Genomic DNA, 72089 nt, shown 5'->3' with positions numbered 1-72089 from the left:
TACTAAAGTGCTTTGCAATGCAATTACCAGCAAGGTAATTAGAGAGCTCATGACTGACTTCCAAATTTTGTGGTTCCTCCAAAGAGAAGAAAGAAGAGGAATGATTTCCCACACACTGGGCTGTTTCGGTTGTGGATCATGGAGTTACGTGTTGTTTCCCATCCCCTGCTAGCCCATAGGATATACTGATTTTATTTATTGCAGCCATAATAAGGTAGCTTGCAGATGGAACAAGGAATCCAGTCACTGGACATCCCTTCCTGGCAATGGTCAGTTCATTTCAAGCCCGCACCTATTCAGCCTTTCATACCTTCTGTTCATATAGTTTGGCTGTTTCACTCTACAGTAAAAGTGATTGATTTGCACTTAACTGACCCTTTTCCTCCTAAGAGGTGTCAGAGGGACATTATCAGTCAAACTCCTTGTCTGTTCTTTAACATAACTTGGCTTGGCTCCTGTCTGCCTTGCCACAGCTATGACAAAGGATGTCTGTCTGCAATGCACGATTGATTCCGGTCTCTTTCTTTCTGGGATAGATAGTGTAACTCCTCAGTTTTCCCACTGCCTGACTTGAGGGAATGTACTTAGAACGAGTTGGCACAACCTGTCTTAGTGGAAAAGTGAGTGCCAGCTCTTCCAAGTTTTGGAATGAACCTAATGCTCATTGCAATCTAAGAGACAACCTTAATAGTCCTCAGGGCAACCCAAGGGAAGACTCATTCCTGCAGTCTCCTCCAGCATCCTTATTATTATGGGGAGAGGGACAGCCCCATCCCACCCTCTGGGCTGATGTTACTTTGTTAAGATGTCTCCATTCCTTCCCCACAAGCCCCTTCACATCCTCAGATTTAATGCAGACTCAGTTCTACTCTCAGTACTTACATGGTCCCCGTTGCCGAGATGGGTTCATTGTTCTGAATCTGATGGAAATTTTTAGTACTCTTAGAAAACAGTGCCAGCTGGAATATTCACTCTCTGTGTGTCCAGCAAGCAGCTTTTTCTATTTCCTCAGTAAAATCCTTTTGGCTGCAGCAAGTGCTGCAGAAACCCACACACTCATGCAAATGAAGAATGACGCAGATTGGGATCTTGCAGATTGGAGTCACAGATTTGAGGACAAGGAACAAAATTGTTGGCTTCAGAAGATGAGGTTCATCTCCTCCAGGTGTCAGTCAGGTCACCATGTCTCAGCTTGGTGACGTTATACAGCAATGATATATGTGATCTGTGCAGGCAAGTTCTGCAGACAGCACGCTTCCCTTTATCGGGCAACTGCTTTTGCTGGTGCAGGCTCATGGATTTCCAATAGTATCTATGAAAACAATCTTGTTTTGAAAATAAAAAAAATTGGAGTAATAGGTTTGAGGCTTCCTGGATAAAATGCTCAGCCAATTCTCAGTTGTTGATAGAAATAACTAATTACATCTTTTGCATATATTTCTAACTCACGGCTTGTCATTTCCTGTTTCCTATTTTAGAGAATCAAAAGTCTCTGATTTAGGGCCAGATTCTGAACCCTTTTGCTACTGAAGGTACAATGATTTAAGGTAGTTAAGAAAACGGCATGCAGATTTTCTTGAGTTTGGAGGGGGTTTTATGCTTTTGGCTGCCTGGGTAAAATGCTTTTTGTCAAAGAACAACCTGGGAGTGAGATATATCCTTACCGACAGTCATACTTAGGCATAATATACACTCCAACATTCTGAGCTCTACACTCCCTGCATTCTTGCCTGGAAAATGCTCAGTATGTCAAAGTTTGGTATTCACTGGTGGAGCTGATGACCCACCTTCACAAAACTGGAGTCCAGGGCAATGATGCTAATCACCAAGCTATTTTTTCAGCATAGTCTAGTTTTGACTGAGACAGAAATTATCCAGTTCTGCAGAATAGAGGACACTCTGAAGATCTAGGTCTCAGCTTTTCCCAAGCTATGCAAGATGCTGGAGATCAGAGCCAGCTTGAGCAAGAGACTATAAATTCAGATGGATATCATGGGGCTATGACGTCTCTCAATCCGATCATCAGCTACTGCTAGAGCTTTACACTTACAGCTCTGGAGTATCCAGGAATTTTGTCTATACTTCCTTGGTGGGCCTGTGTCCTTAGTCTATCTCATCTTTCCAGATGCAAGCTCATGATATTAACATACATCTGTTGTTCAAGGATACTTTAAGGAGCTCTTCAGTGATACAGGGTAGTGTAAGATGCTTGGAAAGAAAGGTACAATGGAGCAGTGAGACTAATATCAACTTCTGCAGACCAGAAAGGCTAAGGATATCTCACAAAAAAACAGTGTGGGCAAGGAAACTCTGCTCAGATACATGCTTAGCCATGCTTGCTTCTCAGTCTGGGTAGTAGCCCCAAAAATTACACAGGGGCTATAAACTTGTACTCCAAAAACTTGAGAAAGTAACTCGATGAGAAGTCTTGTCTGCGTTAGCAGCAGTGGTTATGCTCTGAACACCAGCAAGGATGACTCTCCAGGGTCTCCAATAAAGGAGCACTTAGAATGTTACACTCTCTCGCTTCCTAACAAAAGCTTCAAAACCACATTAGAGCAAGGAGTATTTTTATAAAGGATCTGGACTTGGTTCCCACCTGGTGACAGCTGCTGTAGAGAGAACTCTGCTCAGTTTACCCTGGCAAAGACTCTGCCTCATCTGCTTCCCCCACCTCAGTCAAAATCAGCTCCAAGAACAGTTTGCAAAGGAATATGTGACAAAGATTTGGCGTTCTCGAGTGGTTTGGCTTTTTTTTGTTTAAGTATGGAATCTTAGATTCATAGAATGGTTTGGGTTGGAAGAGACATTTAAATGACATCCAGTCCAACCCTCCTGTCGTCACCAGGGACATCTTCCACTAGATGAGGTTACTCAGAGCCCCGTCCAGCCTGATCGTGAATGTTTCAGAGATGGGGCATCTACCATCTCCCTGGGCAACCCGGTCCAGAGTTTCACCACTCACATTGTAAAAAATTTCTTCCTTATATCTAGTCTAAACCTACGTCCTTTAGTTTAAAACCATCACCCCTTGTTCTATCACAACAGGCCCTGCTAAAAAGTTTGCGCCCAGCTTTCCTGTAGCCCCTTTCAGCCCTGGGAAGCTTCTTTAAGGTCTCCCCAGAGCCTTCCCTACTCCAGGCTGAACAACCCTAACTCTCTTAGCCTGTCACTCATAGGAGAGGTGTTTCATCACTCTGATAATTTTTGTGGCCTCCTCTGGACCTGCTCCAACAGGCCGCTGTCTTTTCTGTGTTGATTATGAGCATTAACATCGGTATCTAACTTCAAACTGACCCAATGCAGCCCCAGTTGCTGCAAAATTTGCCCAAAAAACAGACCTCTCCCCATGCTCTGCTTACCTGTCCAGAGCACTCCAGGGAGCCCCCGTGTATATACTGGGAGTTTTGTGGGTGAAAAGTGCTGGGGAAGCACAAAACATTATTGTACTCTGTAGATGCATTTTACCAGGCCTTGACCTTTCAGATTCCTGCTGAATTGTCTGCTCCTTGAAAGCAAGAGAAAAGAGTTAACATTTCGCTCCTGCTTTTCAACCTCAGCAGAACAATTTTTAACGGGCATGAAAAGAATAAGCCTTGTCGCTTCCTTCCTTTAACCTTTAAAGGGGTTTTGTCTTTCCATGAACTCTGCTTCTGCTTTGTAATTTGAACTTGCTATTTGGAAAGTGGCATTTTAAAACCGATTCAGGTTTCTGATCAAAGATGCTGGTGGTTGAAAGGACCTGTGTCACTAAGCCCTCTCCCTGGCTCAGCTGGTGTTATTTCCTGAGGTCTCAAGAGATTGTTCCTTCCCAGTTTTCTCATTGATCTGTCTCATTCCTTATTTCAGCACCTTTCTCAGTCAAGGTTATATATATCATCTCTCTCTTACTCCCACAGAAAAAAATCATCGGCATCCACGGGCTCTGTACTGAACTCAGACCATGATATTCTTTTATTTTCCACTCTGCATTCACAATTTTCTGTAAAGCAATAAGAATTAGAGATGATGAAAGGTTTCAGGAACATGAGAACACTGATGTTGTCCAGCTCCATGTGCTTTTGTGGCATTTAACAAATTTTTATGGCATGTGGCCATCTCCTTGAGTAGTACTGCATGATTGAAGGAGCTTGAGGACTTTTGAAAGACTTTTCTATTTGCATTTCTAGGTACCTCAGCACTTCAGAAAATCTGATCTTTGCTTACGTCACATGCTAAGATACTGTGTTTTAACTTAATTGTAGAAATTGGCAGTCCCTAATTTTTTTTTCTTTTATTTGACTCGGATCTCAAACTTATCCATTGACTACTATAGTATTCCTCCTGATTTACACTTTTGAAAGTGAAGCTTGAATTAGTTCCTAAAATGGTAGATTCTCTTTAGTACCTAGACTGAATAGTCTAAACTCTTCTCAGCTGTTTCCTTGTAAATGTGAGTTCACTCTCCAGATTCAAGTGGGATTCAGTTGGATTTAGGCTAGAGCAGTTCAGGGTCTACAGAGCTCCCCCTGGACACCTACTGATGTGATTGGTAAAATTTCCCCTGTACTTCAACAGAGTCAAGATCTCACTGCTTATAACTCAATTAAATGTTTCAGAAAACAACAAGGATCAGTTGGTGATCCTCAATGATTAGAAATTGTAGCATGTCACATATTTCAGTCCTGTTACACTTATATATACCATGCTAGATATCTGTGCTCATTAATGTCTTTAAAATAAGTTGAAGACATCATCTATTTACTTATAGTTCTCTACATCTACGTTGGTGACAGGAGGCTAACACCGACATTGCACATCGTAGTCTTTAAAGATGTTCCTTTGCTAGTTGTACCTAACCCATAAATTGGTAGGAAGGTGCTAGCAACTTACTTTTACTGCTTGTCCACTATAGACAAGGATTAAGACCACATCTCTAACTGGGAACTTCTCAGCTCCTCCTTTCCCCCAGTCATCAGCTTTCCTAGAAGTGGCAGAACACCCAGGAAGAGTAGATGGCTGTTTGAATGCTAAATGTTCCCTCCAAAGGGATAACACTTCTGCTCCTCAGCGAATCTTCTAACCAGGGGTAGAGTCAGCTCTCTTCTGGCTCCTGCTTAGACATTGTCCATGAAAGCACAGCCTGAAGCATGAACTCTCCAGTGCAAAGACCATGTCTTTGAAAGATTGAAGATTGTTAGCTCTCCTAAATGAGTGATAATATTGAATGGAAGACAGAAGAATTATGCAATTGGGAGAAAGCGGAGGTTTGGGTGATGAACAAAATATCTGGGAGAGATGCACTGAGGTGCTGAGGGAGTGAAATGTGGCAGTGGCAGAACAACCTTGGTGTGACTCTCTGAGGCAAGAAAAACATATAGTGACATAGTTCACCCGCCTGTTCTTTTGTAGAAGTTTATTGTATTGAACAGGGCCCTTTCTCAGACCAAACTGCATTGGGATTCTTGGAAATTTGACAAAAATGTCTCCTGAGAACTAGCCTGTTTCCTCTCTTTCCAAGCTGACCTTTTAATGAGGTCTCATTTTGCTTCCATAAGCTGAGAACAGAGTGTACGAGACCGGCACAAGATGTGCATTGTCTTTCTAGGATTTCTCATCTGGTTCATTCTCCTGCACATTTCTACTTTCCAGGGGCCAAATCCCAGAACAGCTGTCTTTCCCATCAGTGAGAGGTGTTGTTTGTTGAGGAACCAACAGAATGGATCTACTTACCCTTAAGACCACTGCTATTCTCAGAGGTCCTAAAATAGCCATGTATTCACTGTATCTTCTCTGATGACTTAGCACAAGTCTTTCACTTGGAATGTTTGGTTTTTATCAAAGAAATAAAGAGAATGGGAACATTGATTGTGCTCCTGAAATAAGAGTCACAAAAATCTTTTGATCTGATTCATAACAAAGTATTCTGTGGGTTTTTTTTGTAATACAAAACCTAATCCTGGTATTATTCTAAGGACACATCAGCAGATGCTTGAAGGAAAGACTAAATCAAAGGCTATTGCCCTACGGGTATTTAGGATCATACGAGGAGTGGAGAAGAGGGCCTGTGTTCAGTCTGCCACATCCCAGTTGTTATACACAAAGCAAAACACAGAGCAGCAAAATCCCTGGCCCAAAACCCTGACATCATAGATGTTGGAGATGAATGGGATGGAAAGTTAGCCAAGATCCTTGATGGAAGGATTCGGAAGTCTCTTTCCTTCTTCCAAGGACTGTTCAGTCCTGCCAGGAGACTATGAGTAAGTAGTAATGGCACAGAATAGCTTTCCTGTCCAAGGTCTGGATAGAGAAATGAAGGAAAGTCATTTTATGGTCAACCTGGTCTTCTGAGGAAGGAAGAGCAGTAAATAAATCTATGTTCACTGTCTCATCTCTATCCTGAACATGTTGTGGATACTAAAGGCATGTGCCAGAGCTAGGAGCTTGGCAGCGGAAGGAAGCTTTTATAGCCTTCGTCAAGCTCCTGAACAGAGAGAGACCATTATGTCAAGGGATTTGAAAAACTTACTCTACCTTAGTCACTTGCAAGCTGATGCAGCTACTCTTCCTTGGCACTCTGTGCACAAGGGAGATTCCTACTCGGTTATCTCTTCTTCCATCTAAATTGCTACACCAAGATCCAGTAACTGGGGTGGGGGAGAAGAAATGAGGTCACAAATTTGAATGATGGGGATAGTTAAGGCAAACAGCAGGTTCTTCCATTGCTGAATTTTTTAATTATATTATTACTTTATCCAAAATGAGACATTCTGCCTGAGCTGGAAATTGATGCAAAATTTACTGAGTGACCTGTATTAGACTGGATGGTAATGGGCTGAAAATTGATAGCATGGTCACAGGGACCTTACTGAGTAAATACAACCATGCCGGGGAGCCATGTAGCATAAATCTATGAGGGTCACAACACAGTGCTGTGCACGGCTGTGCTGGAGGTACAAATTCAGTCCTTATGCTACTGGATGTTTAGTCAAAAGCTCAGAACCAACAAGTATATATTTTATAACATCTCCTTGTGGCTTAGTTCGGAAAGACAGGAGTAGAAAATAACTGTTTGATGGGAGACAGGATTTCATGCTCCTGCTCCTCACGATAAGTCACAGAAAGTGATGTGTTCAAACTCCTGCTAATCATGATAAAGCAGAGCTGGGAGCTTGTAAGGTTTTGAAAAATAGAAGTGATAATATTTCATAGATGTGCTCATACACGTATAATCCTTGTTATAGGACCATTTCTAAAATGATGTTTCGGTCTGTAGATCTCAGCAACAACTTTAACTGAACAAAATGCATTCACCTGCAAAAGAAAATAAATAGCTTGGTACAACGGGATGATAGCCTGAGGTATTCCAGGCCGAGACAGCAGGCAACTTATGATTTCTTCCTACAACTCCTCCCAGTCTCTACTATTGAAGAAAGATGTGGATCCACCCTGACAGGTCAAAGGAGATCGGACATGCAAACAACTGCACTAGCCTGATGTGTTCCTAGGTTTGAAAGAGACATTTACTATGTAGGTGTCACATCTGTAAGAAACTCAACAATGTTTAGTGGATGTCTTCAGACAGAACCACAAGGACAGTTGGAAGTCATGAGGCAGCCACTAAGGGAAGGATTTTTAGGGCTGCTCAGGCCAGGGACTGGGCTGCCTGAGGCTTTCCATGGGCAGCTGGCACATCTCACTAGCTGGAAGACAAAACAGTCCCCAGACAAACCAACAGCTCAACTCTGGACAAATACCACTCCTGAGGAACTTCGCAAACTGGATTCTAGTGTTGTCTCACGTCAACAGCTAATTATTGCTCTGCATAAAGTCCCTGAGATGGTAAAATATGAGGGACTGAGACTATCCATCTTCTGGTTGCTCCAGATAAGGATCACAGGCTTAATAGAGTTGGTATTGAGTTACTATATTTAGAGATGTAGAAGTTTATCCACTAAAGATATTTCTTGTGCATATATTTTATTACTTTCGTTTATGCACTTAAAATAGAAAGTTTATGATCAGTGATTTTCTGTGGAAGAAGAAATTAAATTGCATTTATAATGATTTCCCTCCTTCTTCCATGAGCCTCCTACATATTATTTTCTACAGGAGCAAGGGAGACTCATTTGATTTTATAAAGTATTTTCCTATAGGCTTTAATTTTACTCTTTGATTTTCTTCCCTCTGATGAATAAACGTGGCAATTTACATATATGAAAACACCACCTCTCCAGTCTCTTCTTCCTTTCTTGGATGAAGCTCATTGATTTTCTCTAGACAGCTCTTCTGGAAGCAGCAGAGAGATCAATATTTGGAGAAAAATTGAGGTAGCTGTAACGTCACCAAGTCTGTCAAAAAGAAAAAAAAAATTCAGTGTCAACTCATACAATTTTTGCACATGGTTGACACAGCTGGACATTTTAAGAAGGTAAAGAACTATTAATATTTTCAAACATATGTTAAAAATAAGAGGTAAACACACAAAAGTGCACCACGTTAGCAAGATAAACTCCAGCCAAAAAGAATTAAAGCAGTGGCCACTGGGCCAGATCTGTAGCTGTGTAAAAGGAAAACTCGGTTAAATTCAATGCTCAAAATTTCCATTTCAATTAATTCCTTTTTAATTAAGAGCATGTCTGGGCAGGTTGCTGCTACAGCCATAGACATCAGATTGTCTTCTTTTTTGGAAAATTTGTGAGGTTATAGGGTCAATATTCTCTGGAGCTCAACTGTGAGGAAAGCAATACTGGGCTTTGATACGGAACTGGAAGAGGGGGGAGAAAAACTCTTGACACTTGGATTCCCAAATTTTCTGTGCTGCGTGAACGCAGAGGGTAACAATAGCATGAGGAGGCTCATACCGACCTGATGGCTTTTTGTGCATGGATTAACTTTAGTGAATGTAAAGAAAAAGACTGGAGAAACCAAAGAACAGATCTGAGATGTGATCCCATCCCCTGAAGATCTGTTTTCCCCTTCTTTATTAAGTTTAGAAATTGCTAATAAATATTTAGGATATGGACCAGGCACCTACAGTTTTCTATTAATTGCTGGCAGAAACAAATAGATGTACTGATTTAATCTCTGTCTCAAAGACTCTTGTGATTCCACCCATACCCCATCCTGTTTGTGAATTGTCTCACGGTTAGACCCATTGCCTAAATAGTACAAACACTTGCTGTGTGTTCATGCCCTGGTGGCTATGAGTTCATGCCCTGTTTCCATACAACCACTCTCCCACTGTGAATGTACGATTTTATTTCAAAAAGTCTATCTGCTGCGAGTCTGACATAAAAATAGCTGGCAAAAGCTGCCTGGTACACGGTGACTCAACCACAGGGAGTGGGAAAACTTAACAAGAAAGGAAACTGCTATGTTTTCCAGGTTTGACAATCAAGACGCTAGGACAAGAAATATGATTTGGCCAAGACAGGACCACAGTTTCCTCTGTCCCCCAACATTGAGCACCAGAGATAGGACACTGATTTTTAACTAGCAGCACTAAAGACGTAAGGAGAATTATTCTGTGAATGGGCAGCCAAGAAACAGGATTTCAAATAAAATAAGTCAGAGGTCTGTGGAGAAGAAGATTTCCTCCTTACTCAGTTTGGGAGGGAAAAACTCACTGTACTTTTTCTTCTTTTTTTTTTTTTTTTTTTTTTGTGACACACACAAGTATTGCTGAATGGATTGCTGCGAGTTTTTCTGATGCCTCTTCCTGCTAGGGAATGGTATCACTTCAACAAATACCCAAGTATACCCCTTTCAACTTAAATTTAGTGACCTCTAATAATAAAGACTTTCCAAAGCCAACTAGACTTATGTTTGAAGTTAAGGATTTGGCTTCTAGAATCTGATTTCTGGCACTCTTAGATTTCTACTGACATCATCCAGTCTTTCCTTCCAATCAAATATTCAATACATTGGCTTGAAATCCAATATCTTTTTAAAATATACATTTAAGCTGCTTAAACATATCTCAAACGTTATCCTACATCATTTAACGTAATTAGTGACATTTCATTCCACTATAACATTGATCCAAGATCACAAATTTACGATGGGAAGGGATGAAGAAGGTTAACTCAACAGAATGAGAAAAAACAAATTACTAAATGCAATGATACAAATTATTTTAAACAGGGAACTAAATATATAACCTGATGAAGAAAGTCTCAGTATTTTGCTCTCCAGCTAAAATTGATGTGTGCCCCAACAGAAATGCCAACTGTGGGTTTTTAATGTAAAAGGCTTTGTCAAAGGGATATTTTTTGACACTTTTCCTTTCAATGAATGGATTCCCTCTTGACATCTCTTCTTGCCTTCTGTGACACACTACTCATCATGGATTACTTGAAATGTGGAAAGGGTCTGCTGGATACTTTAGCACTATCATCACAAATTATACTCTGAAGTTTCCTTGAGTTTTCTTTCTTTTTGTCTTCCTAGTCTTGGAAAAACACTGGTATGAGTAAATCACTCTCTCCTTCTCACTAAAATTTTCCAATTTAAGGATATCTACTTCAGCATTAAGGTTCTCTTGCTGCTGTACATTAATTGATCATCTCATATTAGCATGGACAAAAATAATCCTTTGCTGTTATTAGTTTGCCCATCAGGATGGGCTCCTGTGTTCCAGTTCTTGGAAACAGTAGGAATAAGTGAGGACACTTGATAGACACAGAAAGACTCAAACTGACTTTCTGAAATGTGTAAAGCGCTGTTTAATCTGACTAAAGGTGTATCTAGACACTGCCATGATCTAACCATTACAATATCTGAGTACTTATACTCTGTGGAGAAGGACTGACTATGATACATAGCAAATAGCTAAGCTCATATACTTTCATTTATTTTTGACAAGAATTTTGTTCTACATGTTCCGAGATTAAAAGTTATTGTGGTCAATTTTGGCAAAACTAGCACATGCATGAGGCAGTGCTAAAGGGAGAGCAATTTTCATTAGCCATTTGATTGTATTTACCTACCAGAAAGAACATTAATAAAGATGTCCTATCGTGACTGATCTTTTGCCTTGAACAAGTGAGAGGGCAACTTCAGTTTTGGAAGATCAGTTTTCACTTGAAAAGATACCTTTCTCTATGGGCTTCTGCTGCAAAATACAACCAGATTATTTATTTACAGTGAGTGTCTATTGTTTTTAGTCAAGTTGAAGACAAAACATAAAAGCTTGGAGACTGAATTTACAAAGTGCCAACTTCCATTATCATTATTTAGATTTATAAGACAGCCAGTAATCTACAAATTACCAGCACTGTGAGAATCCTATTTAAATGAACTGAGAAGAAGAAAGCAGTAATTTAACATTTCCTCAATCCAGCAACTAGTAAGATACCAAGCCCTTTTCCTGACAGCTCCCACGCTTAGGGAGGCTTAGAGTATCTGCTTATTTGCATCCATGACACGCAGCAGAGTACTAAGCATGTATTGACCAGAGAATGATCAGACCAACACATCACGTGAACAAAGGTCTGCAAAAAAAGAGATGACTGCATAGAGGTAAAATGTCAACAAAATCTATTTCTCCAACTTGGGTCTTGCCATGTGGATGCTTAGGGGTAGGTGTGGCACGGATGATAGTCCATCCATAGTCTGGTGTCCTCCACGAGGAGAGAACGGACCTGCCATTGCTCAGCAATTGTTCAGGAGCATGTTTTACCTGGTCAGGACTGGCAGGGTCCATCTTAACTAATATTGACTGTGGGCAGCCAGTTCCAGCTCCTTCTGGTCAGATGGTGGCAGATGAATTGTATGGATGGCCTTTCCCAGGAGTCTGCAGCTGTTTAAATAACCACCCTGTGGGAGCCACAGCACCATAGCTATGTTTGACATTATTAAACCTCAGCAGGGACAGGGAGAGCCATGGGGACAAGGAGTCCTCCCTGCTTCCTGGCTTCCATAGATTACTTTAATTGGTAAAACTATGCTCCTGTCACTGGAGAGGACATGTCATAAAACAAAACATGAACAAAATCCTAGGCCTAAGAATTAATTTGCCCTGAGGCTCAACAAAAGCCTTCTGGAAGACCACCAGCAGTGAGAGGAATCCCTTGGAAAGGGGACAGGCTTGTCACACCTCTCAAAGGGGGACATAGTAAACAATCCCTATGGCTTCCTGCCAGCCTTTTATTTTTCCCCAGTGATCTCTGGCTTTCCCATCTGAACAAGTACATGAATCTTCAGTGAAGAGTCATTGTCTTTCTAGGGTGAGAGAAAACCAAAATTGTTTCTGTGTGTATGTGTGTGTTCACGTGCACACATGTATCTGAAAGTAAGGGACAATATTCTACTAATGTGCCTTTTTAATGCTTTCACACAGAATTCAGTTATGACAAGCCTATTATTATTATTATTAATAATAATTATTATTATGCACTATTGAAAGTGGTACTTAGCAGCTCTCACATGTTCAAACAGATCTTTCTTCCTAAATTAATTAATAGAATTTTTATAGGAACAATTAATTCTCAGTTGTGACTGAACTTTAACAGGTGTTAGTAAACAGGCTCCTTTAACCTGAATCTGTTTATGCATGCCTGTTTTATTTGTGCTAGGGATGGACATGATACACTTTACAATTTTAAGAACAGAGACATCTAGGATTTGAAGATAAACTGTGCTCTCTATATAGTAAAGTTAACAGTCCCTTAGATACTGTGCTTCATACAGCCAGTATGAATCCCGTAATAGATGTGTGATAAAAATCATCTTTAGGTGCTCAAAAGATAAAGTAATCCTAAATACAATCCTGATACTGCCTACAGTTGTTCTGGAAATACAATTTAAGCTTAATCTTCAGAATCTTTGTGCTACCTTTAGCTATGGCGTAGCTATGCTTTATAAAATCAGTAAAGAAATTTAGATCTTTTTGCCTTTAAATTTGCTACTGAATGATAACTACTGTTCTCCTGAGCCTACCTGCCTGATTCCAAACCATCTGATTTTCCTGTCTAAAGGACCTTTGGCAGACTGTGCTGAGGTCCCGTCCCCCAGACTTGCCCTCATTCCCCAGGCTCCCACACAGCCTGGGCAGGTCCTCACTCTTCAAGTATCACACTGCATAGGGTGAGAGGGTTCCTTCCACTTCAGTTTGCCTTCACAGTGCCCAGATTTTCCCCCTTCCAAACATAAAGGGAAATAATTTATTTTTCTAGTTTATCCATGTGGGTCTGAGACCATTTCCTAGCCTTTCAAACATCTCTGGACAGGACATTGCGTACCGTAGAGCTGCCCTCCACATACACAGGCTGCTGATCTTGTGTGGAAGCTTCCAAGGACCTCAGGCAAGACCCTGGAACCTGAAATCAGAAAATGTTCAATAATTAGTATGTTTTAAAGACTTGTTTTGAGTTTGCTTCTCACGGAACATGAGCAGGAAAGCACGTGTGTGAGTATGTGTGGCAAACATCTTACACTTGGGCAACTGGTCACAAATCTTTCCAGATTTTAGTTTGGTTTGGCTTCTTCCAATGAGCAGAGTCACAGGGATGAAGCGATGCTCATGATTTTTATTTAATTCCTGGGGGTTTTTAAATTTTAATTTTGTTTAAAACTTTAGATATCTTCAAGATGAGTTCACTGAAAGCAAGATTTGATCAACAGTTGCTTTGTTCAGTGTTGGTCTGGTAAACTTGGTTGATGGGTTTCTTACTTTCATTCATGCGATAAACAGAGGAGAAACAGAATGGTCTTTGATGTAAGAGGAAAATTACAACAGATCCATGTCACAAAGGCATGGGAGATGTCATCCCAACACCTCCATGTCTCCTACTCTAGAATTTTACTGTATAAGAAGTTCCCATGACTAGAAACCCAAGTTTCATTCCATAAGGGTTTACTTTGGAAAGAAACTTGTTCCTGCAGCTTGTGCTCATGTGATCTCTTCCAGCCTCTAAGCGCAACTTGGTTTTATTCCAAAAAATGTTGCTAGATTGAAAATCCAAGAGCGAGAGATTTCCTGCCCCTCTGTCACATAGTTACAGTCGTATGGAGACAGAACTGGAGTCTGATCTCCAAGCTGGCTCCAACATTTGCCTCTCCATCATGGACCAGCCAATATCTTAGCTTCAGGCTTTCCAGCCTATTTGTGGAACATAGGAAGGATACCACGTAATCATAATCACTCTTTTAAAAGCTACTAGATAAAAAGGTATAAATAGCCCTTGGAACAGGAACTGGAAACCAGCCTCCGCATTTCAGGTGACAGTCCTATTGCTATGGCTAGCAGATGGCCTTCCTGCTACCTCTCTTTGATCCAGAGGAGGTTTAATCCCAGATCTACTGCATAAAGGCTCACTTTCAGCATGATAGGCAAAGAATGCTCTCCCCCATCTCCCCAACACGTAGGCTGTCTGCTGACAAAGCCATTAGTAGAGTCTCACGGGACAGTTTGAACCTCCACAGATGATAGGGCCTGGAAGACTTTCTACTTTCTAGAGTATGCTTCAAAAGGGGGCAGCAATTATCTTCTCTTTTTGTGGCACTTGAAGAGAGCAGAAAGAGCCCGTTTCATTCTTTTAAAAGCAAAAACGTACACATTAGTGCTAGAAGAGGTGGCCCAGTTAGCAAGGGTCTCCTTTTGTGTAAAAACCACATACAAAGCCTATGGGAAGGGAAAGGTTTAAGACACACGTATCTCTTTGGATTTTACTCTGACATCTACTGCCCTCAGTCTCTCAGTTGTTGAATATCCCTTTTGGATCCATCTCTTCTTCCTGAGTGTATGAGGGCTCTGAGGCTGAAGGGACCTGCTCAGGAGTCAGGAAACTGAAAGTTAGATGTTGTGACTGTTTGGCACACATTTCACCTATTCAGCTCCTTTCACAGTATATCTAGTCAAAGTCTGTCACCTAACCCAAGGTTTGTGTAGAAAGATGCTCCTCCAGGGTACAACTGCTTGTTTCCTAAGTTAGGTGAAGTACTGCTACTTTCTAGACGTTTCCTTCTCTCTCTCCCTTCCACTCGGTCTCTCAAAGACTACATCAGACCCAGTATCACATCAACAAGTTTTAGTTAGGTGAGATAAATCCTGCTGAGAGCATCTAACTTCTGTTGGATTTAACTCTTTAACTTGAGTGAGGCTTTTATAAAATGGAAGAAATTATCGAGCTCACTCAGATTTTTGTCTGTTTTCTCTATCTAGATGGCAATTTTCCCATGATAGGTTTGCCTTTTCGTAAGCGTGCGTCTAACTTGCTGGCACAACAGTATCTGAATCTTAGAAATGTGACAGTCTGGAGGTGTGTGTTTGTCACTTATAACCTGTTTTGTTTTTTAAAAAAGACACTTTGCTTTTAGCTTTCCTATAGCCTTCAGTTTGTCTCAAAAACGATACAGCCACAGCCTTTTGCAGTAGGCACTTTAACAACGCAAATGATACGTTATCCAATGAACAATGATTATGGCTGTTCCCAAATCTCCTCCTTCTCCATTATGTGTTGCTCTGTTTTTTTTTATTAAAGTTCCTGTAACAGATGAAAAAACACAGAGTTCCTGTGGGTGAATTTAAAATTGGTGTATCAGATGGAAAATATTGATTTCCAGTCAATTTTATTTTTTTAAAAAAAACCCACAGCACATATTTTACAATGGAAAAGTTCACACAGGACACAGGAAATAGAGAAAAATATTTCCTTCCCACTTCGGCGCAGGAGCTACACAGCGTGTTCCAAGTCAGAGAACACGCAAACAATGTTCAGTCTTCAGGCAAGGTCAGCAAAGCAGATGTGACTTTAAGTTTACCGCTTGTATAGCGTGAGAACAATCCCCGGATAATGGAAAGACCTTATGGGGAAGCCTGGAGTTTGCTAAGCAACTTGGCTAAACGCACCATATGATTTACTCTGTGCCATTTCCACGTTGCTCAATGCTCTTGGGGCTGCTGGAAAAGCAATGATTAAAAAAAAAAAAAATCACTTTGAGATAAATATCTTTAAAGATTGTGGAGGGAGGCAAAAAGAAAACATCAAGACTCCAGGGCTACCCTTGTAGTCCTCCATCTCTTATTGAATGTAGAGCACTTCGATGGATGCTTTGCTCTCCATGTACTAGTTGCACTACTAAAGAGGTGTGAAGTTCATCCTAGGATAAGGTACATCCTAGTCAGCTCCTAGATTTTCATCCACTCTTAGCTATTCCATTGGCGGCTGTGATCCAAGACCTCTGATATAAAAACTAAATGTACGCATGGCCACTGTGTTTGTTTAAGTGACTTCAGGTTCAACATGCAGTTTATTGGAGTCTTGATCCTTGACAGAGATTTTGGTATTGTATTTCAAAGAGAACAAGGAGATGAAAGCATGAATTAATGTTAGAGAAAAAAAAAAAAAAAAAAAAAAGAGGGCATTTTCCTTGGAAACTACTCAGAGATATTTAAAAAAGTGAGACCTGTCCAAATAAATATGCAGTTCACTGACAGCTGAAGATTATCCATTTGTAGTTCATTAGTGTTTTATCATAACAAAAACATTAAGGAGATGGTATTCCCTTTCAAATTTTTTTGAGGGAAAGAGCAATAACGTCGTCAAGTGATGTATGTGACAGAGTAAGTTAACCTTTGTAACTTTGACCAAGGTCAGGTGACTAAAGTTGGAAAATAAATTTTAATCCCCCTCTATCATGTGGGTGCTAGGATCTGCTGGCTCTGGATCGTAGTACACAGATGTGAATCAAGCTCTAGTTTTCTGCTAATCTGCTATTCTGTAAAATTGTAATAAATTGGAAGCTGAAGCTGTCTGAAATCTAATGTAATATTATATAGTTGGTTTTATTTCTCTAAGCATACTCATTCAGTAGCGTAAACATCCACCAAATGCAGTTACATTCTCTTTCATACAGGAGTCTCTGAACAGGTAGTTTATGTTTTCCTGGGGGAAAAAAAAAAAACAAACAACAACAAAAACCAAAACCAAAAACTGAACAGCCAAAAACCCCCAAGAACATTAAACACTATTGAAGAATCACTGGCTATTGCCCCTAAATTGGAGACACATGGATTTGATGGATGGAGCACTCAGTGGTCCATTTAAGGAACTGGCTGGATGGTCGCACTCAAACAGCTGCTGTCAACGTCTCAGTGTCCCAGTGGAGAGCAGTGACGAGTGGCATCCTCAGGGGTCAGTGTTGGGGCTGGTGCTGTTTAACATCTTTGTTGGTGAAATGGACAGTGGGATCGAGGCACCCTCATCAAATTTGCCAACGACACCGAGCTGTGAGTTGCGGTCGACACGCTGGAGGGAAGGGATGGGCCATCCAGGGGGACCTGGACAGGATGGAGAGGTGGGACTGTGCAAACCTCATGGAGTTCAACAAGGGCAAGTGCAAGGTCCTGCACATGGGTCAGGGCAATCCCAAGCACAAACACAGGCTGGGCGAGGAGTGGATTGAGAGCAGCCCCAAGGAGAAGGATGTGAGGGTATCAGTGGATGGAAAACTGACTCTGAGCCAGCAATGTGCACTCTCAGCCCAGAAAGCCAACGGTGTGCTGGGCTGCATCAAAAGAAGTGTGGCCAGGAGGTCGAGAGAGTGGATTCTCCCCCTCTGCTCCACTCTCATGAGACCCCCCCTGCAGGGCTGGGTCCAGCTCTGGGGCACCAACAGCAGAAGGACACGGACCTGCTGGAGCGGGGCCAGAGGAGGCCACGGAGATGCTCGGGGGGCTGGAGCCCCCCCTGTGAGGAGGGGGGGTTCAGCTGGAGAAGAGAAGGCTCCGGGGAGACCTTAGAGCGGCCCCCCAGGGCTGAAAGGGGCTGCGGGAATGGGGGGAGGGACTCGTCATCAGGGGGAGGGATAGGACGAGGGGGAACGGGGTTAAACTGACAGAGGGGAGATTTAGATCAGATCTGAGGCAGAAATTGTTCCCTGTGAGGGGGGTGAGGCCCTGGCACAGGCTGCCCAGAGAAGCTGTGGCTGCCCCCTCCCTGGAAGGGTTCAAGGCCAGGTTGGACGGGGCTTGGGGCAACCTGGGCTGGTGGAAGGTGGCCCTGCCCGGGGCAGGGGGGTGGGACTGGATGGGCTTTAAAGTCCCAAACCAGTCTGATTCTGTTGCTTGAATTCTGTGTTTTATTAATGATCAGCCTAACTGATTTAACAGTAGTTTTATTCTGCAACTAAGTAATGGATTTAAATTAATTTACATCCCTTAGTGAAATGCATGTCTTTGCAGTGTAGTATAGACGATTAAGTAGCAATGACACTTTATGCAGGATATATGTCATACTTTGAAAATATTTTACCTTAGCCCAGGTTCTGAAACACAGACATCCACCTCATAAGAAAATAATCATGGAAAAAATTATGACAAATAACCTTGCTGATAACTCACCGCATCTTCTGCTGTGCTTATCTTCTAGACTTAGCTGATATTCCCAAAATGGGATGCTGAAGAAAGCTGGCAAGGTAAGGAGGAAATCTTGCCAGCTTGCGCATTGCAGCCAAATATTCTGTGGAAAAATAGGCAATTTAAGTCTGAAAAGCTTTCAAATAATTCTCTTTCCTTATTCACACACACTTTAACAGAGGGATTGCTGCTCAGATGCCTTGCTCCAGAACATGTTCAGCAGTGAAAATTCTCAGTGCACAGTTCCCTGGGCCCATGGTTTCAGTGGCTGAAATCCTCTTGAACATCTATAAGAGTTTTGAAGTCAGAAGTCTGATCTGTGACTAACTCATAGTCTTTCAGAAGATGTCATGAAAATAGTTTTATTATATAGTAAAAATCTTTATTTTATCTGCATTCCATGATAGAACAGAGACAAAAATCCAGGATTTTTAGCTTTTGGCATATAATTAATATCATTTTGAACACTGTTACGAGGTTGCTTTTGGATATAGCATTAAGCAGTGAGATTCACACTGACTTCAAGTGTACAAACTCGTTCAAAGTTGAACTGAAAAAATGCAGCATCATTTTCTGCATCCTCCATTCCATAGAGACTGCAGGAGTACATTTGGAAAACACACAGCACTGGAATGATCTTGACTTGGAAGCAGTCAGGTGAGTTTAGAATTATCTTTCCTCAGTGTCTGCTTGACCTAAAAAGAAATATCACAGCAGCTGTTCTTCCTCCTGCTACTCTGCTATTTTGAAGGGTATGGGGGGGTGGGGTTGGATTTTGACATTAACTAATTATTTGTATAGCGGTAATATAATTAGGTCTGATTTTAGAACTCCATTTTCACTGTGGATTGCCAGATTGCTGTTTGCTGTCAGCCCAGCCATGGCTATACACTCTCCTTAGTGGCCTCAGGTCACTTGGTGCTGAAGTTATTGATGAAAAATTACCTCTCTGCAAAGTGGATGAGACCATTGTACCAGTGGATATGGGACTGGGGAATATTTCAAACTACAGGTCTGGTGGTGGAGGATAAGGCAGGGGACATCTTGCATGTTGTTGATCTGTTGGGACCTGATAGACAAGGTTTGACTTTCTGAAGAGAGAGGGTAGGAGATCGCACCACAGTGCAAGGACTGAGAAAACAGGTTCATATTTTTTTCTCTTGAGTGTACTGATCTTGTGTATGATCACAGCAGGACTGCTGGGACTCTGCAACCTCCTATGGACTGTGTGTGTTTCATTTCAAGGGGGTTTTAATGCCCAACTTGGAGACATGATTCCTTTATGCCTGTGCTCTATGTAAAATTGCTACCAGAAGTGAAGATATAGTGACAGATCACTTTCTGAAGGTTAGGATGCTGGGGGAAAATCAGAAAAAAAACACAATTTTGAGAAAATAGTTATACTGAAAGTCATGGTCTACATTAGTTTTAATGTGTTGCAATAGCTATTCTTGTGAATTTTTCTCTGCATTTCTCTAAATTTTCGAACGTCATTCAAGTTCATGGATAGAAGAGAGTATAGATGTTCAATTTAATTTATCCAGGAGAAAGCTAGAAGCCTTCCTGATCCCATATCTTTGGCCAAGCCAAGTAAAGATTTCTGATTTGACTGCACACTTTGATTTATCAGAAAGATTCAAAACAAGATCAAATATCTGCCAGGAAAGCTGAGTAAAATCAGATGGAAGACGAAGGCTCTCATTTTTTGCATCCCAAAGTAACTAAATATTACATCAGGTTACCCCAGGACATAACAAAGTCACTTTTTCTTAAGTATTTAAATCAAGACAGGTTAGTTTTCTAAAACGTGACGCAGCTCAACCATTTAATTCTCTTAAAACTCAGTGAAATTCACCCTGCTGCCTTTATTCTGCAAGAGGTAAGTCAATCCAAGTGACTCCTGACCTTAAACATAAAAATCTCTGAATGTTAAAGAGACTGAATGCAAAAGGGTCATAAGCATGACATTTAAAGCACACACATGTATTTGTTGAAAATACATATTCAGCAGTCACCCACTTGGATAACTGCTTCTCTGCATATCATTCTGTTCCCAGATGAAGGGATCTTTCTGCCTTGTTTATAGAGAAATTTGTTGCATGCAATAATTACTTTCTTTTTAAAAATCTAGCAAGACATGATCTTTAGGCAGTAATAAAAAAACTTGTCCTTTTCTTCTGAAAGCGATGTACGGGTTTTTACAGTTCTACAGTAGCAGTGTTGCCCATCAGGATGACTTTCTCTATCAGTGTCCTCATAAAGAGCTATATTTCCACAGAAGCACCAAAAGTCTCATTTTTCAGATGATTAAGGAACACAAGAACTGAGATAAAGAGTCCGATGTCCACATTAACGCATACTTTATCCTCCATGGGCAACTCTACCAAAATGTTAACTCTTGCTCTACCTCAAAGCTGTAAAGAGACAACCATCCACACAGGAATGGAAGTGTTAGTCCTGGAGGCAACTGTCTCACCGTCAGTCTCTGTCCTTGCAGGCAGTGTGGGCACCACACAGCCAGGACACTTCATGCCCACAGGTTAAAAAAAACCTGGCAACAACTGCGGATGAACTTTCCAAGGCTACCACAGGAACAGTCCTCGCTCTGCCAAAAGAGAGTTTTCCCCATGGTTGTGGACAGGTGGTGTCTTAGATGCTTACAACATTCAAAAAAGCTCAAGAGAAGGATTTCCCATGCCAAACCTCACAGACACATTGCTGCATTCTCCATGATGGCTACGCTTTGAAGATGTAAAGAGGTTCTGGGGCGCATAGGACATGTCCTGAGTCCCATCATACAACACACGCGGGACAACCAGATGCTCAGGCCCAGTCAGTATGGGTTTATGGAAGGCAGGTCCTGCTTGACAAAGCTGATCTCCTCCTATGACAGGGCAACCTGCTCATTGATGAGGGAAAGGCTGTGGATGTTGTTTACCTTGACTTCAGCAAGGCATTTGACACCATTTCCCACAGGATTCTCCTGGTGAAACTGGCTGCTCGAGGCTTGGATGGGCACACGCTTTGCTGCGTAAAAAACTGTCTGGATGGCCGGGCCCAGAGAGTTGTGGTGAACAGAGTTAAATCCAGTTGGCGGCCGGTCACGAGTGGTGTCCCCCAGGGCTGGGTGTTGGGGCCACTCCTGTTTAACATCTTTATTGATGATCTAGACGAGGGGATCGAGTGCACCCTCAGTCAGTTTGCAGCTGACACCCAGTTGGGTGGGAGTGTTGATCTGCTCGAGGGTAGGGAGGCTCTGCAGAGAGACCTGGACAGGCTGGAGCCATGGGCTGAGGCCAGCTAGGGGAGTTTCACTGAGGGCAAATGCCGGGGGCTGCCCTTGGGCCACAACAACCCCCAGCAGGGCTACAGGCTTGGGGAGGAGTGGCTGGAGAGCTGCCAGTCAGAGAGGGACCTGGGGGGTGATTGACAGTCGGCTGAACAGGAGCCAGCAGTGTGCCCAGGGGGCCAAGAAGGCCAATGGCATCCTGGCTTGTGTCAGCACTGGCGTGGCCAGCAGGGACAGGGAAGGGATCTGAGCCCTGGGCTCGGCACTGGGGAGGCCGCCCCTCGGGGAGTGGGTTCAGTTTTGGGCCCCTCAACCCAAAAGGCCATTGAATGACTCGAGCGTGGCCAGAGAAGGGCAACGGAGCTGGGGCAGGGTCTGGAGCACAGGTCTGCTGGGGAGCGGCTGGGGGAACTGGGGGGGTTCAGTCTGGAGAAGAGGAGGCTGAGGGGACACCTCATCACCCTCTACAGCACCCAGACAGGAGGGTGCAGAGACCTGGGCTTGAGCCTCTTTAGCTTAGTAATAAGCGCCAGGCCCAGAGGTAATGGCCTCAAGTTGCACCAGGGAAGGTTTATACTAGATATTAGGAAGTATTTCTTTGCAGAAGGGGCTGTTGGGCGTTGGAATGGGCTGCCCAGGGTAGGGGGGGAGTCCCCGGGATCCCTGGAGGGGTTGAAGAGTCGGGCTGAGCCAGCGCTGAGGGATCTGGGGGAGTTGGGAACAGTCAGTGTTGGGTTGATCATTGGACTGGAGGATCTTCAAGGTCTTTTCCAAGTTAGACAATTTGTGATTCTGTGATTCTGTGCCTTTCCTGCAAGCATTCATGTCTAGGGGGTGTCTCAGAGCAGGGAGTGATGACGGTCTTTCACACTGCCCTGTCCTGCCTGCAGAGATGAGATCTGTTCCTCCCAGCTCTTACAGATACAAAAAATGGACAGAATATTATGGTAAGACAGAGGAAAGCTGGAAAGGCAGAGGGGAAAGCAAAGGAGAAAGTTCAAGAGAAGACATCCTAGTTTCTCACTGCATCTCTTCTTTCCTGAACCTTCACTTTCCTCCCACACCTTTCAGCACTTCATTAACCACATATGAACCCTGTGCTGTTATCATCCCTTGGTATCATTATCCTTGAAGAAGTGAGTAAAATTTATATCTGCAGGTCCACTGATGGCTCTTCATTTATGGTCAAAAGTGCTTCTTTACAAAGGTTTCTCTATTCGCTCATGAATAGATTTTTATGCACACCCCCTTCCTTGCTTAAATTTCTCTTTCAGTCTATAATTAGACAGTCTTTCAGACTCCTTTTCTCCTGTTGTGCTTCATAACAAACAACTTTTATTGGTTTTGTTTTAATCTTTTCTATTTCTACAGCCTATTGATGGCACATTTTTACAGTTTCGACATTTACACAGGAATAATGATGTTCTCACTCTGCACATTTCTATAGATGACGCTGGTCCTGATGATTTTGCACCACAAAGGGTTTTTCACAATTCTCTCCAGACAGTCATAGTAATCTAATGATCATCAGTGGGGATGTTGGTATACTCAGATCTACCTCTGCCTCTGCCAGGTGTAGAAAGAACTACCCAAAGCATGAAAACCACGTGCTGAAAATCATGCAACAGTCTTGGGATTACCTCCAACTAAAGCTTCCTGGGGACAAAAATGGGCTAGTCCTTAGCTGAGTTGTTTAACTCATAACTGTAACAATGGTGTGAAACTTATGAAAATTAAGAGATGATCTGTTGTTTTGGTTTTTTTTGGGTTTTCTGTGGTTTTTTTGTTTTTTTGTTTTTTTTTCTTTTATATGCTGCTTAATGCAATATGAAGCTAAGAAATAGCTGCAGCTGTATTAGGGAAAAAGTGTTTCAACTGATCCTACATGTCTCTGGAATAAATGCCTCAGAGCTGTCAAATCTTCAAGACTGGGTTAGACGCTGGAAAAAGACTTGAAAACGTCTAATGTGTGGGTGAAACTAACCCTGACATACACTCCCCCTACCCTACAACCCTTGAAACTATAAGCCAACTTCAATAAAATACTATGGACGGAGAGCAGTCTCAAATATATTAAGACTTTTTAATGCTTTATAATTATGTGACTACATAGAAGAGGGAAATTCTGCTTAATGTCCTTTCTGAAAGAAGAACCCACTAACGTGCTCACAAAAAGCCACGCATCAGCAAACCAGGCTCCACTGCTCCTTTGGTTGTGAACTGACCTCTGTATCTCACTGTAGTCTTTTCTTCGAGATACAGGTTTCCTGGCACTCAGCCACAGCTTCTGCTACAGAGAGCTATTTCCAGTCCTGGAATTGTGTTCTACTTTATGTAGAGGCTCTATTACATGTTTTAACCTTCTAAAAAGAAAATTTTCATTAGCAGGCAAGAGGGAAAAATATGAGGCAGAGCCTCTCTCAGGAATAGACTACAAGAAAGCTACAGTCAAAACCAAAACTGACAGAGGTCTGACATGATGCAGTGACGTTTTTGAATACTCATGATTTAGATGAAGCAGACTTGAAATCAGACCACAGGACTCTTAACAGTTTGTGGCAGGTGTAGTGCAAAGAGGTGCCAGGCATGTAATTTTCTCCAATTAAAGTAATTTCATGATTAGTGATCAATTACTGCACTTCTGAAAAATAGCTGGGAATCCCTCATCCATGGATATTCTGAACGACTGTTTAAGGCTTTCTGTCAAAGAGATGTGATAATCGCTGCTCTGTATGGAGTATCATACCCACAAGCTCTTTCATGCCCAGTTGTCTTTTGGCAGTTTTTTTCTAGCTGTATTAAAATGGCCTCAAAAATGTGAACAGAATTCTCTTCACTTGTTTTTCTAACTACTTTCGGAAAACTGGTAAGACCTTCAGGTTTCCAAGATGTAGGAATGGTATACTGGGGTAAATCCTTCCTTCCCTACCTGTATATGCCTTTAAATATTTGATCTGCAACGCTGAGGTTGAGCAACAAAAAGTAGCCTGAACTTTATTGTTTACTAAGCTACCAGTAAACCCACTGTATAGTTATTAAGTGGAAAACTTTTCTACTAGTCTTTTGAAAGTAAAAGAGATGAGATAAGAAGCTTCATCCCCTCAGAATGGGAGAAAAACCTCATAAGGGCTGGGAAAGCAAAAGTAGAGTGCTTCTGTCCCAAACACCATACTTACCCAAAGAAAAGCTGTCCAAATGCAAAAGCATCCTGAGATGGCATAAAACATCTTTCTGCAGAGAGACCTGGACAGGCTGGAGCGATGGGCTGAGGCCAACTGGGGGAGTTTCACTGAGGGCAAATGCCGGGGGCTGCCCTTGGGCCACAACAACCCCCAGCAGGGCTACAGGCTTGGGGAGGAGTGGCTGGAGAGCTGCCGGTCAGAGAGGGACCTGGGGGGTGATTGACAGCCGGCTGAACAGGAGCCAGCAGTGTGCCCAGGGGGCCAAGAAGGCCAATGGCATCCTGGCTTGTGTCAGCACTGGCGTGGCCAGCAGGGACAGGGAAGGGATCTGAGCCCTGGGCTCGGCACTGGGGAGGCCGCCCCTCGGGGAGTGGGTTCAGTGTTGGGCACCTCACCCCAAAAAGGCCATTGAATGACTCGAGCGTGGCCAGAGAAGGGCAACGGAGCTGGGGCAGGGTCTGGAGCACAGGTCTGCTGGGGAGCGGCTGGGGGAACTGGGGGGGTTCAGTCTGGAGAAGAGGAGGCTGAGGGGAGACCTCCTGGCCCTCTGCAACTCCCTGCCAGGAGGGGGCAGAGAGGGGGGATGAGTCTCTGGAGCCAAGGAGCCAGTGCCAGGCCCCGAGGGAATGGCCTCAAGCTGCCCAGGGCAGGGTCAGGCTGGCTCTGAGGAAGGATTTCTTTGCAGAAGGGGCTGTTGGGCATTGAAATGAGCTGCCCAGGGAGTTGGTGGTGTCCCCACCCCTGTGGGGGTTTAACTTAGCATTAGGGGATCTGGTGTAGTTGAGAACGGTCATTGTTAGGTTCATGGTTGGACTGGATGATCTTCAAGGTCCTTTCCAACCTAGACGATTCTGTGATTCTGTGAAAAACACAACCACTGTTCTTAAGTGGGAACATGAACTCCTGAGGAAACCGTAAAGCATCAAAGGGGTGGGAATTCATCAAACAATTGCCTGGACTGTACCCAAATGAGTCCACAATTCACAGTTCCCCAAAATAATATGAATGCAAAAAGTTTGTAGGGGTATAAAAATTACTCCTCCAGCAGAAGAGCCCTTCTAGACATGAGACTGTGAGAACTTCGGGAAAGGATACTGGTAGAAGAAGAAGCGACTCCCAGAGGAAGTTTATTCATCTCCAAATACCATTAAAAAATATTCACAGGCAGGGGAGGAAGGGCAATCAGATAGACACCACGATGCTGCAGAAGGAGAGGAAAGTCAGGAAAGCACTCCCACCCTGTGGAAAAAGGAAGGCACATTTAACACATCTTTATATAACATGTAAACCATTTCAGAGTGTTGCAGAAATCCTGAAAACCTTCAGGGCCTTCTGGGGGAACAAGCACGACAGGAATTCACTGCGAGGCTTCATCTTTAGGTGCAGCAAATGAACTAACATCTTGGTGCACTCCCGGTGGTGATGGACAAGTTTCAGTTGCAGCTCCTGGTGTAATTCCCTCTAAGGTACTTCAACTCACATCAAGTTCAGCAAGAACCTCAAGACAGTGCAAAGGATTGGAGAAAGCTCTGGGATTTGTGTGAAGTCTTTATTGTCCCAAGAGGAGACCAGAGTTTAGGGCCTAACCTCAGACATTAAGACTTGAATATGACATTAAGACTTGAATATGAACAAAGCATGGCTAAAAGCACTTTGAGCTCATGAGATGTGTAAGACATTGTGTAGAAGTAGCTTTAAGTATAATGTTCTGAATGGCAAGGCTGGTCCACCACTTGGAATTTGGGCCATCGATCATAGACACTCAACCTTCATGTAAAATTTAGATTTAACCGAACACAGTTTCAAGGCAATAAGAACGACTTCACAGACCAAACAAGGCCAACCTTGGGCACTCCCTGGTTTACATCAAGCTCAGAGCCTGGCCGGGGACACCTAACTGCTGTGCTTACCCCGTTTTTAGTCATGAATAGCTCACAGACGGGGAAGCTTTTTTTTTTTTTTCAATGGTTTCTGCTAGGAAGGGGATCTTAAGGGTTAAGTGTTCTATTTATTAATCCAGCCAAGATTTTGCAGAGTTTCAAATACATGGGGATATTTTTAGACAGAGAAGTCTAAAATTAACCATTCAGCCTTCCTAAAAATACCCTGTCACACTTCAATAGTTCCCATTGATGCGACTTGAATACAAAATACGTTTTCATTTCCTACAACCAAACAGAAGAAAAGGAAAATGTTTCTCCCTCTAAGTACTTTTTTGAAGTGGCAAGTCTCACATACCAACTCTTCCATCTCTTAAATGCACTGTCCTGTGAATCAGAAAGTTTTAGGGGAAGCAGAAATAACCCTGAAGACCCCTGAGCTTGAGATTTCAGGTGGAAGGCACATCTTTGTTGATTAAAAGAGCATCTCAAAATCAGATAAAAAATGGGGGATATATCCTGTTGGTTTTGTAAAGTGTTTGATACAGGTTTTTTGTGATAAAATCCATTTTTTTTTTGCCTAGAGTATCAGAGGTAAAATCTTGTCTCCATGGAATTCAGTATTTCTGAAGGATTTCTAAATCTTCAGAATTTTATCCATCATCTTGTCCTTTCTGGTTTTTTTCTTCAAACTTTAAATAAAGGGTGCTGTGTAATAACAGACAAACCCTTCGGCTCCCTCAAAATACAGGCACAAATAACAAAGGCTTTTTTTTGGATGCCTAGCAGCATTAAACCCATGTAATCCTTTCAATGTTGTAGAGCTATGATTATCCTTAAGTTGACTGAGGCTTTCAGCCTTTTTCTGATATCTTCAGAGATTGGTACTAATTGCAACTATAGTCCGAGCTCAAGCAGCGGGACTACTGTGATTGACACATGGGTTGAAAAAGACCTACGAGCTTGAGAAGACAGCTCAAATACCTCCAATTGCCATCACCTCCCCACTCCGGGGCACACCATAATTCACCACATCTGTTTGGGGAAACGGTCTTGCGGGACACCTTTAGCCAATTCTATCAAACAACTAAACTCCCTGTGTTGGTTTCAAAATCCCATATCTTTTCCTGTGTGAAATCAATTACAAAACTCTTATATGTTCCCTTGAGACAGTGCACCAGCTGATTTCTGGAAACCTAAATGATTTCACTGGTAGGCTGTCATCTTGCTGAACAGAATAATTATCACAGTTGGTTTTGTTCACATCCATTCCCATAACCAAGATTCCAGAATAATTTAAAAGGAGGCTTTATTTTTCTTGATGGAAAATATCTTATTGAATACCCAGAATCAGCTTGTCCCCCATGCTAACCACTTTCTGATCTCCTATAATGTTGACAGTCATGTATCTGCCCTTTTAAAAACTATTATTTCAGTGACCAAATGGAGCAGTGCTTACTGTTGTGGGAGATCAACCCGATCTCCTAATTACTTTACATGTTCAAAGCAATGTTGCCATCAGGATAAAAACTTTCTGATGTCATTTGTTAGCCCACTTAGATTTCTGAAGAGTTCCAACAAGAACTCTTTCTACGCTCCAGGTATAGAACTATTTTTACAATCTGGTTGAGAATACTTTAAATGGAAATAAACTGACTTTTAAATCTCCATCTCAGGGATGTCTTCTGGGACTATCACTTGTTTGTGCATGCACGATCCTACGCGCTGGCTGATGAGTCATCCTGCCTGACACCTTATCTGCACAATCCCATGCAATCTGGAAAGCGTGGTCACATCAGAAAGTGATTTTACTACTCCTGGCTGCCCAGGCTAAAAGATGAAGTAGAAAAATGAGACTTTTTATTGTTTGTGTGTTATGAAAGACCAATACACTTTTTTTTTTTTTTTTTTTAATTGCGATTTTGGTTTGCAGTTTAAAACTGCCAGGAAATAAACCTTCATTTCTCTGTAGCTCTTTGGCTCTTTCTTGTCTCAGAACTGCATCTCTAATTTATTCTGATAATCAGTGTTTCCTGCCTCCAAAAGTAAAAGTTGTCTTTACATATTTGAAAGGCAGTGCAAAGTTGGTTTCATATTCTTCTCTATGCAAGAAAAATCAAGGCCAGGTCCCACATGCACTCAGGGTTAAGCAAAAATGAGCAGAGCACTCAACATCAGACAAGATCCATGCTAACATCTTTTCTGATTCATACACAACTCACTCCTGGAGCCCTTAGTGCAATTTTTGACTTAGGCAATGCCCTCTATTTTAAAAACCTGTGTCTTTATTCAAACCAACGCTACCTGACCCACACCGGATAACATAGGCAGGTGACAAAATACCTACAGTTTCCCGTTGAGTGAATGCATGTCTTCTAGGAAAAAAACTTACCCTTATGACTTAAAGGAAGCAGCTGAAGAAGAATCACGATGTTTGTAGGGAGGTTGTTCCAGTGGTTAATATCTCTTACTATTAAAACATCTGGTTTTTATTTCTAGTCTGAATTTCTCCAGCAGTTCACTCTAGCTTGACCTCCACCTATCACAGTGTCCTTTTCTCCTAGATTAAAGAGCAGTATTCTCTCAGGAAGGGTATTTCTGTAGAGATACTTGCAGAGATGAGAGCAAACCAACTCTTAACTCTCATGGTGAAGCTGAAGAGAGAAAGCTTTCAAATCTCTTGATTAAAGCTGTAATTTAAAGGACACTTGTTGCTGCTTTTTGAAAAGCTCTTTACATTGTTTTCAGCATTCTCATTGAAATATAAATATCAGGCTTGAGTATATACATCTGTAATTGTCCAGTTAAGACTGCATTCAAGATAATACAAGCTATGGGATAATCCTTTATTAGCATGTCAAAGCATGACATTGGCCATATATGCAACAGCTTCATGCTACTCAACAGTTTCTCCACCGTGGTTCTGTTATAACCCTCCATAGATGTCACTGAGCCCTTCAGTGCTGCACTTTTAAATTCCCAGAGGGAAATGGCCCATACAACCAGGCAGACTTGGTAAAATGCTGGTGTTTATAATCCTTGTTGGTTGCAAAATACTATTTTGCACAGGGGTGGAATAAATTCACAAATGCAGAAGTATCAATTCTCCTTGGGAATGGGTGGAAGATAAACTGGAAGAAGGTGCAAGCTCGATCCTGCTGCCTCTGAACTCTTGTTATATTTAAGGCTTTTATAAGTTTAATGATGAAGTTATTGTTCTTGTCTTTCCTTGTTTGCTTACAGGAAAGTGCCTGCCTTGAAACTGGCTGGAAAGGTGATCTGGCCTGGCCACACAAAGCCTACCTTTATGGGAACTCCACATCCATCAGTCTGTTGATAGAAGTGAAGTGAACCTCTCACTTCAGCTGCCTAAAATCTGAAATGCTTCAATTTAAATCAGCAGAGATATTGCAGTGCTATTTCTTCACTGTGCTCTTGGTGACATGGTACTATACTGAGATGATGCCTGACACGGGAATTTAGGCACAGCAGCAGCCACCCAGCAGGCTGTTTCCCTTTACATTTGTTATTGTGGGCCCCGCCTTTATTTTGGGTCTAATCTCTCAAAGTGTTTTAATTCAAGGAATGGAAATCTAACAGATTAATGCATAGTAAACCATTTCCACTTTCCCTTCTTGATAGCCTAGTTCAGCCTGGAAATGCCTCTGGATCAGTATAGTAAAGTCAGGAGCCTGGTACAGTTAAAACCTTTCATCTCACTTCTCTATTACATTGTCTGTCTAGACAGGATCTATTTATACTTGGCTATAGCACCTAATTTAGACAAATAAGTTCATTTTGGTAGACGTCGAGTCATAAATGGCACAGACATTGCTTTCTCTGATCTTTAAACCTGAGGCATATTACTATGTACCTATCAAGGTTTCTGCAAATGAGGAATTTCCAGGCAAAGACAGATGATACACTAATAGGAGGGGATTTCAAGTCACACAGCAACTCCACTGCATGAAAGATCACAAAGGAAATCTGTTCTCAGTGTAATTAATCTGTAGAGGCTCTCAGAAACCCCCCTCTTTTCTCCTCTCCAGACTCTTACCACTGTTATTAGGCTTCATTCTCTATCAGTGCTATCTGCTTCAAAGGGAGATGAAAACCTGTAATGAGTCACATCTACTTGTCATGTCCTGTATCATGGGATGAATTTATTTTCACACCCATCTGATGGATTAGCAAAAGTCCGGGCTGCGTATGTTAGTAGTAAACTGCTAATATTCTTTGTTCTGATAAAAGACCAATGTTTTCTTTAAGGACAGCTGCTAAAGCTATTTCTTTTTTCTAATATCTTGCAATAGCAGCACCTCGAACCCCTTTGTGCCAGCACCTCCAAATACTAAACAGACCTAAGGGACTTGGGAAGAGCAAATGCTCAACCATTTTACTGTGGCATAGGATGCTTTTGTGATGCATCTGTGAACAGAAATTTGGGAAGGGTGTGTGCCAGGATACACCACTAGCTCTAAGATGGGCTTGCTGGTGGTGTTCACATTGATTTGGATAACCCCACCTGGGCCCGAAGGTATTTCTATTTAATTGCACAGGGTCTCCTCTCATCCTAAGCATTCTGTGATGCCATGAACCATGGCAGATGTAATCTGGATGGGGCTGGAAAAAACTTCTTCTCCATGTTGTCATAAAACCCTTCCCAGGAAATGTGGGCACGTAGAGGAGGCTCACCAGCTAAAACGGTGCTGGGCCATAGTAGAAAGCTGCCGAAAGCAAGGCTGATAACTCGCAGGCGGAAACAGTCTGAAAGGATCTCCTGCTCAGCATTTCCTATTCATAAATCCTGGATACATTAACAAGTTGTGATTTTTTAAATTTTTCTTCTCCTGGCTGTTTTTGTCCTAAAGCGTCCCTATCCCTCCATCATCACCAGAACTAGCTGTCGAGCAGGGTCTGTGACAATGTGAAGTTGTCAATGAAGTGATGGAAAAATACATTCATTTTTTATTGCTGTCTCTGTCAAAGGTTCTCAGGGCTCACTGGTAAGCCAGGAAGAGGTTTTGTTCCCGCAGCTTCTCTTTCTGTCGTCTTCAGTCTCCCGTGGCTGGTGGCCCGCTCTAATGGACAGAAAGGATCACGACGATGTTCCAGTCCATTGCTGTCCAGTGTCCAAGACACTGGTTTTGGAGATAGAGGTTAAAAGCTCAAGGTTAAGGAGAACATTCCCAGGCAGGGAAAAGCTCCAACAGCCAAACCACTGCTTACAAAAAGGCAACCAGTGTCTTTGCTCTTGGATATGGCTTGAAGGAGAATTATGGCTACTGCTCTTTGCTCCTCTTGGTGCTGTCAGTCTGTAAATATGATATGATTACACCCATGGGGCAGTCTGAGCAGAAAAGTCTACTCTGACAATCCCAGGATTATTAGGCTTGATATAGTTTTGTGGAGTTCCTTAATCACATCTCCATGTAGGCTGAGAAGCTGAATTTCAATTGTTGAAGGTTTTCTGAGGAAAAAAAAAAAATTAAAAATAAAGTACTTGTGGCTTCTTGCCTAAAAATGCAAAGACAAAATTTAGACAGGTACCTTTGGGAGCCATGGGCTTTGGCCTTATTTTCTATAGTGCTCAGTGATACCTCTGCTGCAGTTCTTGCTCTGCTCTACCTTACAGCAGAGTTGCAAGGGCAAATGATGTTTGAGTTCTGGTCATGCTCATCATTAAGAGGACCCTGTCAGTACCAAGGATGGGTGAATGTCTTCTGAAGCAAGCCCTGGGGACAGGAAAGGACAACTTGCACTGATCATGTCTTCTGTTAAGTTTCTCCTATGACAAACTTTCCATGACACCAACTGAACTTTGTGTTAAGAAAAAAACATGAAAATTATTTAACTTGAGGCATTTAAACAACCGCACTGAAAAGTGCCATTTGATAAAGACATTTCCAGCTGCCTAAGAGGACCGTTACTGCAATTGCTCTCACCTTTAAAACATTATTGCTCTTTTCTGTCTTTTTGTCTTCCTAAATATTTTACCCATTTCCTACACATAACTTGCTCTTGTTAGCTGAAAAGCATCACTCCCAGAGCTATTCAGTCATCCCACCCTGCAATCCTGGATACTGCTGGCAGGTAACCAGTGCTGCATCTGAAGCACATGGCACAAGTGCCAGGAGAAAGCTCCCCAAAACTCACCAGACCTCTTTAACATGCTATTCTGGGGTGCAAGGATGTGAATGTTGATATGTTTTGGGGTGGATGTCCTAGGGGAATTGCATTCACAAATTTGGCAAAGCATGAAAGGAGGAGGGTTGTGTTGCAGCACCTTGTCCAGCCTGGCTATGGCATTTTCTAGTCCTTGTATTCATACAGAAGTTTTCAACAGTTACCTTTTCTGCACTGGGTGGTGGTGTGGTTTGTTTAGTGCCATCACGAAGAACATGATCAATGATAACATTGTCCGTAGTCTGTTCACATGCAGTTTGTGCAGCCCCATGCAATAGTTTGGAGACCCTCCAAGAGGACTTCCTCTGGGATCCGGCTTGGCAGCCAAACAGCTTTCACTGCTATGAAACATTTCCTGATATGCTGCGTGTTTATCCCCGAGGGGTCACCCTCATCGTTTCCTTTCCTGCTGGTATCTGCCCCCTTCACATGCTTCAGATGGATCCCCAGGCACCCTCAGGCCTGGCCGTTTGGTGACATGCTTATGCCATTTACAGTTCTGGAAGGATGAGTCCCAAGTTCACATTTGGGTCATTAAACAAAAATCCTTTTACTTAGTGCTGGTGCTGTGATGAAGGTTGCTGCTGATGGATGCAATCACATGCCCTACCACCAAATTCTGCATTTCTGAGCTATGTATTTGTCTCCTCACAGAAACATCAGAGTCCTAATGCTGTAGTTTTCTTTCTGATGCAACACCATCAGAGGAAGAAAAGGGAGGCAGAGTGAGCTCAAAGGTTTTTAAAAAACATTAAGGGTCAAAATATAAACTTCCTCATATATGCCCCATAACTCCATGCAGTCTGCACTGTTGTTGAAAAGCAGGATTCGTTTTTAATAACAACTACGGGATGAAGTGTGAAAGGGTGGTATCATGGAACATCATTTGCATAGTCAGAACATGCTAAACCAGAGCAGCGATGTACCTGCCCTGACCGAGGGGCTGAAATCCAGAATCCTGGTGGTAACGAGGCATCTCCTCTGCCATCTTCCGTATCTTCCATAAGTGGGAAATGAGGGATAGCACAAGTCGCAGTCGATACCACAACACATTATATTGCCTCTGCACATGGAGTTTGGTGAGCTCTTCCCCTCCATGCACTGATTAACATGTTTTGTTTGGGTTTTGGGGTTCTTTTTTTCTAGGTTGGGGGGTATTTTTGTCTTTTTACTTTGTACTGTCAAATAAAAGCAGAAAAAACGTGGAAAATTATGGGAAAATGGGATATCATTTAGGCTAAGAAGTTTTCCCTAATTAGCTAAATTCCTTTGAAAAGATGGGGGACAGCATAATCATCGCTGAGACAATGTTAGTTCCTGAAGAAGAATAAGATATTTCAAGAAATAACCAAAGCAACACAAAAAGTGCGAGAAAGACCTGTTGCCATGGTAACAGTGTGTATCAAACTGATGTCAAACATTCTGTGAAATAATCTCACAAAGTTGTAAGATGCGATGATAAAGCAGGCTACAAAAGGATTCTGTCAGTGTTTTATTCATACTATTTTTTGTATACCTATTTGCCTGCGTGGTATGCATATATCACACCCACATCACCACCCACAGCACACAGCTGTCCCTCTGAACTGTCTTAGGTCTACTTCAGAAATTCAGGGAACAATGGGGGAGGAAGGACAAGGAGAAGAAAAGAAAAAAAGCATTCAGATTTGGAAAGAAAAAAATAACACTGCATCTTTTCAGTACCAGGTGGACGTTAGCTGAATGAGCCAGATTTGGTTCTCTCCTCAGTTATTTGTTATACAGGTTTCAGTGGTACAATTCCAGATTTGTGCCAGTGGAACTGAGATCAGAATAATCCTATTTTCTATGTTACTATTTCATTTGTGTGCTCTGCAAATGTCAACGAATGGACATCAGTCTGAAGAAACAGGGTTGGGGATGCTGTGTGAAACTAAGTCACGGAATCACAGGATGTTTGAGGTTGGAAGGCACCTCTGGAGGCCACCTTCTCCATTGCCCCTGCTCAAGCATGGCCACACACAGCTGCTTGCCCAGGACCATGTTCAGATGACTTTCAAATATCTCCAAGGAGGAAGACTTCACAACATCCCTGGGCAACATGTGCAAGTGCTCGGTCACCTTCACTGTAAAAAAGTGTTGCCTGTGTTTCAGTGTGTTCCCATTGCCTCTTCTCCTTTCACTGGGGACCACTGGAAAGAGCCTGGCTCCATCTTCTTTGCACTCTCCCTTCAGGTATTTATGTACATTGATGGGACACTCCCTGAGCCTTCTCTTCTGCTGGCTCAGCAGTCCCAGATCACTCAGCTTTTCCTCATAGGAGACATGCTTCAGCCCATTCATCAGCTTTCTGAACCTTTACTGGACTCTATCCAGTATGTCCATGTCTTTCTTGTACTGGAATTCCAGAACTGGACAAGTAATCCAGGAAGAATCACCTCCCTGGGCCCGCTGGCGAGGCTTTGTCTAAGGCAGCCCAGGGCACCACTGGCCCTCTTTGCCCCAAGGGCACGTTGGTGGCTCAGGGTCACCTCAGTGCCCACCAGGACCCCCAGGGCCTTTCCTGCCAAGCTGCTTGCCAGCTGGGTGGCCCCCAGCACATACTGGTGCCTGGGGTGCATGAGGTTGATCCTTCCCAGGTGTGAGTCTTCGGTTACATGACTGAACAACTGATTCATCTTCATCCCCTCATGTTCCAAAAGGAGAAACGAAACCTAGTGATGCACTTTCATGCTTGTAGACACAATGGGCCCAGTGCACTGCTCAGAGAACAAAGGCTTGTAATTAGTATTTGTGCAGTTGCCAGAAGAAGCATTTGGACCTCCTGATGGGATCTTGGAAAATCAAGAGATACAATGATCCACAGCAAAGCAAGTAGAAGAGTGAACATCATCATCCCTAAAGGCTGGAGTGGATTTAGAAGCAGGCAACAGCTTTATCAACCAGCAATTATTTTTCTGAACAAAATAAGAATTTTCTCCCATTTGTCCCACACTGACATCTATGTATCTTGCACTTTTTGACCTTCTGTTTCTGCCCTAACCAGGTATAGAGATGCAAGCACATACATCCATCTCTACGGAGTCTTTCTAAATCGCTTTGAAATTCCTTTTCCATTTTCCTGAGAGCACATATTGGGTTCATTAATGCAAACCCTCGACTCCAACGAGCAGTGGTGTCACTACCATAAGAGTGTTATCCTAATTCTGCCATAACCTCTTGACTCACCTTTGCTGTGCTCCCAGACATGTTCCTCCTTGTTCACACATCCCCTCCGCTGCCTTGTCCCCCTGCCATCAGATCTCATCCTGTGGAGCCTGATAATCCTAACCATCTCCCTCAAGCTCGTCGTGGTCCTTCTTGTCTCACCCACGTCCTTGTACGGACCATTCATTCCTCTTCCCCAAGCTATGCCAAACTCCATCCCCTAGATGGCTCCCTGGCTGCCAGACAATACCCCAGATCACCTCAAAACACAACCTTCAAAGAGGTCTCTGCAAAGGCCAGGCACCCAAATAACACCACAAACTGGATGGTGGCATAAATCCAAGACAATAAGGACAAATAATTACAGCTGCTGCAAATCTGAGTAGCCTCCTTACTCCAGGTGACACTTTGGGTCATTACACGTCTGCCGGGCAAGCACTGTGGTACTTCGAAGTATATGACACGTCCTTGATGACCTCAACCACCTACCAATTTCAGGGGCGTAAGAGCTGAACTAAAACATTGTAAAAAATTATTCAGATTGGTCATTTATTGCCGAAGCAGGATTTTGTTCTATACAAAATTGAATGGCTTTAAATTTTTTTTTTTTTTTTTTTTTAGATCCTTTATTCCATGTTTCATTTGATTAAACTTTGCCAAAGACAACAATCCCACTGGATAAAAGTAAGGTTATTTTGGATTTCTTTTCAGGAGTACACCAATTTTGTGCAATCAAAACTGTTTACAGGAAGTACCTGATTTCAGCAAATTGCCTGGTATTTAAACAGAAAATTTGTGAAAAACAGGAGGAAAACTGTGATATTACGTGTTCCATCTTTGACACTTCCACAAGAAAACCTGATGTTTTCTCATATGGAGTAAACTTCCATGATAAAACAGCTGCTGCTTCATACAAGTATCTACTTTTAAAGGTTGAAACAAAGATAAACAGAGCCACCTTTCCTCCTCTTTTGCAGGTGTCCTGTGATTTGCAGTCAATTTACAGCTTTGATCTATATGCAGAGTTGCACCAGTAAACCCCTAGCAGACCCATTCAACACCCACCTTTGTTAGAAACCTCACGCTGAAATGAAAATAAAACTCACTGTACTATGTAGAAATTTGTTCCTCCATTCTAGATCTTAAGATTCAACTGGACTGGTGTTTTGCTATTCTCCCCAGTGCTCTGTCACTGAACCGTGGCCCTGTCACCCCTGGCAGCTGAACTGCCCTGTACGTGGTGGGCTCGGGTGGCAGGGGCTGTATAGGCACCTGATCCCAGCTGACGGTCTGGAGGTCTGCAAGAGCCAGGGAGACGAGGATCTGAAACGCTGGGGTTTGAACCCCAAGACCTCAGTTAAGGCTGACATGTGGGTGATTCCCACAGCCCTTCCCAAAGGGGGGTGAGTTTCCCTTTAGGCTTCCCCCCAGGGTGCGGGGCCTTGCAGACAGAGCCATTGGGTAAAGGAGCCCCAGGGGTCTGCATTGAGTAACCCAAGGTCAGGTGTCCCCCTGAGGGATCAAAGCTGGGACCCCTTGCAGGGAGAGAGGAGTGTCTGTGTGTGAGGTGGGTGCCCTGTGCAGAGTTCCCTGTTGGGGAAGGACCTCCTGCCTCCCTGGGACTGGGCTCCACTCAGGTCTGGCTTTTGTAAACGTGGGCTCTGTAGGGATTCATGATGGGGCTTCCTTGGTCTGATGTGTTTGGCTGGTTGACCTGGTTGTCTCCCATCCCTTCTACGGGAGACTGTATTTTGCTGTTTGTTCTGCTCACAGTTGGTCATGTGGTGTCGTTGTTGGGATCATTGGGATTGATGTTGATTATGTACAACCTGATTGACTTGTTTGTACCCCCAGAGCTCACCCATGTCCTGATCCTGTTGTGTCAAATACAATCTGGTTATTGGTTCATCTTTATGCTGGCTGTGTCCTTTATGCTAGGCCTGATAATTGGCAAAACAAGACCTCAGGAGAGTTTTAACCTACCAATGAGGTGCTCCAATGTGTATTATGTCAAGCGGTTTTGTTCCCTTCCAGCCATCTTCTAGGAGATACCGGTTTTATGAGCTGAACATGAGCACTTCCTGGAGCTGGGCTTTATGCTGTGTTTTTATTATCCACCTACTGAACTCCACATGAGGCAAAAAGAAGACAGAACCCATTATGTTCAACATCTCCTTATGTTCAATGTGAAGTTACTGGGTAATATGGAAGAGTAATGAGTATCGGTGTCCCCTCTGTACATATCTGCTGTGTTCTAATGTCTGCTAGAAAGTCTGGAGAAGAAGACAGACCTGAATATTTCAGTGCCTGTAATTACAGAGAGGATGGGTGGAGTTTTCTTGTTTTGTTTATTTTTGGTGGTTTTTTTTTTCTCTTTGGAAACAAGCTGAAGTGATGAGCTATTATTTAGAGCTGGCCCTTTGCCAGGATGTGATTTCAGAACTCCAAACAGCCTGAAGGTTAAGCTCAGGAGAGAGTAAATCTTGTGCTTTCACTCAAACAAATGAATATGCTGTTGCCTCACTTTCTGGTTTCCAGAAAAAAATAAAGGGGGGATGTGATTTAGTCTGGATTGCTCCATGGCTGTAGTCGAGTCAGCAGCATCATGTTTAAGTGTCTCACTCCCTCCGCTGCCACAGTTTATATGGCACTGCTTCAGAAGCAGCACAATCTAAAGGAATGTGATGGGTCTTCGTGATTTCAAGCTTTAAAACTTAATTTTCAAGTGATTCCAAAAGGAAAAAAAAGAGGACTTTTAAAACTCAGACGATGTCATGGGATATTGATGGATATTAAAGTCCCAAGCCTATTTAGTGAAGAGCCTATGAATGGCAGTAAGATGGTCTAGGTGGAATGTAAACCTTTTAAACAGTAATCCTATCATTTTATCTAGTGTCACTCTCCAAGCTCAAACCTGGCAACAGCAGTGGTAGTAACATCTGGGCAACTCTACTGCCTAACAGGGGTGCTTCTTGCCCTTCATTTTGGGACTTGCTGAAGTTAGACCACAGGGGAAACTCCGTATGCATCTGATGTGTAGCACTTGCCACATCTGATCCAGTGAATTTACAAGTAAGGATATGTTAAATTAATTGTGTGAATGTGGAAACACCAGTTTGGGTTGGGGAGGGGGGGATTACAAGCTCTACTACAGACATTATCTGTGGTTGTGGTCGCATCACACAGAGTCTACCCTTCACCTCTTTATAAACATTTAGGTGTAGATTTACTGTGGAAGGTTAAGCATACTTTAGCCTGCTGGCCAGCTGCTTTTTCCAATGTTCCTCCAGATATTCCTGCTCTCTTTCTGTGCATCTCCTCTACTTCTGGCCCAGGCAGACAGTTTTTCTCCTTCTTGCTTAACTGGACACTGAGATTTGAGAAGCATTATGAAATATGATCACCTCTGTATTCTACAGATCTTCACTTCAGCAAACTTATAGGAGCCTGCAGAATAGGTGAACTGGATTTAGAGTTGAAACTGCACCAGGGAAGGTTTAGACTAGATGTCAGGAAGCATTTCTTTATGGAACAGGTTGTTGGGTGTTGGAATGGGCTGCACAGGGCAGGGGGGGAGTCCCCAACCCTGGAGGGGCTGAAGAGTTGGGTTGACCCAGCACTGAGGGATCTGGTGTAGTTGGGAACTGTCAATGTTGGGTTAATGGTTGGACTGGATGATCTTCAAGGTCCTTTCCAACCTAGCTGATTCTGTGAAACACAGTCTGGAAAGCACCAAGTGGCCTAACAAGCACCTCTTGCATCATAAATGAATCCTGAAAGTACAAGGGTTTTTATTAAGCAGATATTGTGGCTCCTCTCTATTCATCTCCTTCATGCTTCCCTGGTTATCACAGATGGGAAGAACTGTGGTGACCATGGATTGGAAGAGCTTTGGTCCCAGAATTGAGAGGGATGTGATGATTTTCTGTTAATTATTGAACTCTAACAAAATAACAAAACCATGCCTGGAATCCCAGAGTGACATGTAAAACTGACATTGAAAGGAGCTGACATGCTAGATGAAGTAATGCTAACAAAAATTTCCTTGGGGTCTTCAATTTGATGAATGCATTTAATTAAACATTATGGATACATTAAAAGATCATCAACCAGACTGCGAATACTCTGTGAATAGAGCCATAGAATATAATGGAGTTTGGTGTCTCCCTTTGTTTACTCCAGGCCAAATTGGAAATCTTCCATTTGTTTGGATTAGTTTTGGTGTCAATGAAATTATAGAACCACTAGTCTCGATTCTTCAATGGTTTCCAGCTGCTGTCCATGGACTTCTCTGGTGGGTGTGGGAAAGATCCTTACCTATTGTCAGTCAGCTGAAATTCATAACACAGATGACTCTAACTCCACTAATGTAATTTTACAGCTGTGCAAGCTGGAGGAGGTTGGAAATCACAAGGTCCAGATGCTCAGCTGGTGCAAGCTGATAGTACTCCATTTCAACGTCAGCAGACTTGGCTGTCTCTCCTTGGCTGTATCAGGAAGATCTCATCACTTGCCTTCATGTCGTTCTTTGTACTCACAGCTATTGAACATGTTTAATCAAGAAGCCACATCTGCCAGGCAGACTCTGCTGCAGAGCTACAGTGCATCTAGGGTCAATGTTACCCGAGCAATGGTAAATAAATCAGGCAGTCAAGTTGGCAGGCCTGATTCTTACAGTCTTGGTGAAGTCCGTAGTTTTGTGTACATTTCAGTGTTCATATACCCAAAGGGCTGAATACACAAAGTGTGGCACAAAGCCAAATGTTCTGCCTTTCTTTTGGACAAAAAGTGTGTGAGTGAGAGGGGGAAACTTGAGGGTATCTGAGGATTTTTTCTCCTGGGTTACCCTGCAGCACAGGTTAAACAAATGAACAACCTTGATCTGAGCCAGCCAGACTACCCTGCCTCCGAAACATTGCATCATTGCTTCTGCCTCAGGGGTTTCCACAGTGGAAAAATGTATTTTAGTGAATTAATTTTTTTGGTAGCACTTTATTTTTCCCAGTAAATTTTTTTCTGGTGAAGAAATCTCCTTCTTGGAGGTATTCTACAGAGCCCTCTGTAGGCAGTTAACAAATGCAGATAGTGGGTTCTGTGGTGTTTGTGGAAGAAAACTCTTCCTCAGAATGGGGAATTTGGAAGGATCCTAGTCTGATTCATCTGCCCTGAATCACCACCTGCAGCTCTTTAACCCCCTCTTCACTGGCCAAAGGCAGTTAGTCTCTTAACTATGAACCTAACAATGAAGTGGCCTACAGTATTGTGGTGGCACAGAACAAAAGGGGATCTCCAGCTCTGTGTGAGACTAGCTTCATCCTCTAAAATGTGAAGCAATACAAAAGAAAAATCATCAAAGCACAAGTTGCTGGGTCAGAGATGAGGTTGCATTCCAAGTGGGTTGTAAATTGGCTGAGCAACGCTTACCTTACCCACCTTACACTGGGTGAGGCCATAGCTAGTGGATCAGTTCCCACACCAACATCCATCTTAGTTCAGGATGCATCATTCCAGTACCAACTGACATTCAAATCCTCTTTCTCACACCCTTTGGGGTTTGTGGGCAGGGCCACATACCTCCAGAAAGGTCTCTTTGTACTGCAAACATACTTCAGTCTTCTTGGGCAAAAGCTTCTCTAGAATATTTGCTGCACAGAAGGCTGAGGGACAGTCATCCTGGGGAGGAAAGGGCTTGTGAAGAGCATGATATCAAATCAGACAGCATATTGGTTTGGGAAGGAGATTTTCAGTACACCCCAGACATCCAACTTGACACACCAGGGACTCTGGGACCCACCCAAACTGGCTACTGCCCCTAAAAAGATGTAGAAAAAACATAGGATAACTGGAGCTTTTGGACCTAATTGAACTGAAAGGGTTGTCAATCATTGCAACAGGGATTGAGTCACCATCCCTGGAGGTATTTAAAAAAAAAAAAATGTGACACTCAGGGACATGGTTTAGTGGTGGACATAGCACTCTTAGGTTAATGGTTGGACTCAATGATCTTAAAGGTCTTTTCTAACCTAAATGATTCTGTGATTCTACGATTCTATTAAAAGGTCTGTGAAAGCTGCCCCTCTGAGAAACCTCCCCTCCTCACCAGGCTGTGTTTGTCCCACAAAGGAAATAGGGCCCAGGCACCAAAGACTCCAGCTCACCTCTCAGCAGACCAGCTGGAGCCCAGCTTTTAGAGCAACCCTTCACCTTACCATTTGTTTGTCAGCGGGAAATGTTACTTGACGAGGATGGTGCCTCTGGCTCATCTCTGAATTTCTGCATTGCTTGTAGGTGAAGATGTTGCTCTTTTCTCACAGGTCAAACGGTGACTACTCATCAATTACACAGCTTGTCGTTTTCAGCACACCATTCATTTGTGTGTCAGAGAAAGCAACCACACCATAAAAACTGGATCCGAGACAGCACTTGGTGCTCGTTCTTCTGAAAGGGGGCTGTCACATTTGTATCCAGACAGAGCAGAAAATACCACGCTGTCAAAAAAGCAGCTCCAGATTGCAATTCCTTTTGCATACAAAGCTCTGGCATGCGCTAGACAAAAGCTATAATTTGTGAGTGGGCAAAGGTGGTTAACGCTGATTCTGATTTGGTTTGGGCTTAAAAAAGAACATAAAGCAACACAAAGCCAGAAGAGCCAGTAGAAAAAAAAGGCAGGAGAAACATCTCTGTGTCGAAGAAGGCAAAGGGCTACTGAAAGCTCTTCCTAGGAGCAGGGAAATGAAAGCTCCATGTCTCCCCCTCTCTGCCACAAAAACCCTGAGTCACCGAACCATCAGAGAACCATCAGTGTGAAGAGTTTTGCTCCGCTTTCAGGGGAAACTAGGGGAAAAGGATATAAAGGTGGGAGCGGGCAAATTTGTCATCTCGTCCCAGCTCCTCCTTCTTCCAGCTCTGAAAATGTCTTCACTATCACACACTCAGCCTCCAGCTCCTTATAGTGCTTTGGTTCTTTCCTAAAGCCATATCAATGGCATGACACTACCAGAAAATAATAAAAAAAAATCTCATTCCACTTTCCCCTAGAAAAATTTGGCAGGAAGGACCGTGCTCTAAAGACCTTGCAATCTACGTGGACAGAAGAGAGCAGCCTGGGCGTACAGCAGGTCAGCAGAACAAGCACAATGATTTCCTCCCTGATTGATTCACCATGTCCTAGGGAGCTCAATTTATAAAGCTGAGCTTCTCTTGTCATGGTGGGACAGCTCATCCCTAGCTGATGGGAGCAGTTGCACCAACTAGATACAACAGGAATAGTCTTGGTGTTTGATTTTCTTTCCAAGCTTGTGTCGGCATATTAACACTGAAATCTTCACTCAGCTTTAATTATTGCTAATCAAGTTAAACTCTGTGCACTAACTATAAGTCTACCTTGCCAGATCCTTATGTAAGAGCAGGGTCTGAACGCCCTGATGTAGGCCAAATGTTTTCTGCAGTGCATAAAAGAAAAAAAATAATAAAATGCTTCTTCATCTACTGAAAGTACATGTTTTGTCCGTATCTGTTGAAAAAATTAATGAGTCCTCTTGATCCTGATTTACTGCAACTCAGATTTGTAAATTACAAACATTCCTTTTTTCCCCAAATATGTAGCAAATTTTTAAAAATTACTCTTTGAGTTTTAGAAATAGTAAAACTAACCGGCATAAAAGAGGAAATCTCATTGAAAGTAAAATTTAACCTCAAAAAGGGAACTTCATAACAATCAAAAGTTTTATTCCAAGACTCTCCAGGTTAATTTGTATTTTGATGTTTTCAGCATTGTCATTTAAAAAATGCAAACGTAGGGCAGGGCTATAGAACACTCCTCCAAAGGGGAAGATAGTGAGAAAACTTGCATATCGGTTTGCATTTCCAGGCACACTCTCAGCCAGGGCGTCAGTCACCCGTGCTTGGATTTCAGCACTTCTTTCATTTCAACTCGCTGTCACTGAACCCTTCCCAGCAAATAAAAATAGTTCTGCTGGGCTTGCTGATGTCTCAGACCTGACCCAACCTTTAAGGGCATTGCCCTGTGCTGTTAAATTGTCCTCAAGTTCCTCCTTGCAGTAACTCCCAGTAGACTTCAGTTAGATGAAGATGGAGTGAGCGGGAATTATTGAGGAGGAGCAGATGTTATTTATTTAAATTTTCACAAGATTTGTCATCTTTGAACGATGAAACCTTTGCCCATTTAGCTGTGTGGTCACTGTGTCTTCATTCACTCTGTCTGCTCTCTTGAGCTGTTCTAACTGGAAAGAAGGTGCAAGGTGCCCATATCAAGGATTAAATTGTGGTTTTGTTTTCAAATTATTCAGGGCTAATAGCCAAAGCAGGAAGCAAGCAAACAGTATGGACAGTTCCCATCCCTTTGTACGGACACAGAGGGAGACAAAGACTTCTGGAGTGAAGTCCAAGCTAGTGGAAGAGAAGGATCTGGTGAGAATCATCAGGAACATCAAGAAGACAGACCAGAACCTGGAGGCAGGTTGGAAACGATGAGGTTATTTAGGAACTGGATGTGATTTTATGACCAAATCAGACAGAATGTGTCTCTCCTTGTTGCTACATCTGCCTGGTTGGTGTTTTTCAGAGGCTTTTTCATGCTCTTGTAAGAAGGTACCCCTGAGGTAACACGGATGATGTAGGGGCTCCTGGCACAGGTACAACCATGCCCTATGTTGGGGGGAGAGAGGAAGAGCCTCTGTGTCTGCACCCACCAGGCCAACACATCCGACCAAACAGAAGACAGAAAACATAAAAAGGGAAGCAGATTCCCCATTTCTCCTTCCACAGTGAGCAAATCCATGCTTCCCTGCAGTGAGCCAACAAAAGCTAACATTTCCTGGGTCTTGATTGAACATGAGAGGCTGTGTCAGATCTCAGAATAAAGCAGATTAACCCCAGTGTAACACCAGTAAAGAAACCAGCACCAAAGTAGAGTGTTGCACTGACAGAAAGCATAACTGCTCAGCCATGTAATAGCAGGTGTTTTCTCTTGAAATAGGTCCTGTTTGTTGCAGTTTGACATAACACTTGAGACCACAGAAATCCTTGTTCTCCATATTTCCAGTGTTGTATTCAGTTTAGTTTCTATTAACAAGATAAAAGACAGCTATTGATTTGAGTCAGCTGGGAGTAGAGCCTAAATGCCTGTCTCAAATCCTCCAGCGTGCTGCTGAGGGCTGAGATGAGGTTGAGTAGTCCTGGAAAATAAGGAGGAGGATTTGGCAGCTCTTAGGTCTGTTCCAGACTCAGCAGGTGAGTCTGGATGAGAATCATCAGTTTGCATGGTGCAAGTTACTCACCCTCAGACCTCTTTAGCATCCATGAAAAGCTATATAGACGTAGTAGAGGGTGATGCATCTCCTCCTAAACTGTGTTATCGTCAGTCTGAGGAAAGAATTTTCCCCTGGAGGCACCAGTTTCTCCTTTTTTCACTCTAATGGAAGGTCACAGTGGCTGGCTTAGAGTGAGACATCTCATTTCAGATTTGTAAGAGTTAAGGGAGATGGATACCCCCATGTAACCTCTCCTTGGTGCCATACTTGTAAAATGAGAATAATGATTCTGTGTAACTCAGGGAAGCTTCAGCAGTGTAAGGATGAAGACACTAAGAAAGCCTCATGTGAGAATGTGAAATCCTTGATAATGATGTGTGTCACCCCAGCTTTCATAAAGCCAGATAAATCTTTGCTGACAGGATTTGATTTGAGGGACAGAATCTTATTGTCAGATAAATGGTGGGAGGTGATGGGGAACTTGCAAAGCAGATCTTCTCCAGCCAGCCCTTACCTCTGATGTCACTGCTTCCTGAAGCCTGTCTTGAAAGGCATCTTCAAGTCCTCCTTTAAATATGACCTTGATTTAGGAGACCACTTATCACTCAGTTTGCCCTTGTTGTGACATCATCCCTCCAATCTTCAACTGGTGGAGGATAAGCTCCACAGCCCATTTGCCCCTTCACCAGTCTGCTCACCCACTCCCGTTGCTGCCAAGGGTTTGTGCCCCTCAGCTAGAAAGCAGTGCATTTCTTATGTTATTTGGTGTATTTTATCTGGGAAGTAGAGCAGAGAGTGTGGCTGGCAGGACCTGCTGGAGGTGAGTTGAGTTGCAGTGGGACAAGGAGGCAGCCCTGCTCTTGGCCAGACATGCCTTGTTCCAGCTGCCTTCTGCCCACAGCAACCTGCAAGGTGACTTCACTAACATATTCCCTTGGAGGATGCAGCTGCAAGTTTTCTGACGTTAGAGCCGTTGTTGTTTATGCAGTTGTCAATGCAGAGAGGCAGGGATGGTGTGGATGAAGCCCAAGGGAAACCCTCTGCTAATATCCTACCCTGAAATGACAAGAAGGTCAGAGCTAGTTTCCCTGCATCTGCCAGAGTCACCCCCCTTTCCCATCCCTCCCCCTGCTCTGGGGACGGACAAACCACCCATGCCAGAGGCAAGTTTGTCCCAGGGTTCATCAAAATGTTTCTGAAGAACAAATTTTCTGCTGCAAGAAGCCAGATTGCACAAACAGGCAGATGTCTGCAAGCAAATGTCCCAAGGAAGATTAAAATCCCAAGACACATTTTTTTCGTAGCTCACATCTCAACTGTCGTCAGGATGCTTGGATTACTCACTGGAGTCAAAATATATAGAAATGACCAGCAGAGACATGTAGAGGTGGAAATTTCCAGATGATGCCTCCTTCATGATGAGAGATGTTTATAGGGAACCTGTTAAAGGATTTCACCAGACTGTGGGTATCTCTAGGCTTGCTTTATTAACAACTCAGAGCTGGGACATCACCTCAGTGAGTGGCAACAGCTAACAAAAAGTGCCCTCTATATATATGATATAACATACAATACAAAGAGTCTTTGGTGATTTTCCAGGAACTTTCAACTCTCGATTCATCATCAATTCCAAAAGTCCATTTTATTCCACAGTTTTAGCTAGGTCTTATCATTCCGTTCTAATTCCTCTTCGGACACCACTGCTCATTGATGCAGTTTTCAGTCATCATGGTTACTTATCTTCTAAACAATCTTCATCATAATTCACTTTCAGACTTCTGAGAAAAGACTCAAAATGTTCTATTTAACGTATACTTAATCTACATCTAGCTTTTCATTGCGTAGCCTAAGTTGCTTAAACTGACAGTATTGTTCCTAGAGCACCTGTGCATACTGCATTGAACTGTCAGTACTGTTCCTAGAGCACCTATGCTCTATTAATTAAGCCTATAAAAATATCTATTTATTAATTATTCCTGCTATTAATAACATCCTAAGAGAAAAGAGTTTTCTAAAGCTTGTTCCTTTTACAGAACCATATTCATCCTTGTCCATCAAGAGTGCAGCAACACTCAGAAATCCCACCAGAGACTGGGGCCTTGATATTTATAGAAGCAATGAAATTCTGCTGCTGATCTGAGAACAGATAGGTAAAATATTGTTATCCAGAAGAGAAAACGACCTTGCTGATTAGTGTCAGACAGTGGGGACAACCCACCTCTGCTGTCCAAGATGGCTACGGGCAGTTTTTTCCCCTTTTGATAATCCTCCTTTTCTTTTGCCGTGCATCCTTGTTCAAGACAACACCCCAGTTTTTATTTGCTCAAAGGAAGTTCTAGGACACACTTCAAAGCATTAATACTGAACCATGTCTCCTACCCAAAGAATTATCTGTCAATAAATCTCTGTAACCCAGCAGGCTGAAACAGCTTTCAAGTCCCCAAGGATTACCTTCAGATTGGGCTTTGATGCATGTCCTGAAATCCAGGAAACCAAGGCTGGAATAAGTGGCTAAGAGCTTCTTCTAAAGACCTGAAAGATCCTTGTAAAGTCATAGCTCTCCTTTCCTGTCACCCACAAAAGTGGGATGGCTTATATAGAGTCTACACACAGATCAACAGGTAGGCAGATACAGATTTACCATGGTAAATATAGGCTCATCCCTCTCCTTCTCCTGGGAAATCATCCAGGTTTGTGCATACAACTAATATACAATCATCCTAACACATGCTGTAAAACTAGCTCTTTTGTTATTTGCACATACAGATTTGCAGTGCAGTTACATGACTTCCCCCAGTTCCTCAGTCCCACAAGCCAAACAGAGTTGATTTTCCCACCAGCTGCATGGGCAGTCTGTGCAGAAGCGCAGTAGTGTCATACAGATGTAGACCCGTGGACGTCTCACAACAGAGGATGTTCTTTTCCAACAGGAGCATGAAAATACAGTCCTTTCGTCGTTCATTTTCCCCAAGTGCATTTGGGACACAGGCCCTTGTTTGGGGCTGGTTTTGAGTTTTGCAGCTCCCTAGGTCTAAGTGGTGCCACCTTAGGTAGCAGTTTTCATGCTGACAGATGTGAGTATTGAGAACTCCTGAACTTGGTACCGTTGCTTTTGATTCTTCTGCTCTGACAATCTCAGTCTACACCCACAGAAAAAGGGGTACAGGTGTTAAAGCTAGAAATGATCCTCTATATCTGCAGGTGCCACAAATCTTTCTTCTGCAGAAGTTCTCCACTTCTGTCCTTTCCACAGGCTTTGGAGTTCTTCAGCTTTTGTGAATTTCCTTTTTGCACCTGACTCTCCCGTCCCTCCAGAACTACAAAGTTTTTCCCATGGCTTCAGGCAGAAGAAATTGCAAAAATATTTTACTGAGCCTCTGAGGGGACTGGCAAAAATTGCATCCAGCAAAGATGGCTTCATAAACAGGGTCAGAGAACAGTTTTACCCGATAAGCCAGCCTTGGCGTAACTCTTTATTTCAGCACATATGAGCCTGCGATTCTAGTTATGTAGTCATTACGCAAAGGACTGCATGAGACCTTGATGACTCACGCTCAGTACTTTCAATCACGCCATGAGCTAATCTCTTGATACCATTGCCTAAACAAAACTAGTTTTCATTTCACTGCATATAATGCAATTTATTAATGTCACTAGACCACATATTGGCTGAGGAAACAGCTCCCTTGGGATTTTTGGAAGGGACCCTGGACTGCAGTCCTTGGCCTGTCTGTCTACCTGTTGTCTTTCCAAACAAGCCTGGTATAGGCAACCCAGCCAAGCAATCAAGTGCCCAGTTACTGGGACGAGACTGCCTGGAGCCTTACATGAAATATGCTTGGGAGGAGTCTGAAGCTCGAAGCCAAGGCTGGTTAGGGAAAAAAAAAAAAGTCCTATTTTGGGTGTTCTTGTTGATCATTCCACTTGAAGGAATTTCCTCCTTTTAAGAAGGAATGTGAAATGGTCAGACACCATTAAACTGACAATTTTATATTTTGATTTTGTATGTGGTCTATTTATAACCATAAATCTGCATGACTGGTCAGGTGGTGAGGAACGTTCTAAGGACAATTCTTAATTGTATCATCCTTATGCATTTTCTTGCTTAAGAAAACAAGGTCTCACAACCTTGATAAGCAGGGATGAGGCTTTAAGTTCTTATTTTCTGTACCTATTATAAGAATTTCCTTAGAGGTTTTCAAATATAATCTCTAAAGTAGAAAGAAAAAAAAAGAAAGAAAACGAGGGGAATAATAAAAAAATATTTTCAAGCCTCCAGGACAATAGCAGCTCTGACTACTGCAGGTCATTATCTTCCTGGAATCATCAGTCTTTTCTGAAATGCTGAACTGTGTGTGGCTTAGATTTCACACAGCAGCTTTCAGCAGGATCACACAAGAATAGTTAAGTAACCACAAGACCCTTTCAAAGCCCTTGCTATTTCACCTTTTATAATAAATAAAATAAGGCAAGACCAGTCTGAAAACCTACTGCCCCAAAGCAGGCCAGGTTTATACTTTCCCCAGTATTATATGGAAGACTCTTAGTTGCCATAGGCTGAAGGTGTGTGGGGCAACATATTAAAAATTAAATAGTTTGGTCAATCATAGGCTGTGTCCTGGCTTCATTTAGATTATTAGTGGAGATGCAGCAATAGGATGATGTGAGAGTTTCTGATTTTCTCTGTGCATGCTAAAAAACAAGCTCCTTTTGTCACCAAACTGACTTGTGGAGGGCAGTTTCAGTGAGGGCAAGCTCAGCCATCGACTGAGGAGGGATAGATTGCTTAATCCCACGCCTTCCCAGTCCACACCAACAAAGTGAAGGCAACAATACTTACCTTTCCTTCGCCTTTGGATTTTTCAGGCTTTTAACACCTCAATGCAGCGCACATCACGTGAGGGCATCCCTCAGAGCATGGGATAATTCTCTCTGCTGATAATGGTCTTATCTTCTTTCTTGCACCCTTTTTTTGGTTGTCTGGTTCCTGGGGGTGAGGAGTGCTCGTCTTTTCCCATGCCTGTGCTGTGCTGAACACAGGAGTCCCAGCCTGACCATACGTTACTGGTACATCAGTAACATCATTGTAGTGGTGGATGCTGGGGTTTGACATTCAAATGTGTAGCTGCATGGAAGGACCTGCTGCACTGGGAGAAGAAGTCAGAAGATAATTGCAGAGCACGGCAGCGTGGCACGAGCAGCACCACAGGCAGAAGTAGCATGTCTTGCCAAGTCTGCCCTATGCTACAGAAGTCAGGCTTGGGTTTATGGTGCCTTTGCATTTGCAATGCACTGTGACAGTCCTTCCACATCTCCGGGATGATGATCTCTGGGATCATGATCATCTCTGATCATCACAGAGATCATCTCTGGAATGATCTCTTGGTGATCAGCAAAAACTCTGATCTTTGACTGTCTTTGAACTTTTTCATTCCCTTCCACCAACCTGTTTCCTCCTTGTGTTCATATTGGCCTTTGTTGAAACTTTTAGTCATATCCTTCACCAAGTGTTGTCAGCCTTTGCGAAATTACCTTTTTCGCCTCTCTTTCTTGGCTGCCCAGCTGATCCACATCCTCACTCCTTTTCACATGTAGAGCCAAAGCGGTCCTTGCTTCTTGTTCTGCATCTTCTGCAGGGTCTGATTCCCCTGACACATGGTGCTGCTCAACCTGGGACGCCATTTCATTTGCTGGGCATCCAGGTTTCTACAGAAAAGGCCCAGAAAAAAAACAGACCTTGCCTTGCATGGCCATGATGTAAAAGCAAACTAAGTGTTAACAATTTACTGCTCCATGAGGCTATGAAGAGCTAGAGTTCCCCACTTAAACAGGCAGGGAGAACTTTTCCATCTCTTTTTATAACTATCTGCTCTGCAATTCAACATCACCGCTTCATGTATTCAAAATTGCACCTTTTTCCCTTGTAGAAGAAAATGCCAAATGGTCAGATTCCATTTAGTTCCCCACTTTGCATAGTAAATTTCTCCTTAAGCAACATCCTCCAAGCAAACAGGACTGAAAATGAGATTCAAACTCCCTAAAGGACTACCCCATGTGGAGAAATAAATTGCACACCAGAATACCTGGCTCCTCCCACCAGTATTCAGGGAACAGGTTGACCTCTGTCAGCTGCACAAGGTTACCAAATGTTTGCGGAGTCAGAGAAGTGACTATACATCTTCACAGGCTGTTTTGCTCTGGGAATCCAGTGCTAATGACTCCCTGATGGAGTCAGATGGGTTGGTCATCACCCAAGCAACTTCACATCCACTGTTCTGGGCTGTGTAAAGATATTCAAGGTTTTGGCCTTATTTCCCATAGATGTTGTGGAGACCTCCTCTAAACGGCTTGACATCCTGATGAACAAGGATACTTACTCCATAAATACTCTTACAGCAGTCCATATCTGCATGCCAAAGGGTGAAGGTTCTCCATAAACATGGATGTCCTCAATGCTGGGTTGAAGAAAAAGACCATCATTTTCTCAGGGTTGTTTCAGGGATGTTCTGTGGTCCAACAAGTCCTTTTCTTTGTAACAGAACTGCTCTTATTACACCTGAAACGCACCCATTGGTGTTCAAACAGTGGCAATCCAATCCAGAACCTAGTCCGAGGCTGGGCACAGAACCAGCAGTCCTCTCCCCAGGATCTTGGGTACTTCTGAACTGAGCATATCCTCAACAGCAAGAGTTTTTCAGCACTGCCTTTCCAGGATTTTTATTTTCTTGTGAAGATCAAACACTGTGAAATTCACTGATGACCTAAAAACAAAAGAAGTAGCAAAACATCAATAAAATACCTGATCTGTAAAATGACCAAGAGAACATAACACAGACAACACAGACAAGATTCAGCATGGGTAAAACAGAAATAGGAAACCAACACAGACAAGATCCGTCTGCTTTCCCTATAGCTAATGGCTTGTATAGAGGTGAAAATTAGCACAAAATGAAGTACTGTCTGATTAAAAGTGATTCCTGGATATCTCCACATATATGCATTTTCATTCCCAAGTGACAACACCCCACTTTTCACACACAGATTTTGCAGACAAGTACTTATGTAGCCAAATACGCAATCGATCAGGGGTTCCCCCGTTGGCAGCAGTTTTAACTGCTTGACATCAGAACTCACAGAACCTTACTGACCTACCGAAACACCCAAGAAACTATCCCATGTTTTCCCATGTGAACCACCATTTCTGAATGTTTCCACACTGTTAGAACTTGTTTAGTACCGTGCTGTGCTGTCATCTTCTCAACCTACAGCTCCTGAAAAACATAGTTTACCAAAAAAAGAAAAAAAAAAAAAAAAAAAGTAAACTAGAGATAGCTCGGTATATGGCATGTGGGACTAGCAAAAGTGTGATGCTCTTTGCAGTCGCATTGACTTTGATGGTCGTATTTATGGAACCTCAGGCACTGTCTGGCAACAAGGAGAGACTAGGCTTTCACCCTAATAAGCCATTTACCTAACAACATACTTCACAATGCAAAGAATAAATAAAATAACAATGCAATAATCCTATGATAGGGCCAATACACTTTCTATGAAATGTGCCTAGGTACAAAATACACGTGAAAATAAGACAGATACTTAAAATCAAAAAGTATTTCTAAGGGTACTTGTAGGCAATTCATATATGAAGGCAGAAAATCCTGCTTTGGAGGGCTTTTTTTTGCAGCTATTTGTGTCAGAAGGAAACTATGTTGTGGTTAGTTGATAGACAAACAGGTGGAAAGTTCTGCGTGCAAGTTTCTCATCTGTCACAGGGTGTGCGCTGCTGTTGGGCACAGATGGATTGTGGCGGCTTGTATTCTCACCCACCCTCATGTCTCATATAGTTTGACCAGAGGGGATAGAGAATATTCAGGCATTAGGACGCCTCCAACAGAATTCAGATTGCCTTGCAGCATTATTGTACATCCCCGAACTCCAGAGATCTCCAAGGAAGTGCTGTCTACCCTGCACACACTCAGTTCCTCTGCCTTTGTCAGACATGCAATAATCCCCATTTCTCTCTCTGGAACCACCATAAAAGTAAAACCACAACTTTTACAGCACAGATTAAAACTTCACATTATCCCCTGAGTCTTATGTGCTCTCTCCAGGAACTGGTGACCCTCAGCACCGATAGAGGAGGCTCTGGACCCATCCCTCCAAAGCACTTGTTGGGTACCACTCTGTCCGTGCAGCTTCACCACCCTGTTCAGGAGCATCTTTGCTAAGTAGCTCCCACCCGCATGCTCCAGTTGTTGGCCAGATCATTGCTCACAGGAGCTGTACGTGCTGAGGCCAGATGGGAGAATGAGTATCGCTGGGCAGAGACTGCCTTTGTGGGAAGGCTATTCTTCATGTTCTCTCTCATTTTCAATGTCCCCATGATTTAGGGTGAGTTTTCTGACTGGTCTCGGAAGGGTGGAGGGGAAATCAGAGCTATTCCTTATCCCCATGGGACAGCCACTGAAGGTATCAAAGTTAGTCTGGACTTTGTGTTTAAATCCAGATGGCTTTAGGATTTAATTACTCTTGTCTGTGCGCTTTTTTTTTTTTTCCCCCTCTATCTGAAAACCAAATCTGCACCAATGATACAAGGAATGTATGAAACGTTTGATTTATACAGTTGTGGGATATAATCAACAGCACAAATGGAAGTGGTGACCAGGAAAACACTTCAAATGAAAAGCAAAGCGAGTGGTGATAAAGCTTTGAGTGGTAATAAAGCTTTCTTCGCACAAACGACAGCTGCCATTATCTGGATTACACTCAGACAAGACGGTTTTCATGGCAGCCCCCGTTTTAGGAAAGGATTGCAACAGGAACCTCTCTGGCTCAGGGAAAGGGAAGCAGCAAATGAAGGATAATCTTTCGGTAGACAGAAGTGACAGGTTGTTGTCAATAGATGCACTGTTACAGACATGACAGGTTTACAAACCTGATTTCAACTCTTGGTCAAACCGGCTCTTAATGATCACACAGAGGATACCCCATGTAGAAAAATCTGACAGGTTTTAGTATGAAATGACTTTTTATTTTGTTCTGGAACATTTGGCAAATTGCATTCGAACACCTCTTATGAATATTATTCTCTACAGACAAGGATCTCCAGTGGCCCTTTGCTTTCCAAAACATCCCTTTGTTTCTTTGCCTCTCCCTACCAAAAGAGAAGACTTTCTGCCCTTGAGGCTGTAGGACATCAGGGGAGATGCAGTCTGATTGTGAGGACCAGAAAACATCAAGGAACTGCAACAAGATGTATCTGAATTGCAACAAGTTCCTGGGAGGAACTGGAAAACTTTGGGTGGACACAGAAGAGTGTGGAAGCCACCAAAACTAAATTATTCATTATGATGTAAACTGAAGTGTATTGATTCAGAATAGCTCAAAGACTGTATTATCTGAGACTCAGAAAACCACAGCATGATACTCAGCTCCTCATTTCTATTTTCTGATTTTGCTTAAACAGGGAAAACACAGTGGTAGGAGAGCAAGGAAAACAGCAACAATTTTAGCCCTATACAAGCACTTCCCTTTGAAAAATAAAAGCTGCCTTGATGTTTAATGCTCAGAGTTCAAAGGGTCCAGGCCAAATTCAGATTAGTGAGGATGATTAAGGATTTCTTTAGAAATTGGGAACACTAGGCTATTAACATTCTTGAGTGTATGCAAGACTAGCAGATGCAAAGGGAGGGGGGAAAGGTGACCTCTGGTGATATTTCATCACAGGTACAGAAAAAAAATGACCTGAGACAACACAACCCTGGCCTTGTTCTGGGAATCGCTACATTTTTTCTGGAAAAATATACAAGAAATTGTGTATTTCCCCCTCAGCCTAGGGGAGGACATGGTGTGTGGACACAGCAGTTTTGAAGCTAGTTCACTACATCTGCCTGTAATTGCAGTAGGGTTTGGGGGTGTTTTCTGGTCTCTTTTTTTTTTAACCATCAGTGATGTTATTGTGTGTTTTGGGACCTGTTAACTGCAAATATATGTGGTCTTATCAATGCTCCAGCAATGCTTTCTACCATTTCAATTCCCTTGAAAATCAAGGAGATGTGCTCCTGCTTCATCCTTTTCAGTTGGAAATCAACTTTTACAAGTTGAAATCTATTCTGAGGCGACAGAGGAAGGTTTTGGGTCATAGACAGAGTCCTCAGGACCCCTGCATTATTGGAAAAACAAACTGAGATTTACTCACCCTGAATGAAACCCACATCTCCCCACAGATGTTACCCCAAACACGCATGGATGTGGTAACTATGGGAGGAAAACAAAACGGGGTGATGAAATAGAAATACTCCCACTCCAGCTGCAGGGAAGTGGCAAGACATCTCATTGAAAACCATCCCTGCACATTTTCTGGTATGCACCAAAAATTTTACCTACCTTGGCTTCCAGAAGACTCTTCAGATAGCTGTGCCTCCCATTCAGCACTAATGCTGGTTTTCAAGGGGTTGGCTTAGAAATGGGGAGACAAAGAGAAGTTTTTTCTGGAAATGTTGGAGAATGGCTTGCAGAGCAAGGCCATGGGTCTCTGCAGAAGCTGATTGCAGCCATCTGAGGTAAACAAAGGAAAAACCCAGGGTACAGTTATGCCTAACAAAGGACTGTTATGTTAACAAGGAGAGAAACTGAGGTACACAACGGCCTTGAGTATGATAGTAAACAACCTTGGGAAAGAAGGCAGGCCAGAAGAGGGAAGATGTTGTGACATACCTGAAATGCTACAAGGGGCTGGGATATTATAATGTAGCCTGTTACATGTACCCAATAGATTTGTGAGTAGTATGCATGATTATTGTAGAGTGCTTATATAAGGGGTGATTTCCTTCAATAAATTCAAAGCTTGCTCTATCATTCACATTGAATCGGCTGCTTGCTTCCTCCGTCCTCCAAATGGAAATTTGTTTCAGAGTCTAAATGGCAGATGAACCTTTTGAAAATCTTCTCTTGATGGTGGGTGACAAGCAGGTAGGCATTGGGCTGAGAACTTTAGAAAAATCAAGCCTGTGATGCTGAATAATAGAATATATAGATGGGAAAGAGCTGATCTCTTACTGATATTCCCTCCCAGCAGTGAAAAATTGCTCTCAGCAACACATTTTCCAGAATCCATTTCCATGTTAGACAAAGGCTTGTACTTTCATCTGTGCAGTGAGAGAAAGATGAGAGAAGAAGCAGCACCCTGCTTCTTGGGCAAAAGTCTTCTTCATGCGCACAGTCTGAAACACTACAAGGACAGGTACTTGTTTTCCTTCTCGCACTGGCTTGCAAAGTCCAAGCTGTGAGATTCATATTGCTAGGCACTGGTGGTCTACCACAGGAGGGTGGCAGGGGTATATTTGGCAAAGTGATGATAGAAGTGAAGGCAATGGCCAAAGGGCATGGAAAAATCAAGATTTGTAAGTATTAGCCATGGTTTTTTATTAGGTCAGCTAGTGCAGCTGAAAAAGAAAGAACAAAACAACATGCTTGTGGCCAATAGTGTATTTTCCGGGTCCTGAAAGTTTCTTTCTCATTAAACCATCCAGTAATAGCTGAGGCTGGGGAAAGATGCTATCTCTTACATGAGCCACAGCCTAAGGAAATAAGATTCTTTGTTTAGGACTTGATAATCTCACCTCCTTTCAAATACAGTCCCCTGTACCCTTCATTTATTAAATTCTGTTATGAAACTTAATTGAGGCAGAAATCCCCAAGTATATATATTGTTTTGCAATTACCGAGATTGGCTGAAGATCTTCCCAATAGAGGCACCAGTCCCTGAAATCTTAGGAGCCAGTCTCACCATGGGTGGTTCCTTAACGTACATGCTGTAGTTGTTTATGCTTGTGCCAGAAAAGCAGGGAGTGCTTCAACATCTCAAGGCGCTTGCAGGACCAGCTGCTTCTTGGAGCCTCCTTAGTAAAAGAGGCGGCGTAATATCAGCCCCACAAATGCAACTGTGCTGAAATAGTTTAAATGAGGTTTGGATCTGCTCCAGGTGCAAAGCACCGGATAATCAGACCCAGAGAGCACAGCCAGGGACATCCATCCCTTTTCTTCTTCCATGTGTGCTGCTTGTTACTTTGACCCGCTGAGGTCAGTGCTGATTTATGCCTTAAGGCACAAAAAGTGGAGGAGAAAAAGCAAACATCAGGTGCTCCTGAGAGAACAGAGTTCCCTTGCAATAGAGCAAATTATTCGCTTCATTGCAGGGTATGAGTAATTCACCCCCTGGATCTGAAAGTACTTCTTAATCTAAATGAAGATCAAAATGAGAAGTTGAATGTGTTCGTACATTAGTAGAGAGAAGGCACTGACCCTACCTTTTACCTCTCTGAAGATGCGTAATTAGGTTCTGGAGTTAAAACGAGAGCTTTTGAATGAGAACTAAGATTTGGTTTCTTTTTTATAACAGCAGGAGTTAAAGACAAGTTTTGAAGGGCTATGACAAATAGCCTCCTCGTTCCTGAAGTCTTACTATCACGCCTGAATGACGTGGCTGGAAGTACTTGCTTAAGAAAACAAAACGACTGAACTCAGTTCTAAAGTCAACAGAGGAAGTCCTTTCTCTGCTGGTTAGGGCAGACACAGTGTTGCCTCTTGTGACTGAATAATTCAAAATTGCCTGTATGTTTGTGGTAAACAGTCCCACGCTTGCTCTGCCACTAGTCCAGGCTGATGAGGCACGAGTGGTCTCCCTTCCCAAAGCTGTTCGACGTGCAGCCATGCTCATGCTGCAGTGCCCCATCCTCCACAGGGATCCATGAACAGCGTCAGAACCCCGCTAGCTTTATTCGAGAGTAGATGACAGGAGTGGGGGGGCAATTTCCTCCCCCTAAGCACATATGCGGTATCTTTAGGCTATTAATAGGAATTCCAGGGCTTCAGAGTAACAGCAGATACTTTAATAAACTTATCAGTTGCCTGCAGGCTGTTGTCTACAAATCCCAGGGGGAAACATGGTCTCTGGTTTGCCTCTGATCCCATGAAAAGTAATTAAAAGATCAAAACTATTGTTAGCAAGCTTAAATTTGCTATTCCAGGATCTACTACTCCCAGCAGAAAGCACTGAGATACCTGTAAACCAAAAAAAAAAAAAAAAAAAAAAAAAAGTTGAGAATGTGAGAATGTCTGTCCTAGGGAAAGTTGTTGAATGGTTAATTCTAATATCTTCACTTAATCAGAATATTGCAGGGGACGGTGCATTTCTTCCTCCTAGGGCACCACATCCCCTGCAGGATAACTGCGCTCCTGCAACTCTTGCCACTGATGGACAAGCTCTGGCTTTTCCCTGCTGTGACATTCTGTGAAAAACACTAAGCGCTTTGTTTTTTTCCTTGGCGGTGTGAAAACTCTGCAGCAGAAAAGATGGATCCGGGATTCAGACGTCTGCTCTTTTGAGTGTTTTTCAATGTCACGTACAGCCTGTGCTGATTTTCATGTGCTACCTGCTATCCTATGTGTGTTTGCTTCTTGCTCTCTCTGCTGCTGTTTTGCATTTACCTTGTAACTGAAATGTCATCCCCTTTCATGCAGAAGTGGTTTTCTTGCTCCCTTGTGCATTTTGCTGCTGGAACAGTGAATTACCCTCCACTGCCACCTCCCATAAGTTGCTTACAGACTTGGGGTGTCTGTAAGATAATAAAACAATCCCCATTCATAAAAGGCAGATAGAAACCATTTTTATTTGCGCTGCAGAAGAGAGACCACTACCCAGCACAGTCAGGGGTTGAGGCTGTACAGGACAGACCCTGCTTCCAAGGTGTAAATACTTAGTAAAAACAAAGCCAGAAGGAAAATGCTGCCTGCTCGGTTGCCTGGTGCCTGTGTCACAGCACCTCGAGAGAGGCAGAGCCCCCAGACAAGGAAAACACCTGGGGACAGTAAAGCGAGAAACTTGTGAGGAGAACAAAACTGAGCATGCTGGAGAGGCAAATCCAGACAGCTGAGCTTTCATGGCAGCAGTCTTTGCAGAGACAACGAGACAGAAACAGATCCTCACTGTTGGACAGGGATGGCTGGAATGGAAGCACACTCAAACCGTCTTGAAGCACAGGGGAACTGAGGGAGATGAAGTTGCTTCTGCCTAATGATGCCAACCCTGGGTTGCAACAACTGCTCTTTCTCTTTTTCAGCAAGCACGAGAGGATGCTAACACAGCTCCTCTGTGAGCAGCTAAAATAAGAGACCGTTCAGCAACACCTGAATTCCTATAGTGGGTGAATTTTCAAGAACGAAAGTTGCTGCTCACCTCGGTGTGCAAGGAAATTCCTGAAGTAACAAAGTGAGCTGCAGACAGGGGTCAGAGGGCAGCAGACACACAGGTTATATATTCTGCTTTTCATTCTACCCCTCTTCCCATCTCAGCATCATTAATCTGAAAATGGACCTCTCCAAGTAAGGCTCAAGGATACCTAAGTTCTGCACCAAGATGTCCCTCAACAAGAGACCATCCCTGGTGGACCATTAAATTTGCCTTTAAAATAATGGACTCACAATTTTTCAATTGGTTGAGGAAGGGTCCTGACGGAGAATGGGTCAAGCACAGAAGGATACACTTTCCTCAGGCAGGATGGCTGTCATACTTTGATAACCCTGGGTGGATGTTTCTTCAATTTGTTTTTTTCTTCCTTAATTCCATCCACTTGCTTTCTGGAGCCTTGTAAATGTTGGATATCCACAGTATCTTGCAGTGAGGGGTGCTACAGGTGACACAATAACTTGCAGAAAGGATTCTCCTTTTTCCTTTTTTCTGTCTCCTTTCAGTTTTCATACAGTTGCTAAAAAAAAAAAAAAAAAAAAAAAAAAGCCAATAATCCCTTCTTAGGCTTTTAGGCTTTAAAAAAGTTATTTAGGTTAGATAAGAGAAGAAATTAATTCCCTGTGGTTAGAAATGTGTGAAGTTTTACCTGCAATCTCACATCCAGTCTAGAGGACTTCTCTTTAAGAAACTCAGAAATGGATTGGAGGAAGTCCAGGGTTCAGCAAGAGCGGCAGATGTGTTAAAAAGTGACTTTAATGAATCACTGAAAGACATGAGCTTTTTTAGTCTAGAAGTAAGAAGACTGAAGGTAGAATATAATGGTCTACCCATCTGAAAAAATACTGCGTATAAAAAGATGGATCATTGTTCTTTGTGTCTGGGAAATACCTTTTGGGGCAGGATACAAAGGAATTAGTTTCCTTCGCAGGAAAGAAGATTTTGGTTAGAGATGAAGCCAATCTTCCTAACTATAAAGCTCTCAGAAAATGGGCTGGGAAACGTGGGAATCCCCAAATCCTGGTGAGGTGCAAGAGCAGGGCAGGCACCCCAGATGGACAGAGCTGTCTGCTCTCTGCCTGGCCCCCACCGCTCCTGCAACCATAATTGCATACAGCGGGTGTCCAGTCTTTGATAATGTCACCTTAGCTGTCCTGTCAATCTTTCCCAAAATGACTTGGGAAGAGCATTCCCTTTTTCCTCTCAAAAGTGCTGAGCGGCCTAGAGCACATCCTATGCCTCTGTGAGTTTTCCCCACTATAAGTGATGTGGTGATCAAACCTCCACAGCTCGCACTTGTTTCATTTGATGTGATGATGAAGCTGTTCCCAAGTGGACTGTGCTTGCTTAGTGTGCATAAGCCAGTTGTCTTCAGACACCAACAGTTGCAGATGGATTGATTTACTTACCGGGTAAGTGGTGGATCACTGGGTGAGACAATAAATATAGTCACAATCCACATTTTCTTCCAACAGTAAGTTTTCTCTTTCTTTATCATATATTTCCATGAAAGATGTGAGCTTCCTCTAGTACGTGATTCTCCATCTATTTGGCAGTGCTAGTGTGATAAATTTTATCAATATTCCTCAATAAATTCTGCCAAGGAGTGAGTGGACTTGAGGCTTATTCTTTGCCTGCCCACAACACAAAATCAACAGTTTGATCCCTGGCTCTGTTTTGGGTCATTCTAGATCTCTACAAAGCAAAGCCTGGTTTGGTGAGCAGTTCACTGCAAGGACCTCTCCCAGCAGACAACATGAGTGAGATTAGATTTGGGGTTCATCTTCCTCCCTCTCTACTGTTTTCCAATACTACAGCCTGGCTTTGCATCCTTAAATATCCCTGAGAATGCTCCCATGGCAGCAACTTAGGATATGAAATGCAAACCCTCCACTTGGCATTATTAATAAAAAATTCCCCGAAGGTCTTTGTCGTATGGACATGATCTGTTCAAGATGGCACTAACACAAAAACCTGCAGACATGAGCCATGATGCATTACTTGGACTCGAGGTTCAGGATTGCAACTTGGTCCTCTTTTATTTACCAGCACAGACATACCCTTTCAGCTCCTGCTTTCTCCAGCTGAATGTTGGTGAGAAGAGAATCAAATCCCTACATTTGTAATCTGAACACAGCTTTTTGATCAGATGGAATTGTTTGTTTTCCCAGAACAAGAATGAGGGATGAAAATGAAAGAAAATAGCCCCAAATTTCCATTTTTTCCTCCTTTTTGCTCAGTGAATTCAGTATAAAATGCTTAAGTGTCTGTCATTTTCACTTACATTTTACATTCCCCCCTTTTTTTTTACAAGGACAGAGAAGGGTTCACTGTCTTTTTCAAGAAAGGGACAGAATCAGAACATTTTCCACCACTTCAGAAGGAAAAGAGATATTTGGGAAAATGAAAAAACATAGGTTGTTTATTCTTTTCCCACTTTTAATTTATTTGGGGAAGAAGGTTAAGGTGCTGTGTTAGGTTTTGTTTGTGTTGAGCGCCAGGGTTTCACCAGCAGAAGTTTAAAATTCCTGCAGCCCAGGTTGCTGAGTTTTGCTCTATCTCTGATGGGTTTGCAGGTCTCCAGGCTCTGTTCCCCTTGCAGCCATGGTCCTCCAAACCCAGCACAACACATCCCTGCCCCAGATGCCTCTCTGCAGGCATCCTGCCTATCAGACCCTTGTTGCTTCATCAATCAGCTCTTCAATCCATTGATCTCTTCAAAAGCATGTGCTTTTCTCTTTTCCTTGATGCATCTCTTCAGGACATAACTAGAGGACATTCTGCTGCTTGGACGTGTTGTCCTTTCCACAACGTGGGGACGGACTCAGCACAGATCCAGTCTGGCAGGGGCTGCTGTGGCCTCCCCGCTGACTGAGGGTGGATATACCCCAGCAGCTCCAGAGTGCCAGTACCTAAAGTGACCTCCACCCCACTGTTACATGACCACCTACTCAACTCATATTGATGTGCAATGACATGGGCTACCTTGGACCACCTTTAGGATGTGACCTGTCACCCCTGCCGCCCTTAGGCTGGGATGAAGTAGCCTTCTCCTGCTTTTCTCTGCCTTACTTGGATGCAGCAGCCAGACAGGACAACCAGAGCCCCAGCTCTGACCTAGTTACGCACGAGTGCCAGCTGGCCTTACGGTTAGCATTCATCATCCATCGTTTAAGCAGATTTTCCCTGCTTGCAGGCAGAATTATACAGGTTGGCATCCTCCCAGGGGCTGGGTTCAGTGTCTTTCCTGCAGCTGGATCGCCAGGGTAAAACAACGTCTTCAATCCCTCCCTGTTTTAAAGACAAGGTTCTTCCCTCTCCCCATCCCTGCTTTCTAGTCCATCGTCCAGCTCTGAAGATGATGGAGGATTTCCCACCCGAGTCAAAAAGAGTTTTAGCAGCACAAAGGCAATTTGCTCTTCTAAGTGTTTTACTTTCCAGGCTACCTCTATTATAACCTCCGGAAGGACTGTTATTTGCCCTCATATGGCGCTCTGGTTTTGGAAACATTTTGAGTAGCTTCTCCTCCTTGAACTTCACTTCACTGAAAGACAAATTTGTTAGCATGCTTTCAGTTCATTTCTGAATTGTCACATGTCAGACCCAGCACACAAACATGCTCTGTGCATGCTGATAGCACCAATGCAGCTGTGAGGTCATTAGCATCCGCATATATCTGTTTCACACTATTTATAGAGCACCATTAATGGTCTAGATAGTGGCTGATTGTTCATGTTTGGAGGCAATTGAAGCCTCCCACATGACTGAGAGCATGCAAGGGCAGAGGACTTTCTGTAGAGGAAAGGGAAAGAAAGACACAAGCAGATCATAGCTACAGAGGACACTGAGCTCATCACATCAGTGGTCCATTCACTCACCATGAATGACTCCAAATATGCTAAGGGCCAGAGCCGTAAAGGAAATGTTGACACTGAAAGTTAAGGAATGGCATGCTTGAAATTATTTCCTGGAGACTCAGATATTGTGTCAAATGTTTTGCAGGGCTCTGTGAAGTCCCCAGACCTGTGGCAGGCCACATGTTCAGTAATTACAACAGTGTCTTGCAGACATATGAATCAGAAGAGCTCCAGTGAGGGTATCACTCATTTTCCAAAGGAACAAATAAAATTAAGTCCATTTTAGTGGTATTGATTTGCAGTAGCCAGGGAGTTTCTGTTCATTACTCTAGAAAAGAATGGAAATCTTATAGCATCCCTGTAGAGTAGGGAAACTGAGTAAAAAAAGTACTAGGAGACAGGTCTCTTGCTTTTTAGCCCACTTTCCTGAGGAAATAAAGCTGTACGGTTACACTGTGTATGTTAACTGTCTTTCTGTGACAAGCCTAAAACAATTTTGGACTTTTTTATAGCGTTAACAAAATTTGACAAGCAGGGTAAAGTCTGAAAGATATTACATCATATTGAAGTTTAAATTTTCATTAAAATACTAGATGGAAATGATCCCCAGTGCCTCTGTGATGTGACTGAGGGAGTCTGCAGCTTGTTTCATATCAGATATTCTCCACTCAGAAGAGTCAGATGATATCTGGGTTCCCTCTTTGGATCTCTCTTCCATCTGAGCAAGATGCTCTCTAACTGCCTGATCAGTATTGCTCTTTAAGGAAGAAGAGCTTTTATTTTCTGCTAATCCTTTTTAGTCCAGAATGGAAAAATGCTACAGACACTATATATAATGTGAGCTAAAGGCTAAGAAAAATTAAAGCGTAAGCAGGCGGAGAGTGTGGCTTTTATCTTCGCCTTGTTATTCATGCCGCTGCCTTTCTCAGCACTTCTCTCCCAAAAGAGAGTCTGGCAAATTAAAAACATAAGGAGATAAAATAAAAGGTTTCATTTCCAAAAGTTCCCTTTTTATTATAAATGGTTTTCAAGCCCTTTCTGTTCTGCTGTGGATGGGACTCCTACAGTCATGCTTTCTTCCCAGCATGAAAGGACTTCAAACATTCAAGAGCTGCACTAAACACTTGCCACAAGATGCAGAAAATCAATAATACCATTTTGGAGCATCCCCAAAGCAGAACCACCCTGCTAATGGCCAGGTCAACCTGCACAGTCCTTGCACCCTGGGATTGTCTCTGTTTTGCTTCTGAGTAAAACGAGGTGCAGAAGCAGTCTGCGAATTCATTGCAAAATAAACCAATACTCTTAAAATAAGAAGTGTAGCTGTAACTGCCCTAATGGATGGTCTACCCTTTATCAGAGCTGAGCTGTAGGGCTTCCTTCCCTTGCTATGCTCTGTCCTTCACAACTCTGCTTGGGGATGCCGTGGGGCTGAACTGGGAGGCGTCTGCCAATGAGCCACGTAGTCAAACACACTCCCAGCCCGAAGGTGATCAGCCGCTGCTGACCACCCCATGCCCACGGGCAGGTGATGCATCAGTAGTAAAGAAGGAACAAACACAAATTTCACAAATTACTTCTGTATTTTCAACACATAGAGTGGAGATTAAAAAGAGCCAGAGTCTGTCTTCTGGCTGCACAGTACACATTCTCTTTGCCCTTTTTTGTCCCCAAACAGGATTACCTTGCCTGTCCTGCCTTTTGGGAATGGTCCTTGGCAGATGGCATTATCCCCTGAGATTGTGCTGTCTAGGAAAGCACCAGCCCAGGGTAAAATCACACTAAGGTGTACAGCATGGTGAGCCAGGGCTGCAGGCTCTGCCCCGGGACTCTTTAGGGACTCAGATATAATCCACCGGTGCCTGATATCGCTCCTAAACCCGCTTTCTGCACAGCGCAGGGATGTGTGGACACGGATGAGCCGTGTCCTGGGGGTCGGAACAAGCCCTGGCTGTCTGCAGTGATGCATGGCAGTCTTCAGCCTGTGCTGGTGATGGACTCTTCAACAAGGAGCTTTTCATTAACTCCAGCTTTGGCTCCAAGACCTCTGGTGTAAAAAGGTGGCCAGCCCAAAATTGCAAAGGCCAGATTTGTTATTTAGGATTAACAACACACAGGCAGAGACCAAAAGTTGCCCCTGGGAATTTTATGCATCTCATTTCTACCTCTAGAGACTACTGAAGTAAGGGAGAAAAAAGCAAATCAAAACCACATATTGTCTTTATTTTCTCATCATGTACAAGAGAGGGAGAATAACACAAATCACCAGTAAACCCAACATCTCTTCTGGGAGAAAATCCTATTGCATTTGTAAGAGGCTGTTGACAGATAACTGGAAGCCTTGAAAGTGTTGTTTCATTTGAGCTGCCCCTCTCTATTTATAACCATGACAATGTCAGGGAGTTGGAGGCAGATTAAATGGAAAGCACAGAAGTAACAACCAGAGTTTTAAAGCAAACTGAAGTGTATTTAAGATGGCGATAGGTTGTTCCCCATTCTCTGCTTTAGCTGTCCCTGAGCACTTCTCTGAAGTGAAGCGAAGTGACCTTGTGTGACAAATTTCAGTTTAACTTATTTCATCCTCCATGGCCAGCTAAGTTGGGCAAGCGTTGTCACAGTGTGAAATAAGCAGAAAAGTCCCCCCCTTCTGATATCTGTCATCAGTAGGCTAAAAATAAAATAAAGTAGGCAACTGTACTACTGTACCATACAGCCAAAAAGTAGTTAGCATCCGACTGCCAAAATTATTCTTTGCCCTGTGTTGCAAAGGAACTCATGGGAGAAATGTGCAATGGCCCCTCACAATCTTTATGGTCCATGAAACATTCATTGTGACTACTTCAAGCGAGCAGCCATCTCCCTCAGGGTCTCTGCCTATGTGCAAAAACAAGCTAATTTTCAAGCTACCTTGCCCAAATTCTGCTGCCATTTCCAGTGCTGCACCTCCCCTTGATGTCTCCCTCATAGGCAGAACCTGGCAGGACACGGAGATCGTTGCACCATGGGCAGTGATGGCACAAAGTTTTTTTTTGATGTGACTATGGGACTGTTAATCACGAAGTGCCAGAAGGGCCTTGCCAGTATGGTAAATGACCATTTTTATGCTAATGTGTTATGGATCGTTTATTTATAAAGTATTCTGGGGGATTAAAGGATATTTTTTACTTTCTTAGTGAAACAAAATGAGCAGTGCATTGCACAAGAGACTCAGTTCTATTTGCAGCTCTGATAACGGTATAAAATACATGACCGGAGGCAATTCACTTCACCTACTGTTAAATGAGGTAAGGAATCTTGCTTTACATACTTAAAAAATGTTTTGAGATCCACCGATAAAAAAAAAAAAAAAGAACAACATTAAAAAAACACTATTACTAAAGCAAGCTGCTTTAAAGCATGTTGCGGTTGAATATTCCTCAGAGGCAGCAAGAAAGAGCAAAAGAGGCAGTGACAGCTTTAAAAAACACATAAATACCAGCTTTTCCTTACTCAGACCTCCCCTAAATTTCTGCTTTTCCCACAGCAAACTGCCAAGGTGTGGCATTGCCCACAAGCTGATGTATTTGAAACTAGGGGTGAGAATTATTCTGACTTTTGGAAAAGAAAACGCAAGCCTGTTGCAGAGGATCAAAGAACATGTGAAATGCAATCTCCCTCCACTTTTCTCCTGAAGGACAGATGTGCTGGAGGCAGGTGGTGAAGCACAGCCTAGGAAGAGCCTTGGTGGTACCCATTTCTGCATGTTCAGGTGACAGTAGACTCGGGCGGGGCTGAATTTGGGGCAATTCTGCCTGTTCAGACTGTGATGGAGGGAGAAGGGGATGGTGGAGAAGAGGGGAAGGGAGGTCAGGATGTTCTCATAGGAACTTCAGGCAGGAAGGGACCTCTGGGGTCGCGGAGTCTTGCCCCGTGTCTCGCATCCCACCACATCCTCTAGACCCTGTAGTCAAGCTCATCACCCTCAGCTGCCTCAGCCTATTATAATGCAGACATCGAAAAAAACGTGCTGTGATACAGCCACTTTCCTGCCAAACAGTGGATATGTAAGAGCTGCAGCAGTTGAGCTCCTTGACTTGCTTTGGGTTTCTTTCCCCTTATTTTTCTCCTTTAGAAATCCACCCAGAAGGCTCTACATCAATCAGTAGCAGTAAGGAGGCTCTCACTCACCAGGAAATGCTGAACTTGAACTTGCATGCCAACACTGAAACCTAAAAGTGTAGATCACATCATGTGTATGTGTCCCAGAACGGGCTTGCATGAGCTCATTACCTGCTCTCCCTGGAATGATGTAGCACGGCTTTCAAATTAGTTTCCTGCAGGTTTTGCCCCTTTCCTTTTCTTTTTTTCTTTTTTTTTTTTTTCTTTCCATTTCAGAGTTTACCCAATCGGATAATAAAAGACAGTTACAACTGGGCTTAAATAAAATTTAATGTAATAACTTTCTGAGGCTGTGCTTAGTTCAGGTACTGTTTGGGGACATTTTTATTGCCTGGCCATATTCCCATTTTGTTGAGAAAGGTTAAGCTGCTGAAGGGATAATCGTGACTGCTAGGCTGGATGGCTGATAGGAGAGACAAAGAGCTTTGGATACATGTCAAATCTTTCACAGGACTAGCTGATCGAAAACTATTTTGGGGCAATCATTATCAGCATATCTGAATAATCAGTCTTGCTTTCCAGAGGATAACGGCTACTAGCTACATCTCAGTGCTTTATGGCACATAGGCATTTTTCTCGCTTTTTAACGTCAGTCATTGACCCTTCAGGGGTCTGCTCAGAGTTGTTCTGCAGCCCAGACAATTGGATCAAATCTCACTGCTCTGGATCCATGGGTGAACCTCTTTGAAATGGATTCCAGGGTGAATACCGTGTCCTGGTGCTCAGCTGCTCCATGATGTTGAATGTGTAAACAAATTTAAAATAATAAAGTGAATGCTGTGTGCCACTTCTGAAGTGTACAAATGGGACAAAATCACTTGGGTTGACAGGGCTGGAGCTTGAGATATTTCATGTATACTCCAAATGTGTAGAGCATGAAGGGGTTGTTCTCCCATGCAATGCTTGAACTTCAAGACTTGACCTAATGCAGCCAGAATTCAGCTTTATTGTCTCAGACACCTCAAGAAGATTGTTGGCCCACGTCCCAGGGAACCAAAGTCTTTCTGTAGTTCACAGTCTGGCAGTGTGTCTCTGCCTCTGCTAGACCAAGCTGCGTTTTACCCATGTGCCTGACTTGTCATGGACTTGTAAAGCCCATGTGAAGTCTTAGGGACTTTCCAGGTTCCACCTTGCTCCCAGGAACACTCAGGTCATCTGCAGTCAGGTAATTAGGCAGCTGAGACTCTTCACATGCGGGTTTGGTCATCATTACTTATGTGTTTCTGCCCTATGCTGACTGCTGAAACACCTGCTTTGAGGGGTAAAAAGTGGTGTAATGAAAGATGTGAATATTTATCAATTAAAAGTGGATTTGCAAACTGATATTTTTATCTGTCCATCCATCCATTGAAGAAAATTCCTTCCTATCCAAAGTCAGGAGGCTCCAGTATAGACTCTTGAGCTCCTCAGGGACCAGAACCTGATTAATGCAAAACTCATCTTCGCGACTGCTAATTAAAATGGTTGCTAGGCTTATTAGCAACAAGAAGACAACTTGCAAACAGTAAAGCAAGTCTTAGTCATGGTACTCTCTTTCATGGGTTCCACCGTATGGAAAATATGAGGCTTTTTCTTCTGCATGACTTCCCAGCAGGAAGCCCAGTAAGAACGCTGCCCCTCCCTCTCCACCCTGCAATGATTAGGAGCACATTCATTTTCAAATGAACTCTTCCTTCACTACAAGAGCTCATGAGAGATACTACAACCCCTACCTGTGTTTTAACCGTATGCATGTAGACAAGATTTCTCCAAAATGGTTGCTACACCTTCTTCAGTGCCCTTCAAAGAGCTGCTTGAAGATTTGTCTAACACAGATGGAGTTACAAGTCAACAACACATCTCCTAGGCACGTGGTTTTTGTCGCAAGCCCTTTAGGTTTTTTTAAACCTCATAATCTTTCAAAGTCATTGAGCAAAAGCCCTGTTATGATGTTGTTATTTTTATGCTGGCTGTCAGTTTGCTGTGGCTCTGCATTACGCACATCCCCTTTTTCCTTAGTTTTTCTATCTCAATCTGATTAATAGATGATGCTTTTTTTCAAAGGCATCCCAGCCTTGACATTGGGCACTCTAAGTCATCTGTGACCTAACACCTTTCACAACTATCTTCAGCTTCACCTCCTATGCTCCAAGACTCTCATTATTATATATAAGGTATGCTTTTTTTCTGCAAATTGCTCCCATGTATTTGTCTATTTAATAGTTATTGGTTGTACACTTACAAGCGTACAGTAAGTGCTCTTACAAGTCCTTTATTGTTCTCTGCTGGACTGTGACACTCTCCCATCTCCAACTCATCAGCCACTGTGAAATGGCACTATTTCATATTACGTTAATAGCCATAAATGCATGGTTTAATATTAATGACACTCCAAATTTCAGATCTGGTCTTGGTCTGTTAGATTATTAGTGAAAGGCACAGGCAGCTTTGCAATGGATTAGACATAACGCTCTCCTTAGAGAGCAGAGACACGAAGGTTATCTCAAATCTGCTCAGGAAAAGATGCTCAGAAAACAAACATGGTTATGCCTTTGGACTAATCTATGCATACTGCCACAAAATTCCTAAAATACTTCAGATTATCCCCTTATCTTACTTATCTTTGGGGGAATTTTACATATCACGAAGTCAGCAAATATATAGTTTACTTAGCTTAATTACTCAGACCTGGTTTTTGTACTAGTAGAGTCATCTGCTTGATGTCACAGTGAAGCCTGAGAAATGTTGTGATTTTGGACAAATTTAATGTAACTGAATAACATTGTATGGCTGTGGTTCACAGTCACTTGCTTATCTTAAGTACACTCTGCTCAGTAGACACTGGCCATCATTCTTCCCCTCTCAGCACCGTAACCTCAGTTGCTCTATCATCTTGACGTATTTGCTAAAAGGATATAAATGACAAATGCTAATAAATTCCTGTGCCATTCACATAGGTCAAGAAAACAAGCAAACATAAGATTAGTACCAGTTAATCGGATATTGTTTACAGAATAATTAAAGTCTTGAAACACAACCTCTCTCTGTTTTTAATAATGAATATTTGTAATTCACTGTTGCCACATGAGATCATTGAGAATCTTTTCTGCCTTATAACTTTCAGCCTAATTTTAATAATGAGTGCCTTTTCAGTCTAACAATGATCTTTAGATTTAAAGTTAGTGGATTAATATGCACATAAAAAATAAGTACATCACCTCTAATATCTCCCCAGTGGTCAGGCTTTACTTTTCATGACTGACTCATTATAGGTAATTAATATTGGCATGATTACAGTTCGGTAAACTAACCTACGTGTCCATGGAGTAAAAACAGAACCACAGAATAACTTCTTTGCAAGAGAGACAGCTGTATAAAATCTCAGTGACTTTGTTCTACCTGCTACAGCCTGTCTGCTCTGGAAGTCTGTTCTCAGAATCACAGAATCCCAGAATCATCTGGGTTAGAAAAGCCCTTGCAGCTCCTCCAGCCCAACCGTGAACTTCACCCTGACCGTTCCCAACTCCCCCAGATCCCTCAGCGCTGGCTCAGCCCGACTCTTCAACCCCTCCAGGGATCCCGGGGACTCCCCCCTGCCCTGGGCAGCCCATTCCAACGCCCAACAGCCCCTTCTGCACAGAAATCCTTCCTCAGAGCCAGCCTGACCCTGCCCTGGGCAGCTTGAGGCCATTCCCTCGGGGCCTGGCGCTGGGGCCTTGGCTCCAGAGACTCATCCCCCCTCTCTGCCCCCTCCTGGCAGGGAGTTGCAGAGGGCCAGGAGGTCTCCCCTCAGCCTCCTCTGCTCCAGACTGAACCCCCCAGTTCCCCCAGCCGCTCCCCAGCAGACCTGTGCTCCAGACCCTGCCCCAGCTCCGTTGCCCTTCTCTGGCCACGCTCGAGTCATTCAATGGCCTTTTTGGGGTGAGGGGCCCAACACTGAACCCACTCCCCGAGGGGCGGCCTCCCCAGTGCCGAGCCCAGGGCTCAGATCCCTTCCCTGTCCCTGCTGGCCACGCCAGTGCTGACACAAGCCAGGATGCCATTGGCCTCCTTGGCCCCCTGGGCACACTGCTGGCTCCTGTTCAGCCGGCTGTCAATCAACACACCCAGGTCCCTCTTATATATTATTATATTATATCTCCCTCCAGGTTATAAATTTTTTATGAGGTTTAACAGATAAGTGGCTGTGACATCCCTCATATTAATCCGTGTCAAAGCCACCACATCAGTACAGGAATTAATCCCTCTCTGGCAAGCAGCAGGCTGCCAGCAGCACTCTCGGGGTGCCAAACATTGGGCAAAACTTCACCACATCTGGTAGATCCATATGTCCTTTGCAATGCTATTCTTCTAAAAAAAAAAAAAAAACTAAAACCCCCCCAAACTAAATAAATTTAGCATTGACATTTCAGTATTTAATTATTTATTAAAAATCATGCTTTTCTATTCTATTCTGTCAGGGATAGCGGCAACAAATTTTAATGGCCGTATAAGAAACAGCCAGAGATTTGATTT

Source organism: Athene noctua, chromosome 4 (genome assembly GCF_965140245.1).
Source record: "Athene noctua chromosome 4, bAthNoc1.hap1.1, whole genome shotgun sequence".
In the NCBI taxonomy this organism is placed as follows: domain Eukaryota; kingdom Metazoa; phylum Chordata; class Aves; order Strigiformes; family Strigidae; genus Athene; species Athene noctua.
This window is presented reverse-complemented; position numbering follows the sequence as displayed.